This window comes from Hydra vulgaris, chromosome 03, assembly GCF_038396675.1.
Source record: "Hydra vulgaris chromosome 03, alternate assembly HydraT2T_AEP".
Lineage (NCBI taxonomy): Eukaryota > Metazoa > Cnidaria > Hydrozoa > Anthoathecata > Hydridae > Hydra > Hydra vulgaris.
In genome coordinates, this window is record NC_088922.1 from 42,209,852 (window position 1) to 42,265,256 (window position 55,405).

The following is a 55,405-nucleotide window of genomic DNA, read 5'->3' on the forward strand; positions in this document are numbered from 1 at the left end:
GAGCAATCACAGATCTAGAGGGTTAGACAGAACACAAACATACGTATAGAAAATCATGGTTGAATGAAAATTGCGCCAGAGGTTCAAATAAAATACAAACATGCAAATAGCAACTTACGGGTGAGTGAATACCGCCTCAGATATTCAGCCAGAACACAAACATGCATATATAATAAATTACGGGTGAGTTAACGCAGTAACTAAGACACACCCAACTATATAACAGAAAAAAATAAATACCACTATAGACATGATAGATATTAGGTAATACTGATGACAGAAAAAAATGACCTTTTAGGTGCCGTGTTTCCATTACGGACATTAGCCCATGGTACTGAGATAGCTTTCTCTACATTTTCTAACTGATAGACATTTAGTTTTTCGGTTACATTAAATTGCAGCTTATAATTTGTTTTAATGAATGACTGGTAGGTTTGCTTGTCAAATACCTTTTCTAAAGTCAAGCATCCTTCGCGTCCGCAAGCTCGGGTTAGCTAAATTGTGATATATAGGAATAGAAAAAACCAAGCGTACTGAATCCGCTGACTTAAATAGGAATAAGCGCGGCTAGTGTACAAACATTGACTGAGGAAGCATGTAGTCTTGCAAATAATAGGGTAATTTTTCATGTTTATGGACCTAAAGAATAGCGTCTTAATATTAATTAGATATAATGATATAATAACATTGATATATATTACAATTATGAAATATATATCATTGGTTTAATAAGAAAGTCTGCCAAATATAAAACTATATACATTCATTTTCCTAAGAAAAAGTTTACAGTTATGGAAAAATGAGTTTTAAAAAAAGTATATATTTATTACATTTTAAAATTTTTAATTATTAAAAATTTTCCATTGATGACCAAAAACGATTTGTTTGTTAGTGGTGAAAAGTATATCGTCTACGTCTTAAATTAATAAATTTAGGAAGCTGTTTTGACAGTAAAACTTTAGTTCCTTAATTTAATTTAACTCATGAATGTTTTAATAGGATTTACTTTTATCTGCAATTTTATTTACGGGTGTTAAAAAGAAAGTATAAGTTTAAAAAAAATATTTTTATACCGAAGTATTCTTTTCGCCGAAAAAATTTATTTCCAAGAATTATTTTTTTCGTGGAACTTCAATCGTATTTGCTGAAACAGCAAAAAATTGTTTACGCGACGATTACCATTTTAGACGAAGTGACAAAGTAAAATAAGATTGATAATATAATATTAAAAATAAGACGAAGTGACGAAGTAAAAAAAAGCTTCTTTAAACTATTGTAAGAGCTTGTTTGGTGTTTAATTATTTAAAAATCAGTTTGATTTTTTATATTTTCTATTATTCAGTAAGTAATTTTTTAAAATTTAAATTCAAGTTTGGATACATTGGATACAAATTCAAGTTTGGATACATTGGATACAAATCAGTTAATCGCTTTATTGTATTTGAAATCTTACACAAGATCATGCATGATCATATGTAAGATAACCAGAGTCTCTGGTCATCTTATATAAGATCTTACATATGATTTATGTCTTACATATGATCTTACATAGGATTTATTATCTTACATATGATCTTACATATGATCTTACATATGATTTATTATCTTACATATGATCTTACATATGATTTATGACCAGAGTCTCTGGTCATCTTACATAAATCATGCGCCAAAAATTTAAAGAAATTTGTAACAGTATTTTCTTGATTTAACTTTGTTTAAGAAAAAAAAAAAAAAAAAAACTTTATGCATAATTTTTATATATTGTGGTTATAAAAAATGTTGCTATACCCTTGTATACAGAGTATGTATTCATATAGTAAAGGCTTTAAATTTACTGTTTGTGGTAAAAAACGGTAAATTTATTTAAATTCATAAATAAACGGTATATCTCTGTCTTTAAAGTAAAAAAACCAAGTACACTTTAAGTAAAAACCACTAATTTTATTCAAGGAAACTGTTTAAAATTTTATTGTTTTTGAAAAACTACCAAACCTTCAAGCAGTATATTGGTACAATGTTGCTGTCCACATAATTGGCATAAGAGCAATGGAAAAATTAGATATAGTTATCATAAACAAAAATTTAAAACTGGCAATAAAGTTTGGTGCCATATTAAGTGGAAGTCATTTGTAACCAAAGACGTTTTGCAACAAATTGTAGAAGTGGATAGGATTCCGCTTCATATGAAACATATCAGATCTTGATATGAAACTCAGCAGTTATGTCTTTTTCCTGATGTGGAAATAGATGTGGGCAACAATGGTGAAAAGATCGTGAAAAACAGTGAAATCAAAGTAAATATGTTTTCAAGTCAAGCAAAGTGCACATTTAGGCCAAGAATTGTTTTTAAGAAACAGACATTCCCTTGAAATGAAGTGATTGATAGTGATGCATGCCTAAAATGTATATTGATTACTATTTGTATGACCCTTAACGGTCAAGGAGGAGTGTGATTATATTATGTAAAATGCTAGAATATTCTTTGATGCCATGTGGTTTGTAATTTAAATGATTTTTTAATTGATAATTATTGTAAATATTTTTGTTCAGTTTGAATATATATTATATATATATATATATATATATATATATATATATATATATATATATATATATATATATATATATATATATATATATATATATATATATATATATATATATATATATATATATATATATGTATATATATATATATATATATATATATATATATATATATATATATATATATATATATATATTAGTAGAAAATCACTTAACTAAATTTTTTTTCATTTGACACTGTGTTTCATCAACAAAGATTCATCAGAAAAAAGGATTTCTGATGAATCTTTGTTGATGAAACACAGTGTCAAATGGAAAAAAAATTTAGTTAAGTGATTTTCTACTAATATATAATTGCTCTGTTCTTTTAAGAACATTGAGCACTCTATTGTGTAGAATACTTTTTAAAGTTTTTAAATATATATATATATATATATATATATATATAAATATATATATATATATATATATATATATATATATATATATATATATATATATATATATATATATATATATATATATATATATATATATATATATATATATATATATATATATATATATATAATATATATTCAGAACAGAGCAATAATAATTTAGTAAAAACGCTTATCTAATTTTTAGTTGTCTTTAATAGCAATGTCTAATCTCTTTCCTAAACTTTCCTTTTTTTCCAAAGCTTTTATTATCTTTTAAAGTATCACCGCATACCCATTTAATCATCATCTTTTCTGTTCATTTCAAAAGCTGAATATCATAAACCTTCATTGTCCATGTTTCACTGCCATACATCATAACACTCTGGGCATATGTGCAGTAGAACTTTCCTATAATTATTAATGAAGTACCTCTTGCTGTTAAAAGTGGAGAACTTTTGGAACTTGGCCCAAGCAGGCCTAACTTTTACCCTAGATGTTTCTTCTACTCCACCAGCTGATCCTATTGTACCTCCAAGATAAAAAAACTTACTAATAAACTCTATATTTTTTCCACTTCTTATTTCAATCTTTTATTTCACTTCTTCTCTATACTCACCAAAAGTACGTTTTCCTACAATCTTTTGAAAACATCTCTTCAAACATCTTTACAAACAATAGAGTTAGCCCCAACTCCAAGATGGCCACTTCCCAGTACTTTATGCTTGCTTATTCTTGACTTTACAGTGCATAACTTATGTTTTATTCATGTTTATCTTAAACCCTTTTGCTTTAAATCCATCTTTCCAAGTCTCAAACCTTAATACCAATTCCTCTTCTGTTTCAGTAAGGTCTGAGTAATTGCTTTTGCTAACTACTTGCTTCTCAAGCTCTTTACTTAATTTAAAAATGTAAAATGGGCTGATCATGTTATGTAATTTTTTAAACAGTTTTTGATAATATTTGCGTTACATTTTGTAAATTAAATTTATTAGATAAACAGAAAGCCACTTAGGGTCTTCATTTAGGACCTTCAGACTCTTAGGCTTAGGGCCTTAGACGCTAATGGCCTCTACTTGTCATGATTCACAATTGATTGCATAAATAGCATAGCTAAATGTAACTAATAATGTTATATATCCAATTAAAAACATGAATATGTAATTTAATACAAAACAGCTGTACGGTTAATAAAATTTTATCAAGATAACAAGTAAGCCAACTCATTTTTAATTTGATATTTCATCCAAATCCATATAAAAACTATTTGATTTACATATTAACTTGGTAAATAGTTTTTTATTCACCCCAGAGCTTTGTATTTTTTTTGTAAATTGCTTTATTAATAAATGTTTACTGTCTAAAGAGTGTAGTTTTGTTGTCAAAGGTTAGGAGAATTTCCTCTTAAATTTGCCCATTTTTCTTTTATGTTTCCCAAAAAGATTACAGTTTTTTTTACAGATTATAGTACACACGTATATGTGCATTATAAATAGATTGAAATTTTTTTTTTAATTTAATGATTTATAGTATCAAAAGTTTTAGGTAAATCTATGAAGATGCATAGAGCAGAGTTGTTAGTCCTTAGCCTTAGTCTTGGCTTTGCATTAAGGCTAAAAATAATGGCCTTGGTTGTGTTCTTGAAGCTGTTGACCTTGGCTTTGAACATTTTGGCCTTGGCCTTAAACATTTCGGCCTCGTCCTTCTATCTTTTCTTAATAATTTCAAAACTTTCTTTCGTGTTTGCATTTTAAAAATTGTATTATAGTTGATTTTGTTTACAAGAGTTATTTTTGTTTGCTTGAAAGCTTTAGAATTTAATTTTGTGTTTTAAGTCACGGTTTAAATTGACTAGTTATTTAACTATTTTTGAATAGTTATTTGAGTCGCAGGGTAAAGCATAAGTGGCAGTAACATTTGTCTGACGGGATAAACCAGTTATTAGTGCTGATCCTCATCGAAACGCCAGTAATAATAGACGCGACTCTGAGGAGATGTTTATTACTTAATCACTACACAAATTATGTTTACACATTAGCATTAATATTTTTTTTTCCATTCTAAATGGAAAATTGGCCAGCACCAATCAATCACATGGTAGGTTAAAAGGTATTAATACATCCATATATTAGGCTAAATGATTTGTTTGAACGATTTTTATTAGTTAAAATATTTCAAGAATTTATTTATTTATACAGTTTTTATTCAACTTATCTAAATCTATTTAAAAAAGTTGTTATTACTGCATTTTTAATAGAGTTTTTTTTTTTATAATTTTATTTTTAAAATTCAACTTTGAACCAATAAACAATATTGCTTACATAATTAAACTATACAATTTAATTATGCTTCTTTGATAGTTTGGTCACTTAAATATCAAAAATTTGCTCATTTTGACATCTGCTAAAAATTGTGTTACACCTCAGATTTAAAAGCTCTTTACTAAAAAAAACAGCTTTTTTTCAAATTAAAAATAAAAATCATGATTTACAAACAAAATAGTTTTGACAAACTATCTTAAACAAACAAATCACTAGAATTTAATCAAAAATAGTTTTCGCTAAAAAAAACACAATGAAACAATATTCAAAAACTAGAAATATATATTTGACAAGCATTTCAGTTCCTGTCAAGCATATCTTTTGTCATAGTGAAATTACACCTTCATAGAGCTTGTACGTCTGATTCATTGCTTGAAACTTTGATGTTTTTTAATTGTAACGAAGACTTATAGCCTGTATAGTGATAGTTAATGATTTTGACATATTTAATGCTAACAACTAATAACAACTATTTTTAATTAAAAGATGTAAATATTAGTTGTTAGTATTAAGCACAAAAATACATAAAAATAAAGAATTAAAAATTTTATTTTTTAATTTTTATGTACTTTTGTTTTGGCTTTCATATTATCTCTAAATTTTTTTACTGGCTTTATTGAATTCTGCGCATAACCTTGGTTTCACAACATGTGGTTTTATTTTCAAAGCTTTTGCTACATGCAGTTTTGTTAACAATTTGGTGTAATGTATATTTTTTGTTAACAATAAAAAATATGCATTACACCAAGAATACAGGAGCGCATAGTGTTATTATTTTGTTAAAAGAACATAACAAACATACATAACAAACATACATAACATAAAAAATACATAACAAACAATCAAAATTAAAACAAGCTTTCCAATAGAGATTTTGCCAGTTATCTAATTTCACTAGTTATTGCTTTATGAGCAAAGTCAAATGTAAACTGTTTCAAATGTAAACAAAACCAAATGTTTTAACAACCAGTTTGTATTGGAGAGAAATCAAATTATTATAGAATCAAAACTCTTTGAGAGAAAGTGGAAAGTGTTGCATAATAAGAACTAAAGCAAAAGAAAAAAAAAACTTACATTAAAGTTAAATAAACTAATGGACCACATGTTCACTTATAATACTTTTATCTAAGAATCATCTGTCTGGATGCTCTTTCCCAAAACATTAAAAATAAAGCACAGATAAATTGTACCGTATTTTTACTAAAAGAACTCCAACAATGGATCTCAGATGGTTAAACTGTCATAGAAATAAGACCAGTAAAAATTCTTACATGCAGATGCGACATGCTGACTAGATGCATTTAAATTAAACATCAAAAAATAAGGTAAATTTTATTTTAAAATAATCTGGAGAATCTTTAATAGTATTAATAATAAGGGCAAATCTTTAATTCTACCTCTCTTGTATGGTTCAGACTTTTCACCTCACCTAAAGATAAAGTTGAATTGCTTGCTAAAAACTTTTCATCAATAAAGGTGGCTTTGTTTGCTGATGATACTACCATTTAATCTTGTCGTGATAAAAGCCAACACTCTCTGATTGCTTGGAGAGGGCATTTGAGCTTAAAAAGGATCTCACTTTTGCTACAGCATGAGCTCACAGTGGCTGGTGAACTTCAATACAGATAAAACTCAATTTTTTTCAGCCAATTGTTATTGCAATAATTTAGATCTTCCTATATTTATGAATGGTGATGCACTCAATGAGTCATCCACTCTTTATCTTCTTGGATTAACTCTTACTTCCAATCTTTCTTGGAAACCATATATCAAATCCATTGCAAAATTAGCATCCACTAAGGTTGCATCTCTTTATTAAGCTCGACACTTTTACTCTGGATTCTATTCTCTATCTCTATAAATCTCAAATCTGGCCTTGTATGGAATACTGTTGCCATATCTGGAGCGGATCTTCTAATGATGCTCTTTCTCTTTTAGACTAGGTGCATAAACGCATTGTAAAAAATGAAAGGTTGGCATACAGCGCTAAAATAACTTTTTAGTACCCTTTTTGACTTTTTTTTTCTTAACACTGAAAAAGTTGTGGAAAAAGTAACAAAGTAGACAAAAAAAGTTGTTTCTCTATTTCTATGGTCTTCTTTATTACAAAATCTACTTTAATTAAGTTATAAATATGCTAATATGTTATATTATTTTAGATATCAAACTTAGTGAAGAATCTAAAGTAAGGTAAATTAGCACTCCCCTATTAATATACCTTTCTTTCAAGTTGCAGGAGGACGAGTGAGAAAAATAAAATAAATGCAGTATTAGACTTTTATTAAATTATTAACAAACTATTGTTTTAAAACACTATGAGTTGCGTTTCATGTTAAATCTGTTTTTTTTTGCCGTATGCTTACTTCTTTTGTTCGGTAACATGGTTAAGCAAGAAAAAATCTCTTTTTCTCTTTGGTTGATTTTCTTCAGTTCTTTAACTAGTTTAATGACCCTCTGATGTGTCATTGAACATATAAAAAGGTTTAATGTTAATTTCAAACTCGAGATAAAAATCATTAAACCTTCAGCACTGTGAAGGGATCTTAAGCCACTGCAGCTCACTCTTTCCATGTCTAATCTTATCAAAGATGTGTCAAAATTGCTCAGTTAATAGAGCACATGTGATGATAACTAAATGGAGGCTGATCTTGTGCAAAATCTTTAGAGTAAAGAATCTTTTTATTGACCATAGTTCAAGTAGACATAATATTGGTTTTGTGGGAAGTGTACTGTACAATCCTTTGGAAATATCTTATCTGCTTGGATAATGTTCATCTGCTAAGCATCACAACTAAGGCCGAATCAAAATTATGCTTGTCAAATAATTTTATTGGTGAAGTAGCTCCACAAAGATTTATATCCATGAGCCCCTTCATCTGCCACACCATTTTTATGTCCTACACAATATTTAAACAAAATTAGATTAATTCATTAATCAAACAATTAGCTAATTATTTTTAATCTGTTTTCTTATTTATTATTATTATTTTTTTTAACTTGATGCAGAGCAGCAGTTTCACATACTGCTCTAAGAAATCACTGAGTTTAAAAGATCCCAACAAAAATAGCCATATCACGAATTTCTTTTATATTTTCGTCTGATAAGTTTGGAATGGTTTCCGACAGTAAATACATTTTAAGGTAATACAATGCTTTTGCCATAAATCTTACATGATGCAACGGACCTCTCTTTTTGAGTAGCTGCCATCAATGATAGTTCAGCTAACTCCTTCCTTGATTTACCATCCTAATGTTAAAAGATTTAATTTTACATATTTTCAAGCTAGTACAAACAATGCAGTTGTACTTAACCTTTTTGTAGACCCTATTATCTATTACATCTCTGTAGAAGTGTTTAGCCTTAAGATATTTTTTATTTATCCAAGTTCCTGTTTGAGTTTAAATCCTTGTTAATGGATCTTGTTAATGGAATTGATAGGTGTTTAAAGAGCTTATTGTTTGGACTAAATGGTTTACTACTTGGATAAATCTTGTTAAAGTGGGTAATATGTCTTTGCAAAACACGATGTCTACATTTTTTGTCCCTAAATTTTTTTTAATATTTGTCATTTTGAGCATAAATATAGAAAAAAAATTAAGTTCAATAATGTTTAAGTGTAATGCCCATGAGGTTGAAAATTGTCAAAAAAGGGTTTAAAAAATGTACTTTGGGGTTGTGTGCCACTCTTAAAGTATTTTAAATTAAAAAAAAAAACTTATATATAAAACAAGGGTCTGTGCACCTTATAAACTTCCACATATATATATATATATATATATATATATATATTTTTTTTTTTTATGTATAAAAATTATTTCTTTTACTATTTGTAACTAAAGATATATTTATTGATAAATTTTAAATTTCATACAATAATCTTTTAACATTCAAAAGTTATGACCATGTAAAATTTGTAACCCCCTCAAATTGAGGGTAATTTAAATTTTATATGGTCATAATTTTTGAATGCTGAGAGATTATACTATAAAATTTAAAATTTACCGATGAATTTAAACTTTAGTTAAGAATAGCAACTATTAAAATTATTCAATAGCAAGTCAGAATATTTGTCAGTAGATGTAGCAGCACGCTGTTGGGTGATTTAAATTTTATATGGTCATAATTTTTGAACGCTGAGAGATTATACAATGAAATTTAAAATTTATCGATGAATAAGTTAAAAATGAAAAATAACTTTAGTTGAGAATAGCAACAATTAAAATTATTCAATTAATGTATTTATTAATATAGTTATTTATTATTAGAATTATTATTTCAAAATATAAAAATTAAAGTAAAATTAGGGCAAACTGCACACCATACCATTCTGCACACTGATTGAAATTATTAAATAAGAACTAAATGAATACAGCTATAAAAAAAAAAACATAGATTCAAACACAGATCATCTTTTCGATTCAGTTATTTATCTATTGCTCCAAACAACACAGTGCTTTAACTGAAACTTATATTAAAATAATTTTGGCACTTTTTTGTTGAAAATTTCATTTCATTCTGATAGTATAACTTTTATTTAGGTAAAACAAAAAGTTGGAAAAAGAATTAAAAATCAAAAAAAATTAAAAATTCTCTCTTTTCTGATAAAATTGCACACTCGATTAATTAATCAGTTCAGTTTTATTTTAGTTCCTAATTAACATAAAGTTAATTCTGGTATAATTAAAATGAATTATTATGTTACTTATCAATACAATCATTACACTCTCATTAAAAATGAACTATTATGTTATTTCTCAATACAATCATCACTCACTCAAACTCAACTTAACTCACTGAATTCAAAGTGTCAAATAAAAAAATAAAAACGTACAAGGAAGATGATATACTAGCCATGTTAACTGATATGAATGAAAACTATACATCACTGAGAAAAGCTGCATTCAAACATAACATTTCAGTCTCAACACTCAAAGATTGCAAAAACAACAAAAACAAAGGTTTCCATGGCTCAGGTAGAACAATGGTACTCTCTAATGAAACAGAAAGAATGATGGTGCTTACGTTCCAATCAATTGGTGACTGGGGTTATAGTTTAACTCAAATTAAACTCCTACAATTTGTAACTGACTACCTTAAACACAAAGATCAATAGCACTTATTTAAAAATGGCAAGTCTGTCAATAATTGGTAAAACTTAGTAACAGAGCCACTTCTTGTACGCAGTAATTTTAGTAATTTTGATTGTGCAATTCAAGCAATATCAACAGATTGGTATAACTTCTGGGTTGCTTCTTGTACTCAAGAAATAATTGATAGTTATTTTGATTGAACAGTTCAAGCAATATCAACAGGTTGGCATAACTTCTTGGGATTTAGAGTTGTGATGAAACAGTTTTTGAGTGATCAAGGAAAAGCAACTGTAGTTTGTTGAAAGAAATGTATTGAAATTAACTGGCAACTATCAAAAAACTCATTTTACTGTGAAAAATTGCTGCAATACTGATGGGGATTTTGCACCATCATTTGTGATGTACAAAGCCAAAAGGTAATGTTGTCCTAACTGGGTGGTCCATTTGTTACCAAATATTCAAATTCTACTATATTCATGTTTTAGTTTTAGATGGGCATACAACTTATGTGACTTTGGAAGTGGTATTGGTGTGCAAAAAACAGAGTATGATCTTGATTTGTCTACCAGAGCATTTTTCAAATATTCTACAACCATTGGACAGAGGTATCTATTTACATGTCAAGCAAGTGTGCAAAGAAATTCTTACCAAGTATTACAAAGACACAAAATATTAGAACTTGGATAAAATTTTCCACCATTACTCAAACTGCTGTACAAGATTGGTAAATGTTTTACACACTTCCATGCAATTGCCAATTTTCAATACACTGGCTTATTTGCACTCAATAAAAACAACATAAATCGAAGGCGTTAGCAATTACACAAATGTTTAATCCACCATTATTATCTTCAACAACCATAACAGCACCTATACCATCTTTTTTACTCACAGCTTCATCATCTTTAACAGTCGCTGCAGACCTACTTCAACCACATAGCACTACCATCTTTATCAACTACACCAGCTTTGAGTTTTGATAGGTATCAAACATGTGTCTATTGTTGCAAAAACAGTATCAAGATGGAGTTGAAGTAATTTTTTCAAACCAGAAACCAATTGTTCGTTAAGAAATCAAAGCAGTGCAACATGCCAAAACTTTTCGGAAAGCGTATTGCCAAAGAAAATGAAATCGCATTTTCAAACAAAAAGATGAAGAAAAAGCTACAAAGGAGCTGTAAAATTGAGAATTATTGTGCAAAAAACATGTTTACCAAAGAAATTTGTAGTTGGTACTGAATTTTTTTGTTGTAAAAAATGTAAAAATCAAACTTAGTTTCTTAAATATAAGCTGTGTTAAAAAAATTAATTAAAAAAGAGTCGAAATTAAATAAAATTCAATGTCTTCTTAAATGTGTGGCTTCATTAGAATGTTGCCTAAAATTGCACAATTTTTTTGAAATTTAATATTTTTGATATTTTGATTTTTTTATATATATATTTATATGCTTTTATATAGTTTTTTATTAACTGTCTAGTGAAAAACGAAAAAAAAATTAGGAATTTAAAAAATTAAAACATTTTTAACTTTTTTTGATTAGTGTACGATTTTTTCCCAATTTTACTCTACTTAAATTTACACATTTTCGGACAATAAAATATACAAATTGACTTAGTTTGTACATTTTATTGACTTAAAAATTCAAAAAAACAACAACAACAGCAAAGTTTTTTTATTCTTATGATGATGTTGAGTTGTTAAATGATTCTGGAGGTTGACACCTTTATGGCATTTTTTGAGGCAGTGAAATTCGGTGTTTTTTACATATTGGTTTGGTATGAATGTTTGATGAAGTCAAACTTTAAATTTCGAACTTGCTGGTAGCATTTACTGGTTTTGAAAATGGTAGCATTTACTCTTTTGACTTATTGAAACTTCGCACAAATTTCTATAGCACTTTTTACTCAAGTCTTACAGCACTTTTTATTTACTTGATCATATGTATGATTTATTTGGTGCACATCATCAAGTTAAGGTTTACTTCATTTTAGCTTGCTTTGCTGGTTTTTTCTTTCATATGTTTTAGTTTTGATGAGACACTCCCCTTGAAAATTTGGCATGTCTACTTATTTTTTTGGATGCAAAACATTTGTTACAAAGCTTTTGTAAGCAATTTAGGCAATTGTAAATTAAAATTTTTTTTAATAGCTGGAGCTACAACAGAGGGTTGGCTGCAGACAAGTTAACTTTGGAGTAGACTTTGGTGGCGTTGCTTCACAACATACACTGATGCTAGATGTTGTTGTAGATTTAGAAGGCAGTGACTAATATAATGTAGTTGCTAGTGATGGTGTTGTGGTGGTTGTAGCTGCAAAGTTAGCTCAGGCTAAAATGATTGTGTTTCAAATATATTTGTGTTTTGCAAATGACTGATTAATTTTATTGACAAGCCAGAAACAAACCAGTATTTTGAAATCCAGTGGCTATTTGCATGCATGCAAAAACTTGCCATAACTGAAAAGTTTTGCTTGCAGTTGACTAATATATTCTTTTGGTAAATTGCTGAACTTCTGCATAAATATGGTGTAGTGGTAGAGCACTCTCTTCATAAGCAAGAAGTTCTGAGTTCAATTCCCACCAAGTCTCTGGTAATACTTGTTTCTCCGCAACTTACAAACTGGTTGTTGTTACAACTAGAGTTGTAACAGTAAGTAGCTCGACTATAGTGGCCCTCATGACCTTGGAGAGCTGATGAAAATGAAAAATAAAAAAACTCTTAAACAAACAAGTTTCACATATTAAAAAATGCATTAAAATATCTCTGTGACTTCCTAGCCTAAAGATATTTTATTTAAATCCCCAGGCAAACCAGCCACATAAACCACATTTGTACTTTACTATTGGATGTTGTCCAGAATCAATTCATGTGTTCCTACAAGTTGTAGGAGATTCTACTAACTCTATTGCAAGTTCAAGAGAAGATAGAGGTTTACTATGAAATTCAAAACAGTTATTTGCAGCAACACTTCTACCTATTGAAACCCCACAAGTTTTTCTAGGAGGCCATGGTAGTGGAAAAGATATATCAACACAAAAAGTTCTTTTTAAATTGGAATAAAAATAGAATCTTGTGGAAATGATTAAAATAATTTGTCTTAAAATGCAAGAAAAACAGAAAATTAAAAAAAGTATTTTTTAAAGATTTCCTGGTGTTTTAATGAAACAGCCAATCATACATGACAGTTTGAATGTTGGAAACCATGTTGCACTCATTATTTTTTTTCTAAAGTTTTTAAAATGAAAATGTGCTGCATCATTATTTAATTTTCATTTTTTTAAGTGGCAAAGCCCTGTTTTTGCATCGTTTTATTCAAAATCTGTCCGAGTCAACAGTTATGACTGACTAGGGAAAGAGAAAATCTCACACAGGCTAAAAAGGAAGTTGAGAAAAAAAGAAAGAAAAGTTTTTCTGTCACCCCTACTTTACTTGTGTTCATTCTATGTGAACTTAATTTCCATTCCACTTTTAGTCGCACAGCAAAGCTTGTTGATATCCTAACAACATCAAATTCATGCCTTGAAAATGATGTATCTATTTAGAATCTTCGTTTCTACATCTTTCTTTTTTTTATTTAGAAATAAGAAAAGGAAAGTAAACATTAAGCATCTGAAATTATTCTTCTCAAAAACGTAGAGGCAAAGTTTCCAAATGTTGATGTCATACTGCAAATATTTTTAATTACCACCATTACAAGTAGTTTAGGAGAGTTGTCATTCAACTCATTAAAATGTATCAATTTAATAGATAATTGATAAAATGTGACAAGTTATTTAAAAATTGATATAAAAATATTTACTGATGATTTTTTTTTTATCTTATCTTATGCATAATTTAATATCTTATATATTTTGGTTCTTCTTTGTTCTATATTTTTTAAATCTACATTTTTAATTTGTATTTTCTTAAATTATTATGTGAATATTATATTTTACTATTTATTTATCAGGATATGTTAGAATAACAGTTTGTTTTAAAACGTACAAGTCTAAAATGACCATGCACTGTTATGTTTGACTATTTTTAAGAATTTTTGTGCCTTTTACAATAAAAGTTACAATAAAAATCCATCAAAGAAAGTTAAGGTTGTTCAGGTGGTTAAGACATGGTTTAGAGATGGTTTCTCTAAATGGTTTCATTCAATCAGAAACACTATTGCCTATATTTGCCTGATCATAAAATATAACAGTAATACAATATTGTTGTTTTTTTTAGTTTTTATATAATCTTACATTAAATAATAAATAACAATAAATAAATTTATTGTCTTGCAAAAATAAATATTTATGACATCACGTAATTATATTTTTTTGTCTTAGAAAAAATGGAATGTCTAAACTGTTCTGAAACTTTGGTTGCTTCGAGTAGCTTATTTTTTTTTATAAAAGGAGATAAAGATGTACATTTGTCAATTAAACCTGAAATGTACCCATTGATCAAATTAGAAAAAAAGTTGTGTGAATTAAAAGATGACAAAAAAATTTGCATAAACTGCAACAATTGTAGCTTCAATGTTGGCTCTATACTTCCTTTTGGTCCTAATGGTACTAAATTTCCAGCATTTTCTTCTGATAAAGTCACACTTTGTAAGCTCAGATTAAAGAAGAAAGAAAAATGGTGGAATGCATATAAAAGGTTTGAGTTGCAAGTAGAACAACGAGACAGAAACAATTGGTTTGGAGAGCTTAAGAAAAATTTTTTGGAAGAAAACATCAATCACAAAGCAGTAACAAAGACAATATTTCCATCCATCGATAATTTGAGTTTGTTCGAATGGTATTCAGTATCTCTTAAAAGGAAACCTCGAAAATACCAGATACAAGCATTTGTGGAGGCCCTCCAAAGTAACTTAATTGTTGTACTTGAAACCGGTGGTGGAAAAACACTTATAGCTTCAATGTTAATAGGTCGCATGTGTGAAATAAATCCTCAAAAAATGGGTCTGATGATTGTTGATAGAATTCCGCTTGTTTTCCAGCATGCTGCCTCTATTTCAAGTGATACTAACCTAAAAGTAGTAAGTTTATGTGGTGAAAATAAGACCAAACATACTATCAAGCAAATAAATGATGGGTATTTTGATGTTTTAGTTATTACTGCTGGAGCATTTTATGAAATGGTTATGCAAAAATACATTAATGTAAACATGTTTTGTGTGGTAGTAATCGATGAGTGTCATCATGCAACTGGTGGTCATAAGTATTTGGATGTTATTCAATTTTTTACTTCTATGCCATTAGCAACTCAGCCTAGAATTTTAGGTCTAACCGCATCTCCAATTAATGCAAAAACTTTTACTCAAGGAATAGACCAGCTTCAAAAGTTTCTTTTAAATTTTCCATCCGCAAAAATATTTTTTCCTGACCAATCAAATTCTAAGCAAAATATTATACCACTGGAATTTGAATACTCAGAAAATCAGTTAAGGTTTTTAAGTCAGGTTGTTGAAATGTTTAATAAACATCTTAAGAATAACATATATTCTCCTTTGAAAATTTCAGGTATAGAATTAAAAAAAGATTTATTGAATTCTTACCAGATGATTGGAGACTTGCGTACATTAGAAGGTAATTATCAAGAACATTCTGGAGTTATCTCAGCTATAAAAGTTGCTTATATTTATATAGAATCATTAGAAATGTGTGCCATTATGGGAGTTCGTACTGCATATAATGTTATAAAAGATAATGTAAAAGAAATTTGTAAAGCATATGAAAATGTTAATGAAGATTCTGCTCGCCTAATAAAATTATCAACAATTTTAAGAGGTGTGGAGAAGACCTCAAAGGTACTTATTTTTGTTCACACTAAAAACGTTGCTAGAGCATTATACAAGTTTCTTTGTGACAATTTTGGTATGTATAATCCTAGAATGGTATTTGGTCATGGTGGATATGATGGTATGTTATGGGAAGGTGAACAAGAGCTTGCAATTAGGGATTTTGCAACAGGTGACTGTAACTTAATTGTGGCTACTTCCGTTTTAGAAGAAGGACTTGATGTTGCTGAATGTGATGTAGTTATTTCTTTTACTTCCATTAAAAGTCTTATTCAATTTATTCAAGTAAGAGGTCGAGCCAGAAAACATGGAAGTAAATTTTATTCATTTCAAACTATGCATGAAAGTAAAATAACTTCTAAAATTAGAAAGCAAGAAGAAATTTTAAAATATGTTCTTCGAACTTATTCTGATTCACATTGTCTTTTTTCCAATTTATCTAAGGAAATTATTAAAAAAATACATAATCAGTTCATCAATAATTCTTCTAATACAAAAGTTAATTTTGATAATAAAGACCAAGGGAGTTTCTCATTCTTGATCTATGTGGAAACAAAGAATATTGATATTTCTACAATAAAAGAAAGGCTTTTTGAAGTACTTCAAGAATGCAATGAGTTTCAAGTCAAACAGCTAGAGATTATTAACACCACAGCAGAACTGAAATCATCCACTCATCGAGTGTTTACAAAAAGTTGTATAGTTTTTCTTGTTGGTGTGCATACAAAATCACATTCATCCACTTCTCTAGATGCTTACTTGCAATTTTGTAGAACATTTAACTTTAATATAAAAGTTGATGATATTTGTATATGCCCATCATGGACCCAGTTTAGTATTAAAACATGTAATAATGAAGTGTTAAATCTACAAGTTAAATCTACAAAACTTGGTATTGGATATTTTGTTGACAAAACATCATGTGTTGTAGTAAAAGAGACTCCTATAGAAAACTGTTTATTTTCTAAAAAAGAAATTTTGATAAGTTATTCAGAGTTTTTAGTTGATTTTGTTGTTAAAGTGCCATTGACATTTCTTGGAAATTTTGCTTTGATATCTATTGACAAGGATTACTTCTCGTTAAACATGGTGTTATTGCATGCACCTTACATTTGCAAAATAAAAAATAATGCGTATGTAAGATCATTGAAATCAAATTTATCAGAAATATTTTCAAAATACTCATTACTTCAAATAACCTTTCCAATTAATAAAATTCAGGATGTTCAACAAGTACTATTTTCACCTATATTGTTTCCCATTCCACATTTCTATGTTAAACTAAATTGTGTTCAGACTGAAAATTATTGTAACCAAGATTTATGCAAGCAGCTATCAGAGTCTATAGAATGGTACCTAGGTTGCATAAAAGACTCAAGAATGCTTTGTTTACCAACTGAGCCACTTAATGATATAAAAAATCATGTGGACAATCAAATAAGTTCAGAACTTCAAAGAAGCGAAGTTCTTGAGTTATGTGAAGCAGCATTAAAAGCGGTATTCAGTCGTTTAAATAAGTACTCTTACTTTGATCATTTTTTTACAATTTATGAAAACGAGTTTAATCATATGTTAAAAATTCCTATTTCAAAAAGAGATATTCTTCATGACGTAGTTCCTTCGAATTGTGTAATGATCAAACGTGTTGTTGCAACACCTACTCGAATTGTGATGTTGCCTCCAGTTCCAGTTGCATCAAACCGAATGATACGTTTACTTAGTTATTACAATATTCTAATAGTTTCTTTTAGAGACGAAGATATGTCAAAACTCCATGACTCTGATACTCATGATTACATTTCTTTTCTTATGAAAGATGGGATTATGGTGAGTAAGTCTAGATATTATTTTTTTGCTACTTCAGCAAGTCAACTCAGAGATCATAAAACCTATTTTATTGAAGTGCCTTCTAATAATGAAGTCAAAAATCTGAGAAGTAAAATTGTTCCATCACCTGAAGAATTTAAAAATGTTGCAAAGTATATGTCTCGCCTTGGTCTTTATGCTACAGCTGATATGAAAACTCGTTTTAGGATAAGTACTAATATGTACTCCTGGACAGATGACCTAAAAGCAAAGAATGGTGAACTAACCACTGATGGATGTGGTAAAATCTCTTTGACAATGTGTGCTCACATTGCAAATATTCTTAAAATTGATAAACCTTCAGCACTACAAATTAGATTTTCTGGTATAAAAGGAATACTGGTGTGCACAAATGATGATGATCCAGATTTAAAAAATAAACCATTTGCTTTCCGCCCATCTATGAAAAAGTTTGAAAATAATGACATGACATTTTGCATTACTTCTTATTCAAAATATAATTCTTTGAGTTTAAATAGAGAAGTTATCAATCTTTTAAATGCTGTTGATTCTAATTTGTTTTCTAAAGTTTTAATTAAAATTCAGCAAAATGAATTACAAAAGATGGTTGATATTTTCAATAATGAAAGGTTTGCTAGAAATTCTCTGTATGAATTTTTTTCAAAAGAAAAAATAGATAATTTATCTATAGTTAACATTCACCACGAAAGGTTTTGGTTTTCTATTCTTCAAGGAATTTATCGTCTTAAAGTGTCTGATTTAGTGAAAAGATCAAGTATACCTGTTGAAAAAGGGTGTTTGCTAGTTGGAGTGGCTGATCCAATTGGCATTTTGGAAGAAGGAGAAATATTTTTACAAATAGAGTATGACAGCAAGAAAGAAATTATAACAGGTGATGCATTAGTATACAGAAATCCCTGTTTACATCCAGGTGACCAGAGAGTTGTATGCTGCGTTGATAAACCCTCTTTACGTTATCTAGTGAATGTTGTTGTATTCCCTGTAAAAAACTGTGAATGTTCTTTTGCTGCATCTTGCAGTGGTGGTGATCTTGATGGTGATCAATTTGCAATTATATGGGATACAAATCTTATTCCACCAAGGCATTTGATATACCCTCGTTTTGACTACTCACAACTAACTTTAGTTAATCCATTGATTAAAAATGTTGATGTTACAGATGAGAATGTTATTGTAGACTTTTTTATGAAATTTATGAAGAATGACAGTTTAGGCAGAATTGCTCATAAACATCTTGCACTTTGTGATTTTATTGAAAATGGAGCTCGTAATCCATTAGCTGTTGAATTAGCTAAATCTCAAGCTGCAGCTGTTGACTATCCTAAAACTGGAATACTTCCAAAAGTTCCTGAAGAGGCACTCAAGCTTTTAAAGCAGCATACTTCGACTGATGGTTATCCAGATTTTATGGGGAAAAAAATCTCTTACCCCTCGAAAAAAATATTGGGTTTTCTTTATCGTGAATGTAAATCTATTGGTTTTAATTTTGATTTGGTAAGTAAAGAAAATATAGAAAATGTGTTTGGATTTCGACTGTATGTAGCAGGTTATCAAGAATATATGAAAGATGCTTTAGAAGTTTATGCTTGTTACGTTCATAATATTAAAATGATCATGTCACGGTTTGAATTGAAAGCCGAAGCTGATGTGGTTTTAGGTTGTGCAACATATAGTTGGAGTATTCATCTTAATGCTGATAGAGGAAAAGCTGCAAAGTCTATTGCTGAATGCTACCAAGCATTGGTAAAAAAATTTCGTGAAATTTTCTTTAGTGATATTAATGATTTTGCTTCTAAAATTAAAAAAGCTTGTGCATGGTACAACTTGGTTAATGATAAAACTATAAAAATTATTGGCCATAATAAAAAATATTTAAGTTTTCCTTGGGTTATAAGTGATGTGCTATGTGAAGTATTCCAAAGGAAACACAATCAAAGACCAAGTAATTTTTATCTCGACATTGGATTATCTGCTCTCAATTATTTTAGCAAGAGTTCATCATTATTACTAAAGATCATCGCAGATAAAACAAAAGTTTTGAATACAATTGGTTATGGAATTCAAAGGTATGGTTTTAAAAAAATGTTTATATATTTAAAGCTTGGATGTGAAGTTTTTTTGGTTAAACAGGTTGATTTACACATTTTTCTTTTAATTTTGAGATATGATTTTTTTGTTGATAACAAGTAAATAAATAAACGGAGGGGAGGGGGAGGATCTTAATACGCTTGGCGTGGGTGAAAAATTTTTATGAAAATTAATAAACATCCCCATATGTGTATAAAACACATGATAATAAAATATTACCAAAATTACTATTGCAGAATTACAGACTACACTGTCAATTTGAAATACAGATTTCAGGACTTCATAAGTACAATCATAATGCTTTCTATATTTCTATTTTGAAATATGTTTTTTACAGACCAGATTGTCAATTTGAATTTTACAGACTAGACTGTCAATTAGACTTCATAAGTACAATCTTAATGCTTTCTATATTTTGAAAGATGTTTGTCTAAATTACTTTCCTAGCCCCTCAGGGAAATTGTTATAAAGAAGACTATTTTTTAGTTCAATCAATCTTTTAGTTCACCAATCTATAGTTTCAAAACTAAGGAGATTTCTCCAACTATAATCTACTCTTCTTACAATTATTAGTGTGCCTCAACAATTATCTTCAACATTATTCAACATTCTTAAATATTCTTAAATATTCTTCTAATAACAATTGATATTTTTATGACAAAAAAATTTTCTTTATAAAGTTTTACCTGATGGCAGTTTTAATCTTTACATTAAAAATATTGGCCTAACATAGCAAGTATAAGTTGTATGAATTGCAATTAAAAATTAAAAGTAAAAATTTTAAAAATAACCAAAAAAAAAGATAAACTATTTGCAAGAAAAAGAAAAATTTCTTTGAGAGAAAGACAAGAAGTGTTTTCAATTTTTTATACTCACAGAAACTTTTCTAAAAATTTAAATTATAGTGAAGTGAAAATAAGTTCTCAAGTTGATTTATTGTTAGCATATTGCTATTACTACTTGAGGATCAAATCCTGAAACGTGTTGTTCCTGTTAGCTTCTTTAAAAACAAAAAAGTTTAACATCGCAAAGTTGAATAAATCAATACTGTATAAAAATATTGTAGCATAATAACGGTGGTTACTTGATGAATCTTGTTTGGAAAATTATTGTAAAACTTTGCATTCAAATGACAAACTAAATATATTTTTTAGTGCAATTTATGTATTTATTTTATTATAATAAGTACCATACTCTGCTTTTTTGCCTCCTCTGCCTTAGTGTTCTTGCTACAATTGTACCTCTTTTGAGGAAAAAAAAAATAAAAATGTTTTAAATAGGTAAAGCAAAGTTAAGACCCAAAGTAAGATAAACTGAGGTAACAGCTGTAAAAGTAATATACAATCCGAGATTTTGGCTTTAGAATTGGGGGTCGGTGGTTTAAAGTCACCTTAAGCCATGTATGCATCATTGGTAAGGAAGGAGGTGCAAACTTCTTAGTTAGATGCTTTTCTGCAGTACTCTGATAAAGCTGTTAAAATTCTTTGATCATCTTAATAACTAATTAAAAAAATTTACATAAAAAATATGCAAGAAAAAGAAAAGATACCTGAGTTTGTTGCGATGAAGAATATATAATGACCAGAAGGACTCTGGCCCTTTTTTAACATTAACGAAACTTCTATAACATACTTAGCTCATCGTAATCAGGGTGATACAGAAGACCAGAGCTTCTACAGGACTTAAACTACTAATGAGAAATAAATTCATATCTTATGATTTTCTAGAAGAGACAATGGTTGTGTCTAAAGACAAATAAGCCAAATGAAGGAAGCCAATTCCAAAGAACTGATATTCGAGGAAAAAACTAGACGAGTAAGAGTTTTTGGAGCACTTAGGAACAGTCACAGGAAAAGGATGAGACTTAATTAAATGGCGAGTAACACAAGAATGAATTTTAGCAGATGCCACAAGAGACACTAGCTCTTTAGAGCATTACCGATCATAGTATTTGTAGAAAAGAGAAAGAGAAGCAATATTACAACGATGTGATAATGGTTGCAGGTTGGCTGCAAGAGCAGGTCCAACTATGTTTACAATGTGTTTTTGCACCTTCTCTAAAAAAGAATGGGCATCATAAGAAGATTTACCCCAGGTATAGCAACAGTATTCCATAAAAGGCCGGATTTGAGATTTATAGAGATAGAGAATAGAATCCAGAGTAAAAATTGTCAAGCTCGATAAAGAGATGCAGCCATAACTGATGCTAATTTTGCAATGGATTTGATATATGGTTTCTAAGAGAGATTGAGAGTAAGAGTTAATCCTAGGAGATGAAGGGTAGATGACTCATTGAGTATGTTACCATTCATAAATATAGGAAGATCTAAATTATTGCGATAACAATTGGCTGAAAAAAAATTGAGTTTTACCTGATTTAAAGTTCACCAGCCACTGTGAGCCTCATGCTGTAGCAGAATTGAGATCCTATTCAAGCTCAAATACCCCCTCCAAGCAATCAGAGAGAGTTGGCTTCTTATCATGGTAAGAATAAATGGTAGTATCATCAGCAAACAATGCCACCTTAGATGTGAGAATATCTGGAAGATCGTTAATGTAAATTAAAAAGAGTATAGGGCCAAGGATGAGGAACCCTGAAGTTACAGAAAATGAAGAAGAGTGCTGTCCATTGAGGGCAACTTTTATACTACGATTGGAAAGGAATAATTCAATGATCTTAAAGATGTTTGCAGATACACTATAACAAGAAAGTTTATGGAGAAGACCAGTATGCCAGTTTATGGAGAAGACCAGTAATTTTTGAAATTCCAGAATTTTCTAAAAATAGGGATAACAGATGGCGCTTTCCAGCAGGCTGGGAAACAAGGCTCTGATAAGTACTTGTTAAATAGTTTTGAAAGTATAGATGACAGCTCCGGAGAACACATCTGCAAGACTATAATAGGTATGTTGTACAGGACCACAAGCTGTATAAGAGTCTAAAAAGGAAATCACTTCAGGTACAGAAGCTGGAGTGATATGAATGACAAGCAATGGATCAACCTATTTTTTGACTATATCAGGTAGAATGCAACTAGTGAAATCAAGAGACGATATTGATGAAAAGTTCTTAGCAAACAATTCAGCTTTATCTTTAGGTGAGGTGACAAAGTCTGAACCAAACAAGAGAGGTGGAATAACAGATTTTCCCTTATTATTGATACTATTAAAGATTCCCTAGAAGTCACAAAAGCCTAGTTTTTGTGATGAAATACGAGATTTCCTGACCTGAGAATAGCGGGCTTTGGCGTAAGACAAAACCTTTTTACAATGGTGCCTAGCAGTAATAAACAGTCGTCTATTTTCTGGAGAAGTGTTTTGCTGATAGATATGCATGTAAGGGTTTCGATTGGAAATTGCAGCAGTACAATGTGAGGAAAACCATGGAGAAGAGTGAGGCTTGACCTAGAATTGTTAAGAGGGAATAAAAGATTCTATGCCAGCCTGAATCCATGAAGTTATGTAAGAGGCACATTTGTCAGCAGGAAGACGAAATATTTCTACCCAAGGGCTGTCACAAAGAAAATCACGAAAAGAGTCCCAATCAGCTTTAAGATATTTGTAAGAAGTACGATGATAAGGAGATTCAGATGACAAAGAAGAATGAGATATTAGTTTTAGAGAGATCAAACCGTGATCAGAAGCACCTAAAGGTGAATTAGGAGAAACTGAGCTCTGACTAGGATCAGAAACAAGACATAAGATGAGTAGAGAAGGTAAATGATTCGGGTTGTCTTGAAAGCGAGTTGGAAAGTTGACTATTTGAGCTAAGGATTGAGAAAGGCAAAAGTTGTGGGCCTTAAAGCTTGCAGAATCACTGATACCAGAATCAAGTCATTCAGTGTGAGGAGCATTAAAGTCACCAACAACCACAATTCTGGCTAATCTATAAAGAGAGAGTGCTTGGTCAATTTGATCAGAAATAACTCCTAAAAGAGTGCAGTCTTGAGATAAAGGAGAGCAATTAGGACAAAGAGAAAGGTAATCAAGTGAAGTGGGGCTAAACGAAAGCACATAAAAGAATAGTCTGTGGATTCAAACCTAGTTTCCCGACAAATGGATGAATTCTAATGAATGTAAATGCCCAGGCCAAGCAAATATATGTATATACATTTATATAAATATATATATATATATATTTATATATATATATATATATATATATATATACATATATATATATATATATATATATATATATATATATATATATATATATATATATATATATATATATATATATATATATATATATATATATATATATATATATATATATATATATATATATATATATATATATATATATATATATATATATTTGAGTACTCCAGTAGTTGTTGGTAAGAAATAAAGTTTGTAAAAAACTTGGTCATAGCCCTTTTTCCTAATTATTTTATTGTTTTATGTTTTATAAATGAAATGGGTAAATTTTTGTTTGAGTTTAAATACTGTAAGCCTTGCCACCAGCATGCCAAAATGTTATAATGTACGTTTAACATGCAATTAACGTAATATTGAAAAAGTTTCATGTGCTATGGTAATTATAAGTGACAAGTGGCAAAATAGCTGACTTTCTATTGGCGTTTATGCAATTGAATATATTATAAAGTTAAATTTAATAGTTAGTATTGTGTATTTAATTGCTAAATAATTAATAAAAGAAATAAATTAGTTTGCCAACTGTACAATGACTCTGAGAAAGGATGATATATGGCTGATTGGAAAACCCATATTGGAATTACCAGCTTGCAGAGTTCCCACAAAAGGATATATTATTTGCTTGTTCTTTTATTTGAAAGATGGACTAATGAAGCACGAGAAGCAGTTGTAATGGTGCTGTGGCAGACAAAGTTGTTATTGAAGTTCAGCAGCAATGGGCTAAAATCAGCATTAAAATACAAAATAAAGTCAAGGTAAAAGCAAAAGTTCTTGATTTATATAATAACTATAGGGCAATGCAGAAGAAAGGGTGTAAATCAAACAAAGAAAAAGAAAAGGTTTTTAGTTAGGGGTTAAAACAGTGCTTTTTTATAGTACACTTAGAAGCCCAGGCAAAATAGAAACCGATGACTTCATACCAAAAAAATTAAGGACAAAGATCTTGAATTCCTGAGTGCTCTTGAAGCTCAAAAAAGTGGAAACTGGCTAACCAGATTTTTGTTTAGATTTCTTGAAACTGAAAACTGTTTTTTTTTTTTCTAAAGAAACCGGTCCTTAATTTTACATTAACAAATAAGTAAATAGTTTGAAGGTTTCTTGCTAAGGAGTAACATAAATAGCACAAACATAATAATTTTTAAAATCGCTTGGATATTGCAATTTTTTGATATACAAGTACTTAACTTGAAGTATTTTGTCAAATTTTTATTTTTTTTGTTATTTAATTTTTTGGTATTGTTTTAATTGGAGATTGTTAAATAACAATTTCAATTAAAATAGTTAAAGAACAAAAACAAATTTTTTGTCAACAAATTTACTTTTGTAACTTTGACTTTTGTATTTAAATATTATAAATCATAATATATTTTTGAATTATACTTTCATAAACAGTTATATGCATTATTTTCATTTAAGAATAGTGTATTCAGTTATGAATAGTATAAATATAAAAAAAGGTTATTGAGCTGCCACAAAAAAAAGAAGGATTAGAAAGAAAAAAGAGGCTTAAAAGAAAAGATGATACAAGTTCATTAGATTCATTTATTCGTTTTATTCATTATAAATTAAGTTCATAAGAACTAAATTTATAATAAATAAAAAAAGATGTTATTGTTACTGTACATTGATAAAAATTAATGCTTAATAATGATGAAATTTTTTTTTTATGGTATGGTATTAAATTTAGACATATACTTGTATCAACACAAGATAGAGCTAGCATTATGAAAAAACTTGCAAAATTAAATGAAATTGAAAGCTAGTTTTGCATTAATTGTCTTATTCATTCATTCCATCATTCGGCTGTAATAGAAACTTTTTACAAATAAGTGTCTGTAGTTGATGCAAAAAAAAAGGATTATAATTTTTTTGAGAAAAGAGACAAATAGTTGGAAACTTTGAAGCGATATCTCAAAATTATCTAAAGTCCAAATTAGCTAATTTTTTTGGAACCATTATTATATATATGTATCACGTAAATCTCAAAGTGAGCAAATGTGTTCAGAAAAAAAAAGTATGTTTAGACAGTTATCTGTAGTTGATATGCCAGTAAATAAAGTATCAGATTCTGATACTTTATTTACTGTATTTATTTAAGTTTATAATGTATCAGATTCTGATACTTTATAAACAAAAAGTTTGCATAAAAAATGCTCTGTACGAATTAGGGTGTGAAGATTTATACAATGATTCAAATATCAACCCCAGCAGAATTTTCAGTAAAAGAACTGAGTAAAACCATATCAACTTTACTCACTGCTGAAGGAGTACTGACATTTTTATTTACTCAAACGCAACAAAACTATACAAATTTGGGAAATAAATTTTATAACTCTTTAGAAACAAGAATTTCAGAACGGCGAAACAAAGAATTAGTTACAATGTATAAATTCTTTCAAAGTGGAATTTTTCCAAAAACAGAGTTAGCAGAACTTTCATGCTCGTCTAAGGCTGCTAGATTGTCCTTGGCAAAGATGTTAGCTGAAAGACTATTTTGTGAACCAGATTCACAACCAACTATAAATGAGGTTTCTAACAGAAATCAAGTCGAGTTGATTGCAGCAGCATCATAAACACCTTTTTAGCGCAGCAAATGCAGTAATCAATATCTGAAGTTTTGCAGGTTGCAGAAGTATGTGAAAAAGCAAACAAACACAGTTTTGTATCACCCTTTCAAAACAAATTAAAAATGTTAAGTGTAACTAAAACAAAATTGACAACTGTTCAAAACTCATTAAATGCTCTGGCATCAATCCAACCTACATTAACAGTTTTTTTAATTGCCAGTAATTTCTTTAAAAAATTATGTTCTTCTACAAAAATTGATCTGTCAGATACTAAAGTTGTCATATTTAGAAAGACTAATGTCTTTCTTAAATATTATTTTATTAAAAAACATGATTTTTAATGCTAAAAAACTGCATATTTATTGTTGAAAAAAAAGATGATTTTGCTAAATTTTGTATTCATAGACATTTTATGTGTTTTCTTTTGTTTACAGATCTAATATTAGTATATAAATTCTGTAGACTACAGTGAATTTATACAGAAATCATAAAAGATCCTTTTTATAATAAAAAACTGGTGTAAACCGGTTGCCCGGTAAATATGATAACCGGTTACCCGGTTTACATGTTTACCAGTTACCCGGTTTTACAATTTAAAAAAACCAAAAAAATAAATATAAATATCATTATTTTCAGTCTTCAGAATATATTTTTTTTTAAAAACTAAATCAGTATTTATTAAAACTTTTGTGTGAAAAAACTAAATAGTTATTTAATAGAAATATAGCGTTAACATCTAGACTTATTTGTCAGTGTAGCTTCACTATAAAAAATCTGTATATTATTATACAAGGGCTATATTGTATCAGTGTTTTATTTATCTATTGTTGTGAGAGAGTTTCAAATAGAAAAATAAACAAAAAACAACTCTGTTTGTATTCTGCAAATATATGTGGAAATTTTCAACAGTAAAATGAAAGTTTCTCTTAATCTTAACCGCATTGCTTCCCCAACTGACACCTTAAGTAGCATCACTTCTTCAAATGTTCTCCCTAAATCAATCAATATATGTACTGAAACCCTTTTTACTTAATAAACGTACTGCTCTTTGCCTCGATGTATCTACCTCAATGTATGTACTGCCATTTGCTTTGATATATGTACTTCGATGTCCTTGACCCTATTTCTGCACTTTATTCTTACACTTTACTTAATGAAACTTTTCGTGTTTTTGGTATTTTGCCAATAATTTTAATTAAAATAATATATGAATAGGAGATGCAATTATTAATCACAACAACAATTTTGTTATTATTGTTATTAAAATTTTTTAAATGTCAAATCAAGTGACCTGTTACTTTAATATTAAACAGATTTTTTTGGATCGGTTGTTTTCATGTTTGACTAGGTTTTTTTTATTACCAATAGTAATAAGCTCACAAGATAACTATTTAACCATACTGAATTTTGTTTAGGTTTGTAAAAAAGGAGTTTGAAGTTGACAGGGCATTTAGAGTATCTACATATGGCTCAACATCAATTTATGTGTGTGAACCTGAATCAGATGTCGATATATGTATATTTGCTGAGCAGTGTGTTTTTTCAAGTAACATATTCCCTATACAAATGAGACTACACATGAATGACTTTTCTAATGATGAAAAAGAAAAACATATTTTACAGTTTGTGATTTCGCGAGCATTAGATTCAGTGGTATCTTCCAAAAGAGAAGTTTTAGATGCTAAAATTCCAATTATTAAATGTGTGATAGGTGACGAAGACAGTGCAGTCAGTTGTGACATTTCGATGAACTTGATTGGTAAACTTAAAACACAGTATATTCATTTTCTTTATCAAAGTAATTGTTTGTATTTACCTTTATTTTGGATATTAGTGAGCTGGGCAAGGGTTGTTGGTTTAGTAAAAAGTGCTATAAATTCTACTGGAGTCATGGATACAGCTGAATTTTACTCCCTTATTATTGGTTTAATGAATACAGATAAATACGAAAACTTGTTTGTTGAAAATAATCGGTATAGTTCAATTTCATATCTTTATAGCTGCTTAGACAAACTTAAAAAAAGAGATAAACATAAACTAGGATTTATGTTGCACACTTTCTTTCGAAAAGCTGCAAATTTGAGAGGTAATATGGTATTTTATTGGCCAGCACCTAATATTCCAGAAGTTACAATTGATTCCAAAGTAACTGAAAAAATATCAATTTTTGCACAGAGTGCATTTCACTCAGTATCAGCAACAAAAAATATTAATGAGTTGTTCTTACATGCTTTGAAATCAAAAATGAATTTAATAGAGTATTCAATTAAATTGCCACTTTCTGTGTCCTATGCAATGACACAGGCTTGCTCCTTTCATTCAAGTCGGCTTTCAAAACTAACTGGTGCAGTTGTTTCTATAACTCCAAAAGAAGGGACAAAAAATCTTTTGGTTACTGCTGTGGGTTCCAGTTTATCTATCAATCTTCTTCGTTCAGAAATACGTGATCTTATTCATACAAACAAAGCTTTAGTTTTAGGCGTGTTACTTAAAAAAAAGTCAAAATATTTTATGGAGGGTTCATCATTATTAATTGTTGAAGGAAAAACACTGACCTATAATCCAATTTTAAAATTTGAAGCAAGTTTAGGTGCATTTGAACTATTACATACATCCAATAGAAAAGATTCTTTGTATGTAGAAACAGACTTGGATCCATTACCTTCGTGGTTGGATGAAGAGTTTACAAGATTCCAAACTTGTATTATTGTGCAGATGTCAAAGTTTCCACATACAAAAAGTATTCCTATTGATGCAACTGTACGATATGGTTGTTTTTATTTAATTGATCTCTGTAAACAATTGCCTGACTCTACAACTTGTTTAAAAATGAGTGAAATCAATCGATCTATTGAAAGAGGTTGCATTAATCGTAAAAAATGGAACAGGGTAGATTACAATTCATCAAGCAGCAATAAAAGGTATAAGTTTTATATGTTTAATACATTTCAACTTATATTGTATATGTATAAATATTCAACTCATTGAGATTGATGAGGCTGATGTTTCAACCCTATGATATCAAAACATGAATCTTGACAAACATAAAAACTTTGAAATTTTTTTGTACAATAAAATTCTTCACCAGTTTTATATTTTTTTTGGTTCTTTTTTTCAGCTTGTACTTTTACATGTAAATCATTTACAATTTTCATTTTCTTTATTTTCATTCAACAATTTTCGGCATTTTTTGCATTTTTTTTTTGCTGTCCCGAAGTGTTTGTTTTTTACTTCTTTGAGGGTTGTAACTCAACTTTATCATCAACATTAAAGTCAAGTTTGACTTTAATTTTTTTTTTTAATTCTTCAGCTTTTTGTAGTCTTTCTAGAATTTCGGCTTCATTTACGCATTCACATTTCACTTTTTTTATATCAATATTTTGGTTTTTTTGGATTGATGTTTTGGATTTAAAAATGTTCTTTTAAAGATATTTAAGTCCAATAACTTCTTAATTGAATGCATGTATTGCTGGTGTCACTGGAAAAATTGGTGTTTCAATAAGTTGAAAATGGTGCTGTGTTGATTGACAGGGTGTGCTAACTCTACGGCAAATTTCACATACCTAGAACTCGTAGTTTTTGAGTTGCAGTAGTTTTAGTGTTAAGATTTTTATTAGATTGAGTTTGTATAAGTTGAGCTTGTGTAGGTTGAGTTTGTGGTAGTTCAAATATTTTAACAATTTGTAATTTTGTTTATATCAATTGGAAATAAACCAGTATTTTGAAATTCTCCAATTAATTGTAATTGTGTAAATACTTCACCATTTTTAAAAAGTTTGACTTGAAGCTGAACAAAACTTTTATTTTATAAATTCCGGCATAATGAGCTTTCATGATGCTGCTTGAATAGTTTTTGCCAAACCTTTCTGACATGATAATATACTCTTACATCTATTGGTTGGAGTATCTGGGAGGAGTGAGCTGGTAAACAACAGCTGGTAACTTGATATTATTCTCAATGCACGTTGATGCAACTTGATGTAACATGTGTGTTATGACTATTCAATACAAACATGTGTGAATTTTTTAATTGTTGGTATAAATAATTTATTTAGCCATTGCATAAATTGTTTATTTTCTATTCATTTTGGCGGTGAAGTTATATATTTAGCGTTTGACGAGCCACCTAAACGCAACTGCTGTATAGACGCTGTTTCGACTTAAATATTATAAATGGTGGAATTGTGGTCCCAGCTGCATTGATGCGATTACCAACTGTATAATTTATTTTTTTATTATTATTATTGCAAATTATTGATTGCCTGTCTTGGTCACCAGAAAACCCAACTTTGTTGAAATTTTATAAATCGCACAAACTATTTTCATTATAATTTGCTTCAAGAAATTGCTGTTTAGAAATATTTTGCTACGATTTTTTTAGTGCAAGATGCTGCTCTCAGTGCTGGTATTTTGCTTGCAGCTCTAATGCTTAATTTGTGTCTCCATCTGTTAATAAAATGATAATGCCAGTCTTTTCCATGTTGGTCATTTTTAAATAAACTGGATTGATTTGTAGCTTTTAAAAAACCGGTAACAATATCTATGGCTTGGCTTTACGTTCTACTAAATTCCCAATTTGATAATTTTGCCACTAATTCGACCAATATTAATTCAACCGCACTACTTAGAGTTGTTGCTGTACCAGACCTGCCGCCAGTACAGCAGGTCTGCTACCAGTACCAGACCTGCTGTACTGACAGGGTACTTTTTGGAATATTTTATATTTAAGATGCCTTGCTTAAACTTATTTCGCAACTATTTGTTTTTCCAACCGCCATACGTATTTGCTCTGTAGAGTGTTTTTTTTTTTTTTTTTTCGATGTTTTGGCGTTTTGAATTGATTTTGATTTTGTTAATTGATTTAAATTAACTTAGATTTGCACAGGAAGATGTTATAAGTAAATTATAGTAAAGAATAAGAAATAGTAATAATAGAAAAAGATATTAATAGAGTTATTAATAGAGTTAAAATATTAATTAATTATTTAGATGCAAATAATAGCTAAGTGTCAAAATAATTAGTGTTCAGTTTTACCCGAAAATATTTTAACTGAAGAAAAACTTTTTTTAGGAAATAACTAATTCATTTCAGAAAAAGGATTCTTAATCAGCGTAACTTTGACTACAAATATATCTTATTACTTTAATGTTATTTCATTTTATTTCCAAGATTTTTACGTCGGTATTAACATTTTTACGTCGGTATTATAATAAAATTAAAAAAAAATAATAAGCTCAAACTTTTGAGTTTGATACAAAAAGTATTAATTGAATTTTTTTTTACTTTTATGTCATTAGATAGAGCACAAAATTCTCCATAACATAGAACTAAAATAATTCTCCATAAGATAGTTAGACATAACATAGAACTAAAATAAATCTCCATAACATAGATAGACATAACATAGAACTAAAATAATTTTCACTTTTTTTTTCAGAAGTTGCTATTTTATTGTTTTTCTACATTTTTTATTTCTCCAAATTGTTTTTTGTTTTTCTCTGTTATTTCCTCCAAGTTGTTTGTATTTATATATATATGGTTAAGTTGTTGTTAGTTGAATTACCTACGTTAAATTTACAATTTAAAGTAGTAATATTTGCTATTCACTTGAGTTAAGAACTTTGGGGTTACTGATCAATAATTAATTTTTTATAAGATCTTGTGTAAATACAAACTAGTCGGCCTACCAACGTGGGAATTTTATTTAAATATCAATTTTGAACTTGGTTTTTATAATAAAATGTAACTCTTTATAAGCGCTAGGTGAAATCTTAGTTTGGAACTATCTTGACAAACCTTTGCAAAAAGTCTCTTAGGTTTAAAATGTTCTTTTATATTTTCATTAAGTTAATGGTTAATAATTAATATTCTTGATTTATTTAAAATATTTTGTAAACTACATGTATTTAGCATATATGTATGCATATTGTTTGGAAGTGCAATATTGAAATGCATGTCCAAACAGCATTTAATAAGAGAATAATTCTTTGTACCCACTCGGTGGAAATTTTCTAGCAACTAGCTAGCGACAACTCGTAATGATAAAGACAGCGATCTGGCAACGAGGATCACTAACAAGAAAACTTAGCGATAAGCTAGCAAAATGTTCGCATTACGTGTTTATATTACTTATATTACTTATTCATATATACACCATATACTATAATATTAATAATTGTTATTATTACTATTATTACTACTATTATTTTTGTTATTGTTACTATTACTATTATTATTGTTATTATTATTACTATTATCATTATTATTATTACATAATATTAGCTTATTTACTTACTATAGTTGTAGATGTAGTTGTAAATTTTGAGTCTCTGTGATCAATAAATTCCGAGTCTCTACGACCAATAAATTCCGAGTATCTACCATCATAATTTTCAAGTCTCCATAACCATCAATTCTAAGTCTCTACGATCATAAATTATACGAATCAGTAAATTTATTACCTAAGAAAAGTTATAGTCGTAAATCACCTTAGTGCACGTCACCTGAGGGCACATCAACTTAATGGACATCACATTATAATTAAAAATGGGATAATAATTAAATTTTACAAATCACCAAAAGTAACAAAAATAAAAAACTTATTACAAAACCACAAACATTAAAAGTTAAAAATAGTGGAGAAGAAAAGCGGCAAAACTAATAACATTAACTCACAACATTTAAAATGCATTGTATTTAATTGACTCTTATATAATATGTAATGTAGCCTAAAACGCAATTTTGTTATGATTTAATCTCGTTTATTTTTTTGCTAGTTCATAAAATATATTTTGAATTGGATTTCTTTAAAGAATAATTCGCTCGTAATGGATTTTTCCTGATTTAACTGTCAACGCTCATTTACAGCTTCATTTCTACACTGAGTTAACAATTGTTAGTATGTTTGTTCAGCCAAATATTGTTAATAGGCTCGGCAAACACACTTTTAATGCGTTGACTGTCAGATCATTTATAGAATATAATAAAAACGTTGCTCGGTTTTATGCTTTACGAGTTGACTTTTCTTCAATATCAACATTCACATCATAAATAGTTCTTAAGTTCAACGTCAACATTCACATCGTGAATAGTTCTTAGGTTTAACGTCAACATTCACGTCATGAATAGTTCTTAAGTTTAATGTCAACATTCACATCACGATTAGTTCTTAAGTTCATTAGTTGCTCTAACTATATGTGTATTTTTTATCAGTGAGAACGTTTTACAGTTTAGTGTTGTTTTTTTTTACTATTGACTTGGCCATCCGAATTCATTTTCAAGAGATCGTCCGGAAACTTCATAATTTAAGTCTTGACAATTAACTTTTTGATATAATTTTGACATGCAATCTGTTATTTCGTATGATCTGTATTTTTTTCTATTAAACTTTTTACTGCATTACTACTTTAAGTCCTCTTATAAGCAATCCTTTAAAAAGAAAAAGTATTCAAAATGCTGTCAAAATACATATGGGAATTAAAAGATAAAAGTATTAATGATTTTATACTGAATTTGTCCATTCTAAAAACAGCACTTGCATATAACAATATTTCCAAAAAATGCATTCTATGCCTACAAGAAAAATTTGAAATAATTACATATGCAAACCAAGAATGTTTATTAAACAAAAAATCGGAATTGATTTCTAAATGCAGGCACGAAAATAAGTTTTTCCTAAAAAACTATAAAAATAAGTGAGCTAAAAAAATAATTACATTGAATCCCCCTTTTAAAAATTTTTTTTATAAAAAAACGGAAGTAATCAATCTTAAAGAATTCTTTTTATAATAGTATCAGGGCGGCCCCGAACGGAGTGTGTTGGGGTGTTTTTGTCGAATACATTTTTAAATTGTTTATAAAAACTCTGGTATAGAACCTTGCTATAAAATTCCCTTTTTAATTGTGGGTAAGGAGAGGAGTGCTCGTAAACCTTGGAGGTAATCTTCCTTTTGGTTATATCTCAATAAAGATACTCAGTCCTGATCCGCAAAAAAGGTTGATACATACATTCATCCATACATACATACATACATACATACATACATACATACATACATACATACATACATACATACATACGTACGTACATACATACATACATAAACGCGTTTTCAAATTAGCTTTCGAGCAATTCAAGATCATCCGATCTTTATTATTGATTCTTATTCAAAGTCATCTGATCTCCGTCATTGATTCGTATTTAAAATTATCCAAAATTCTTCTCCGCCTCTTCATGATTTTGTTTTTTAGTTTTTATTTTTACGTTTGTTGTTTTTTAGTTTGTATTTTTACTTTTGAAAATGTAGTTGTAAGTGAAATTATTATTAGGTACTAACAAAAATTGCAAAATAAAATTATTCAATTTAACAAAGGGAACGTAAAAAATTACAATTTAATCAACTATAATAATTTTTTTTCCTTTTTAAATAGAATTTTATTTTTGTGCTAGATCACTTAAAACTATGCTTTTGAAAGATTTAGTTTAAATTCGAAAAATTTATATCAAATTTTTAAGCTAACACTTTATACTTATTACTTTTAATAAATATCACCGTTCTCATCCTAAATTGGCGAAGTTCTTAGTATTTAGCTTTGCAGTTTACGTTTACGTAAATTAGCGTCTAAGTCTCCAGTCTTGCAAAACAGCTCGGTGTAATTATACAGATTCACGCTCTGATAAATTTCTGCAACAAGCTAGCACTTACGCAGATTTTTGTTCATGCAAGTTCGCATTTACGCAAGTAAAATACGAGTTAGCATAGGTACAAATATTTAACACTTAGGTCAGCCTGTGCTCGTGCAGATTTACCCAGGTAGAAACCTTAAAAGCATCCAATCAAAATCTCTACTACGAATAATGATTCAATTGAGGGATGGATGCAGCATTTTTTGATGTTTGTTTATATTATGTTATGACCTTATAAAATTTGTAACCCCTCAATTTTAAGGGGTTACAAATTTTATTAAATCATAATTTTTGAACGCTAAGAGATTATTGTATGAAATATAAAATTTACCGATTAATATAAATTTAGTTAAGAACAGTGAAAGGTATATTTGATCAAGCTGCTGCTCTCACGTTTGGGGCAGTTGTGGCCAAAATTTTAGGGTTTAGTGCAAAGCATCCTTATTTGATATAAGGATAAACTTATAAATGTTTTAAGTTTGATCCATGTCTGGAAGTTAGCGATCTCAAGCATCATAAAATACTGCATTGACCCTGCATTTAATTATTCCGATAGCATTTAATATTTATTTAATTACAATTATTAAATAGTACAGCGGACGGAATGGAACTAGTTGATAACAATAGTAGGGTTCATTGACATTTTAAAAATGTATTGTTATTAAAAAATTAAAGAAGGTGGGGGGAGCACCTTAACTAAGTTTACATAACTAATTTGCACTTATGCTAGTGTTTTTAAAGATTTTCTGCGCACGGTAGTTTGTGCTTGATGCAAGTTTTAGGACAGTTTCTGCTATTTGATGCAAGTTTTAGGACAAGTTCGCTCTTACGTTAAATTGCTTTTTTTGACTATGTAAAACTAGTTTGTACTGACGCAAGTTCGTAAGTAAATAACTAAATTTGCGGTTTGACATGACGCCCAAAATATTACACTTTTTGATAATAAACAATTTACACTATTTAATAATATAAAAATACTACTCAAACTATTAAACATACTATTACACAATAGTGTAGGTATCTTACTGTTCAACGGTGGAGGTATCTTACTGTTCAACGGTGGAGGTATCTTACTGTTCAACGGTGGAGGTAACCTAACTGTTCATCGGTAGAGATATCTTACTGTTTAACGGTGGAGATATCTTACTGTTCAACGGTTGAGGTACCTTACAGTTCAAATGTGGAGGTATCTTACTGTTTATACTTAGATTCTAATAATGACATTCTGTATAACAGCTTTTTCATTATGAAACAATATATATATATATTTTTAAAGATTTCAAATGATAAATTTAAAACCTGCAACCGGAACGACTACATTTTCTGAAATTGCAATGAGAGTAAAAAAAAAAAAAAAGCAAAGGTGTACTGGAATTCCATCAGCTTTTACCCCTAGTTTGCTCCAGTGCAATACCAGCGATGAAAGTGCGAAACGGAAACTTCTGACAGTTTACGAAAAAGTTCTTTTGGAATGTGGATATCAAAAGCAATCTTCGTCTTTGCGATTATTTTCTCCTTGGAAAGTTTCTTTAAATCCGAGTTCCAGTTATGAAGTAGTTATGAAACTAAGTGACAGACTTGAAGTATTGGAAATAGCAGAGCGGCCTTTACATTGGATTCATGCCACATTTATTTCATGCAAAAGACAAACATTTTTAGAGCAAATACAAACAAATCCAGATATCCGGTTTACAATTGTATCTCAAGATCCAATTAAAGCGGACTCTGAGCTTTATAATGCTGTGTACCCTACTATTAATGGGGTTCGTACACTTCCGATTAGCCTCAAAGATGGAAAACCTAGGTTAACTTTGTTTGGTGGAAAAACGTTTGTTAATGGCGTAAGACACGTTGAACTAAGTAAAGTAATGTCAAACGGATCAATTGACGCTTATATTTCATATGGACATTCTTTTTTTGGAAATGAATTGCAGTTATCAAGACCGTTTTGTGAATTGTCTTTACAATTCAATACTGAAAAATTAAAAAACTCTTTAGGAGAAATTATAAATGTTGATTTGTTAAACGAATTCACAAAAGATTTTTATTATAAATCTATCGAAGTAAGAAATATTCTGGAGAAGTTTTTATCTCAAAAATAGTTTCAAACAATGATCTAATAAATTAATTTTGAATACAATTTTTTTATTTAAGATATTATAAAATATTGTAACATATTGTAAATTATTATTTTATAAAATATTTTAATTCCAAGTTATAAAAATATTAAACCCATTCTTTAAATGATGGTTTTGTTGAAAAACCATCATGTGAAAAAGGTTATTTTACTAACTTAATATTCGGATGAATTTTTGGTATTCAAAGCCCAATAGTGCAGAAAAATTAGGAAATTGATAAATTTGATATAACTATAAATTTGATGTATCTATATAGCAGGAGTATTGCAAACTTCAATTGAAATATTTGTAACGGAAACTGAAGTAAAACGGGATACTTAAGGTGAAAGTCCTTCTAAAGTAACATAAATTTTCAAAATCAATACAAATTTACTTGAAAATAAAAGAGAACATCAACCACATTGAAACAAACCAAAAATATCATAGAATCTAAACTTTTTAAAAAGTACACAAATACCCATTTTGCCCCATGCTTGGGGGAAAATGGGGTATTTATATAATAATGAATAATGTAGACATAATATTATAGCAAGTTATAGCCACAGCCTAAAATCTATAACAATTTATAGGTTAAATATAATTTATAGCAAGTCTTAAGTCTAAAATAATATGCTAGTAGTAGTACTAGCTAGTAGGGTACTAGGTGTATATGCTATATGTGAAAGCTTCTATAATATTATAGGTCTATTTGCCCATTTAATTGAATAAAATTACAAATAAGCTAAAAGCATTATACGTGTATAATTACATTATTTAAAATAATTACAAAGTCTGATCGAAATTTGGAAGAACTCAATTCTTCCTCATTGAAACTACCTCATTTTAACCCATTGTAGTGCGGCACCTTAAAATGCATTATAATCAAAACTAGATTGATTTTATTGTTAAATTCAAGGCCCCATTTGTCGTCAATAAGATTTTATTCAGACGCAATAGAAGATGTAATTCTAAGCTTTTATTGTTAAGTACCAGTTTCTTAAGTTGTAAGTTAAAAATATTTAATGAAAATTTGTATTTGCCTTGTAACAATAACGCTGCATGAAGAGTGGATTATAGCTCAAGATGGCGTTGTCTTGTATCATGTTACTTCAAATCCAATCAATTGCAATAGTTTTTGAAGCTCTTTAAAGGGTGTATTTGCAAAAACCCATTTTACCCCAATACTCCATTTTACCGCAGCTTCTCCTAATATAAAATAATTTTGTAAAATAATTTGTTGCTAGTTAACCTAAACTTGTGACATTGTATTTTTTAGTTGGCACAGGATTGTATTTTACGTTGGCTCAATTTTGCATTTAATGTTTATTGGAATTAGATTTTGTTATTATTTTTTTAAATTTGACTCTATATTTTTTTTTTTTTTTTTTTTCTTTCTCTTAGAGCAGCCGTAGTGCAATGGTTAGCGCGCTTGCCTCAAAAGCTAGAGATCCGTGGTTTAACGCCACATCTTGGCAAGTTTTATAACACTGGTAAGGAAGGAGACGTGAACTTCCTTTCAAAAGCTCTTCCGCGGTGCTTTGTGATAAAATCGTAAGGACTTATGTTAAGTTGTATACATTATATCAACGTTGGTTTATATATATTGAATCAATGTTGGGTTATATACATTGGGTCAACCTTAATTCATATGCATTGATTCAACGTTGGGTTACTTACATTGGATCAACGTTGGGTTTAGATCGTAAAAACAAACAAGTTTTACGATGGTTTTACATACGTTGGCCCAAGGTGTTTCTGCAAGCTATTTTTAGTTGCGTCGGTATTAAGCCTTTTATATATTATTGTTAAAAATATGATATTAGATCAACGTTGGATTAGCATCGGAAAAAACAGCCGATATTCGCGATGGTTTTACATACGTTGGCACAATGTATGTGTGCAGGCTTGGCTATTACCCGTGGTGACAAAAGTTTAGCACAAAATAAACCAATTTGATAAAAAAATAATAGAAAAAAAAGTTTAACGATCAAAAAATTATAACAGAATAATAAGCAACATATTTATTTTTTTTTATTGTTGGGACTGAAATAATACTATGTTATCATTACAACCTATTGCAGTATGTTGTATAGTTAGCGCATGCTCAAACTATTTTTACTACTTTGTTACTGTTCGTGCGTATGCTGTACAAGTTTTTATTACTATTACTACTATTATTATTATTTTTACTACTAGTGTTACTGTTCGTACGTATGCTGTACAAGTTTTTATTAGCTTTTCTTATACAAAAATTGATTGTTGGTCTACATTTTTAGCTTTTAAATTGTTTTTATACATGTAGCTTTTAAGAATTGAGAGATAGAGATAATTTTGAGACAGAGGTTTTGTAATTCTGTTACTGTTCGGTAAATTCACAGGAACAATAAATGGTCGAGAGATTTAACTAGGGTATATGGTAATCCACATAATAATATTAATTTTGTGCTGCTTTTTTTTTGTGTGCATTTTTTAGTTCATTTGGGTAAAATCCTGCATTAGAACTTTGATTTTTATGTTTAAATGAATTTATGTTCAATCAAAGTTGATGGTTTTATTTGGCGAAACTTTTTTATTTATTATTCTAAATAAAGAAAACTTTCATTAAAAATTTAAACTTTATAAAAAAATAACAGAGAAAGTTAGGCTTGGTAATTACAAATTTAAGTGTTAAAATCTTTTCACAAGGAATTATTTATAAAAGATTTGGCCTTCAAACAAGTAAAAAGCAAACTTGAAATTTAAAAGTTAGCAGAATCAATAAATATAAAAAACAGTACTAAGGGATATAAGCAAGTTTTAAAGAACTTGCTTAGAAGTTTTTTTTGAATCAGTTTTTTCAACAATTGTACCTGAAATTGCAACTGTTGATAGGCCTATTTCTCTCTATGTTTAACTCTTTCTTACATGATCACTGCTTTGTTTAACACCTATTGAACCAAATAATTCTACTAAATCATGTGCTATTTCCCTTTCCAAATATCTTCATCTATTTTTTAAATATTTTCTTTATCTCTTGGTTTACAACTAGTGTTGTCTAAATTGAAATACGCTCAACTAAATGTTTCATTAGTCAAAATGAGCGTAGTTTTTATTTACAAATGAATTTAACAAAAAAAAATGTTGAAGCATTAGGAGGATTTTAAAACTTTGAGAGAAAATGTTAAACTAAGATCATATAGGTTTGAACACCTTATAAGATTATTACTCAGAAGGAAATAACAACTGTGGAGAAGTGAAGGAAATAATCAACTGTGAAAAAGTGTAAAAAAAATTTTTTACTAGAAGTTAAATGCAAATATTCAATTGAAAAAGCAATTAATATCAGCAGATATCCAGCTATCTTCTCAAACAGCAATTTTACAAAAGCAACTTACAAACGAAAATATAGTAATTCGAATCTTGCAAAATACGTTGATTCTACTGTGAATTTAGAATTGATAAATAAAATATTAGGAGGCTAATCTATGATATGCTTGTGTGTCATGTTCCTTTTCACAGTGTGCAAACACTTCATCATAAGATTGGAAAAACACAAGGTGTTTTTAATAACACCAACTCAGCAAAACTCCACACTGTACGACTTTGAAACAAAATGAAAAAAATTGCCCCTAAGCAAGGGGCAATTTGAGACTAAAAGACTGCTGAAATAGTTTTGTCAACAAAGAAATTTAACTATTTTCTGACCTAAAAAGTAATAAAGATATAGATATTGAAGAAGTTTTAGCTTATGCTGTCATTAAACAAAATATGTCAAACAATCAAGACACATGTGGTATGACTGCCACTAATAAACAGAAGTTATACAATGGCAGATTTCTTATGTTTAAATATTGATGAATATATAATTTCTTACTGGAAACCAAATAATTACGAAGACGTGGATACCGTTGATATAAGTAAAAGTCTACTGTATAAAGACATATCTAGTAATTAGACGTTAATCTAAATAAATTGTATTAGAGCTGTGATTTGTGTGAGTAATAAGTATATTATTGTTAATAATATCTATATTGTTTAAAGTTATTTTTCAAAACATTAAAAACAAAAATATTTTTAGTTAAATTTACATTTTTGTGTTACGCAACATAATTTTAATTTTTTCAAACTTTAAATTAAAAAAATAATTGCCTATTATCATGCATCAAAGCATTTCAGGTTCGATAGAATTAGAAGCTCTTTTGAGAAGAGTGGAAGGTGAACTACCAATCAACTCTCATCAAGGACAAAAAACTGCTTTAACCTCAAAATAATAATAAGAACGGTCAGAATGCCTTTTTTTAATAGCTGATTGGGGCTGGGGTTTTAACAGAAATAAGGTATAAGATCAATACAAACAATACTAAAATGCCTTTTAAAAATTGTTGATTAAGTAAGACTGGTTGCATGATTTTTAGCAGCAAAATCCAAAAATAACATCAAGAAAAACAGAAAAACTAGGAAATTTAAGAAGTAACGCTGAAAATCCAGAGACCATCAGAATCTGGTTTAATTTAAATGAGAAAACTTTAAAAGATGCAGGAGTGGTCAAGCTCCCCAAGTATTTAACTTTGATTAATCAAGGTTCATTACTGATCAAAAAGCACAAAATGTGTTAGGAAAAAGAGATGTTGCAAGAGTGTCGCAGAGCATTGGTGACTTATGGCACAAATCGCTCTAAGCTTTGCTTGCCCTGCTAGCTGGCAGGTATTTTCACCATATTTAATCTACAAAGGAAAAAAATTGTATATGGGTTGAATTAAAGGCCTTAATGGAGTTGTTTAAAGTACTTGTAGTAAGAGCTGAATGAAATGTCTTCAGTTTTTGGAATGGTTCCAAAATGTATTTCTAATTCAAACAAATCATATTGCAAATCTGAACATTTATTTTGTCAGCAAAATTTTGATTTAAAACTTTCAAAAAATATTTTTAAGTAGTAGTATATTGTTATTTAATAACGAACAACCATTAATAATTTACTATACACAATAGTTGTAGATTGTGAAGTTCAACAACTATTGTGTATTGTTTTACTTAAAACCTTGAGCAGTTGAGTATAGATGAGTAAAAGTGAGTTGTTATGAAAATTGCGACCTAGTCTCAACAGATATAGGTTTCCCCACTTTCTTTTTCAATAATACACTTTACCTTCACCAAAATGTTGCTAAAACTCGCGTACAGCAATTTTGAATAGCAAAACATTTTCCTAGAGTTACACCCTGTATCCGTATACACATGGCACCTTTACAAGAGTAAATCTAGCCCTGGTAGCGTAAGTGATTTTGAAATTTAAATGCAGACAAACTTTTCATCAAAAAAATTTTTTTGATGAAAAGTTTGTTTGACAATTTTTTTCTGATGGAAAGTTTTCATCAGGAAAAAATTGTCAAGACATGGCCAAGAACATGTGATTAACTTTTTCCCCGTGGCCGGGCATAATTTCACATTGACAGTCTCATCTTGTTGAAGAGTATAAACAAGCACAATCGTTTGCAGTTATGACAACCCAAATCATAATTGTTAAACATATCTTAATAGAAGGTGCATTGTATCAGAAATTGAAATATGGGTTTATTGGCCGGTGACCATTGACTTTGTGTGCTCCGAATTGCTTAACTTGAGCTTTGTTTGAGAACATTTTTAGAAAATCAAGAAAATTTTTAAATCGTAAACAATTTAGAAATTCGTAAACAAGGAATACCATATAATACATGTACACGATTTGAATCAATAAGTTGCGGTGTTCCGCAAGGATCAATACTTAGACCTTTGCTGTTTTTAATTTATATAAATGATTTTTATTTGTTCTCAAAAGTACTTAATTGTATTATTTTTGCTGATGACTTTAATGTTTTCTTTTCAGATTCAAATCTAAAAAATTTTTTTCATTATGCAAATACAGAACTGATATATCTTAATGAGTGATTTATAGCAAATAAACTTTCATTGAATACTAATAAAACTAAATATATTTTGTTTGCTAAACCAGGCGCGGATCCAGGAATTTGTAACTGTGTGGCCAAATCTGAGTTTGCGGACAGCGAAAAGAAATAATTTTTTTTTAAATGAGTGATGGGGGGAGGGGGGGTAAAGTGCCGCAAACGACAAAAAAAAAAGGTCCTCAATTCTTTACGTTTGCCGACTTTAAAATGTCAAAATTTGCCGACTATATTTAAAATTACCTAATACAATTCAATATTGGCTAGTGGAGGAAGAAGGGGTGGATAGTAGATTAAATATCCCCCTCTACCTATTTAAGATAACTTACTTAACTTTTGGTTTTATCTGTATATAAGGAATCAAAGACAGGTCTCAGGGATCATTCGTATTATATGCATTGACTTTCATATTTCAATCCTACCCAGTAGAAATAATTTTCTGTTTGGAAAAAAAAAACTTGATTGTGATATCTCTCGTTAGAAATAAACTCTCTAAACATATGAGTAGTTCAAAAACATATGCATTTTTAAAATCATTACAGGTAAAATATTAAAAAGCACTATAGGTAAAAAAATTTCATATATGAGGAGTCGACTTGTAAACAGATATTTCACTTTTTACCTGTAATTGAAATCTATTTACTACGTGTTTGTTTGACAATATTCTGCTAATGCGAAGCTATTCTAAACAATCGAGTCAATCTTGGCAAAGGTTATCTTTATTGAAACATTAGAAACGTTAGAGTGTTTTCATCACTGTTGTTGGCGTCTTTTGAGATAATTACTTCAGTTTTAACTGTTTTATTACAAGTACCAGACTTATCTATATCTGAAGTGTTTTTAGAAACAGTAGGAAAGAATAATTTAGACTGAATTGCTTTTTGTATTTTTTTATCTGTAGGCGGAAAACAAAGTTTAGAAACTTTTATTTTTTTGATACTAAGTAAACTTGTATCGCACATAACAACAGTTGGTCGTTTTTTGGGAAGATCTTTAACCAGTGTCACAAAATGACTCAGCTTAAAACATAAAACACTTTTGTTTTTTGTTTTATCTAAATTGCACCACAAAATATTTATTGGAAAATTTTATTTTTGGATACGAGGCTTTTATTAAAAAATACTTGATACTTTTAATACTAATGATACTTTTTAAAACCAATTTCCGGATAGATAGATATATTCAATAAGTTGCTTTATAACATTAGATAATGCTATTAGGCAAATGAAAGATGAAATTATTTTATCAAAGCAATTTAAATACGCTGCTTTTAAAAGAATTTCAGAAATCAAATTATCATTAACTGTTGAAAAACGGTCAGGGGCTGTATACTCATCTCTCCGTTAAGCTTAACGGAGCTTTTGTCTGAAATTTCATTACAATATTTCTAAGTAAAGAAATGACGAAAATTTATATAAATTCGTTAAAATAAAACTTATACCAAAATAAAATATTTATGTTTAAAAAATTATAATTTTAAATAAATTTTTTATTAATGTAATTTAAAAGAACTTTTTGACTAACGCTCCGTTAAGCTTAAGGGAGAGATGAGAATACGGCCCCTGAGCATTTAAACGAAATAGCAATAAAAACAAATTAGAGAGCTAAGAATATTCAGATCTATGTTGATTAAAATAACTCCAAAATTAATCATGCCTTATGAAAAATTTGTGTTTTCAAATAACTCAATTGACGTCAGTAATCTTAGAATTTTTGAAGTATGCATACTATCATTTAAAATCAAAGATACTGAGCTATAAAGACAAACTTCTATCTTTACTAGACCTGAGACAAACAGAAAAGTATATTGAAAATAATAAGTATAATATACTAAAATGTAAATATATTAATAACAAAAAAAAAAAAGAGTACAACTACAATAATTTTTTCATTATTATTATGATTACATTTTAGTATATATCATAGTTTCTTATTAAAAAACTAAATCACTTTTATAGGTTATTAGTATGTTGAATAAATAATTCAATTTCATACACATTATCAAGAATATAAATCTATTGTAAAATGTGTTAATAATTAGTTAAACAGCAATAAATAAAGTTAAAATCTAACATAGATCTAACATCTAGGTCCAATTTGTGATATTGTTTTAATTGAATAAAACTTTTATAAAGCTCAAAACAAACAAAAAATACCTTAATGCTGTATAACCAAGATTTCTTTTAGTTAATGGTACAAAATTCATCATATCTGTATTAAATTGGTAAGAATCCTGTATTCTTGGAAACATTAAATTTATCTACAAAAGCTCTTTAACCAGTCTAGTTTTGTAATTTAACGCATTAGGGCAATGCCTTGTTTCTATTGTTTCTATTCTTTAGTTAAATATGGATTCACATTTTATTATATTTAAAAAACCAAGTAACTAAAGTCACGTTATCTTAGTTTCTAAAGAAGTATGGAAAACAATGCTATTGATGATCTCACGGTAGTGAATAAAAAACCCTAATTTGTTAGCTTCTATTTAACAGAACATTTTCTTAAATAGGACACGTTAAAAGTTTTATTTTCACGGTTGAAAGATCTATATCTTATTATTTATTTGAGAGCATTGATAGAATAAAACGTCTGTAACGAGTAATAGGAACCGTTGTGGTCATGGGAGGTATCTCTATGGCCAAATTCCGTAAATTACGGCAGACACAATTAAATTTTGAGGGATATTCCTTTAGCAATAAAATCCAAAGCTGATTTGGCTGATGTTAAATTTTATCTCTATGGCCATAAGCCGATAAAGATCATCCATAAAGTACGTCACGTAGAGTTTATTGACACACAATGTTTATTGTTTATTCACACAAAGTATTACTGACTCTCTTTTGCAGAGATATTTGAAATAATATAGCGATATTTACCGCAAAGTTTTAAAATTTAAATTTAGCGTGACGTAGTTTATCAACAACCACTTAGACGAAAAATGACACGCAAGTCTTAAAATTGTTTATATTCGTTTTCAATAACATATATTCAAAAATATTTCCATAATTAATTCCAAAAGTTCTGAGAGATCTTTGATAAACATTAAATAAGTTTTCTAATAAATCAATCCAACTTTAAACTATGTGGCCATGGCCACAATGACCACCCCTTGGAGCCGCGCCTGTAAACCATCTAAATCTGAAAACCTTCCACTTAAACTTTCCACCAGACCTAACAATTAACAATACTAAAATAAAGAGTTTTCCAATGGCAAATACTTGGAATAATTTTTGATGAGCATTTAAATTGGAAAAGCCAAATAAAGTTAGTCAAGAATAAAATTTTAAATATTCTGCGGATAATGTACATGACAACAACGACGACAACAACAACAACAACAACAACAACAACAACAACAACAACAACAACAACAACAACAACTACAACAACAACAACAACAACAACAACAACAAGAGCAACAACAACAACAAGATATTTATTTTCCTTAAAATTTACAACCATGTAATTACAATAATATATTAATAATAATAATAATAATAATAATAATAATAATAATAATAATAATAATAACAACAACAATAATAATAATAATAATAATAATATATACATATCAAATATTAAATAAAATTAAGTAAATGTAGTTAAGTATAATAAATTTAGATAAGAAGTGTTTATTGTGTCAATAAAATCAATAAAGTCAATAAAAGTTAAATAGAGGAAGATAAAATTAACTAATAATTTTTTATACAGGACTGCTATAACCGTGTTAACCAAAACATTAACAATAAAACAATTACCTTTAAACATACCAAAAGAAAAATTTTTTTTGTCAAATTCAACCTTAGTTTTCCTATATAAATCTGAAATTAAAATTCTTACTTATGGATTTTAATATTTCCGATTTTGAATGAAAACTCAAATACAAAAAATAATTAATACAAAAATTATGTCACTGAGTGCATTAACAATTTTTTTTTATTCTATCATTACCTTAATTATGGATTTACCTCTACGGCGATTGCTACTTTATTTACGTTATTTCTAAGAAGTATACTAATTTATGTTATTTCTATGGTGTATATTACTTTATTTACTTTTTATTTTTAAATCTTAGTTTAAATTTTAAAGATTTAAGCAAATGATAATATCTTAATTATCTTTTCTTATTCGCTTGATCTCACTCTTTCCTTAAATTTTGATTCTTTAAATTTTTCTTTAAATGACAACGAATTGTTATTTTACTTTAGTATTTTTTTTTTTTTTTTTTTTTTTTATAAATAGTTTGTTAACTATAGATTTTAAATATTACGGTTTTTGTAAATACGTGAGAATGGTGGTCGGTGATAAGACTAAATAAGTCTTCTTCTTACCCCGCCAATATTTATTTTTATTTATATGCTTCGAAACTGTATATATTATTAAACGGCAAAAAAAAAAAAAAAGTTAAGTGTTTGTTCTTGTGATTTAAGGTGTTGATTATTAAAGTGTTCAAATTTTTGATTTTTAAACAACTTGCAGAATTCTTAGTTTATTCAGTTGATATGTGAGTCGGGTTACAAACTGTCGATCGAATATTGCATGAGCGTTTTATCGTTTTAGCAGTAAAAAGTCCAGCATATTACGGTATCGGGCTTGTGACTTTTATTTTATCAATACCAGTAAATCTTACTTTTTTTCAGACTTTTGAAAGTGTTTTGCACATCACTTATGTTCAAATTAAATTTTTCATAAATATAAGTTAAATCCTTAAAGGATTCAAATTTTGTGGTGTTTGTTGGAATTTTATCAGTCAACGTTGGTCAAATATCATGAAAAAAGTTGTTGAGCTTTATAACTAAAGCTTCTTTATTATTAATCATTTTCCCATCAGTTAAGAGTTTTTGTAGCAAACTATTGTTTGCACATTTATTTTTACCAATTGTTTGTTTTATCTCTTTTCAAACAATTTTTTTGTGTGTTTCCAACTGTTTGCGTTTTTTTCCAACTTCTTCTCATAATAAACCAAATTTCGTGTTTTTTTGTTTTTTCGAGTAATTTTTTCTAATTTTTTAATGTTTTAAATATTTTCATAAAGTTTTAGTTTCCTCCTTGATGATTTATGCAAACCTTTGGTCATTCTAGGGTTATTAAGTGAGTTAGAATTTATAATTACTTTTTTTAATAATATTTACTTTCTTTTTGTGGTTAACCTAAAGATAATAACTTTTTTTTTGTGGTTAAGCTTTTTAAACCGTCTTTCCATAAAAATGTTTAAAAATTTTTACAAAATGGATAATATAACCTAGAACAATAATTTGTGTTTTGTCGGTTAAAATTTCAATTTTTAAAATCTCTTTATTGGCATCAAAAATACTGAGGTCATGCCTGATAAAATATTGCAACTTATTTTAACATAAGAACGCATCCGTCACCTTTATTTATATAAGTTAAAACTTGTCAGTTAAATAATTGGTAAAAGTTTATAAAAATTGTATAACCAAAACTTGATGCATTTTAGATGTAAATTTATAATTTACATCCGAAATACAACAAGTGTTTCCTGGTCCGTTAAAAATAGCCAGGGTAATCAAGATCTACAAAAAAAGATACAAAGTTAAGATATATATAACTACCAACCTCTTACAAATCTCTATTTTATCAACATTTTCAATAATCTTAGAAAAATTACTTACAATAGAATATATATGGGAAGTAGAAGCATAACCACCCCCTTAACGTTTGGATTAATGTTATATGAAAATAAAAACAAAATCTGTTTATTTTTAACAGTTTATTTCAATAACCGCATGAATTAAGAAATATACAATTTATAATAATATGATAATATAATAATCACCAAATATATATAACAAAATATCGATTTATACTCTTAGCTTTATATTTTAACCAAAAATTCAATTACAAAAATTAAATATAAAAATACAAAGTCTAATTTCTAACTTTCCATTTAAAATGAGGCCAAATTGGCGAGCATATTGGCTCATAGCTTGATAAGCTAGAACCAATTTTATCAGCCCAGATTCATGTAGAAATGATGCAAAAGAATCAAAACGCATCTTTGCTTTGTCAGGTGGCCTTATGATAACCATTTGTGAAAAAGATGATTGATGCCTAGTAGTCTTGTGTTTAAGTGGAGAACGCTCTTTTAATTTAGTGACTACAGCAATTAAAAAGCCAATGCACTTCTCGAAGTTTAATTTTCTTTGATTACCAATAATCTTAGTAACAATAATACAACTCCAACACCGATTACCACGTCTCTCCAATTGCGTTTTCCATTATGCAGATCTATCTTCCACAACTTTTGTAATGTGTCTGCATTTGTGAAAACTTCTTGTTTAATAAATCTTTCCGTGAAGCATGAAATCAGATGAAATAACTCATCATAAAGGAAAGAAACTAAATGACTTGGAAATTGCCTAAGAAATTATTTTACTAAATTGGCAACAGATTTGAAAAAAACAACTGATTTTAGCTTTGATTAGAGGATCTGTTATAGTTTCAATAACATTCTGTGCAGTAATAGTCATCGGAAGTCTTGACCTTTCTAGATAAGTTTTCACATTATTTAAAATTTCAAGAGCTCTCTCTTCAACTGCGGTATTCTCTACCCACCGCATTACACAAAATTTTAAAGGAAATTTTACTTTACCACCATTTATTGATAAATATCTGTTCTGCGAGCAGGACTATTTTTAAAAGTCTATATAAAGAACTTAATGCTGAATTAACTTTCCAAACAGCTTCTTTGTGTCCCTTCTGAAATGCCTGATAAACTACATGGAGGCTATATGATCCAATACTTATTAACTGAATATCAAATTTAGCACAATTACTTTCTTCTAAAGCATCAAAATATTTCCGGCTCACACTGGGTCCATCCATAGAAACTTGAATTAATTTTGGTTATAACATGTCCCCAATCACTGCATTAAAGCTGTCTTTCAGTTTATTAGCAGTTGTATGTCACAAAAAAGCAGATGAAAAGCAACGAGTAATAGCTTTATGTTTCTCTTAATCCCAAAAGCACACACATATATCCATTTGGCTTTACTGTATTACTCCATTAAGTGTCTTGTCAAACATTATGCACAAAAAATTACATTAAAAATATTTTGCAGAAGAACATCATGGAAGTAGGTGACAATACCATGAGTTATGTTATAGACAATCTTTGTCTTTCCAAGCTTGTACTGCTTAGCTATTATTTCACTGTCAGGAAACATTTATTGAAATGTTTCTCCTATATTAGTACAGGACATAAAAGATTCATGGAGGGATATAATTCGTAAAACCCAGTTAATTTCTGCATTTGTGACTTCATCTTGTATAACATAGCTATCATCTGTTTTCTGAAAGCTTGCAAGACTTACATCACTTAATAAACACGAACTGTTTTGGAATAATACTGTTCTTAATTGATTTGTATCTTTTACAAGATTTTTTGAAGCTTATTCTTGGGTCGATGTTTACTAAATAAAGGATAGAATGGCAACTGATTCTTATACAAACTAACACTATCGGCATGCTTTTTATTACTTCTTTCATGACTTTTTTTTGTCTGAATGCCCATTAGGGTGGAGTGATTTTGGAATCAGAACTATAGTAACCCTGGAGTAAATAGATTATCAAAAAATAATAATAAAATGTATAACATGTTCTTGCTAATAATGCCTGGAAAATGGCTGGTTCACAAAAATGTACATTTATTTAGACTTAATCTATTTTCGAGGAAAACCGCCATTTTTTGATTTTTTTTTCAAAGTGGGCATGCGCATTGCGCATTGTTTTGTTGTTTTTAGATTTTTAAATTACAATTTATTAATAGCAAAACAATTTATAGAAAAAATGCCTAAGAGCAAATCCAGGAAAACTCGTTTGGAAAATAGTTTAAAATACGGAGGCCTCCCATCAGAAATACCTTCAGCTGATATTTGTTGTTTTAATCTGAAATTATTGTACTAAGAATTTTTTATTATACTTTGATTTCACTTCAATTAAACTGAAGTAGTTGATTATTTTAAAAAATTATATTTAAGGTCCCTTCTGAAGACAGGGCATATATTTGTGACCAGAGAAACAAGATTGGTCCAAAAGGTATTTATCAGCTAGGAAAGGCTAATTTAAAATCTGGTACATTTACTCCGGAAAGGTTAGGTCAAGTAGAGCTTATAGATCATGTTAAAATGCCTTATGCTCATAACTCATTGATTGATTCTGGTCACATATCTGAAGTTTCAGCATCTGATCCAGATGTTTTGGTAGCATATATATGTATATTTGTATATATATATATATATATATATATATATATATATATATATATATATATATATATATATATATATATATATATTTAAACAACTTTAAAAAGTATTCTACACAATAGAGTGTTCAATGTTCTTAAAAGAACAGAGCAATTATATTAGTAGTAGAAAATCACTTAACAAAAAAATATAAATATATATATATATATATATATATATATATATATATATATATATATATATATATATATATATATGTTATAATAACCTACAAATGAGTACTCAATGTTCTTAAAGAACAGAGCAATAGTAAATTAGTAACAACACTTATCTAATTTTTTTCTTAAATAAATTGTGTCACCATCTGTAAGTTTATCAGGAAGGTTCCTGACTATAATAATAGAATATAAGAAAAAAATTAAATGCGTTTTATCTAATTTATATATATATATATATATATATATATATATATATATATATATATATATATATATATATATATATATATATATATATATATATATATTGCAAACAGCACACTGGGGCAACGCTAAAACAGCTTTGTTTCAACGATTTCAACATTTTTTAAATGTTGGCCCTACAAAGTGTGCTGCTTGAGATATATGGTTTTTTTTATATTTTAAATACTAAATATTTTTACAGGTAAATGATTCTGAGGAAGAATATAATCCATTAAAAAGTTCTCAATATAATTTAATTAAACTTGATAGATTTGCAATGGAGGCTGTCGGGTATATAAAATTTTCATACATATTGAGTTTAGATGAGAATTTCTTAAACATACTATATTAAAAGTATGAAAAAAAAATCATAAGTTCATTGTTCATCCCCAGTAGGAGAGGAGAGGGTGAATATAGAATGTTAAGGGATCACATATAGATAATATACTTTGCTTTTTCAGTTTTGTTTATTTATTTCATAGTTTCTTATTTGTAATAATGATGTCTCATCTCGTGCTGCAGCTGCACTAGCGAATGCTCTACTTCTAGATTATGTAATCATTAAACATGGAGATTTGAATCAAGTTGTAGATCGAAGCAAAATTGAGAGGTAAAAACTATTTCATTATATAAGTTAGACAAATATAAATATATCTCTTTATTTATTAGTTTATATAAATGCTTATTTACAAACCATTTAATATGATATTTTGCTAAATATAATACTTTGAGTTGTTTTATAGAGAGAAGAAGAAAATAATGTCAAGATATGGTGATCAGCATGATAATAATTTAAGTAACTTGGTGTGTTTGGGTGTTGATGGTAAAGATGATAAAAATGTTCTTCAGTTTAAGGATGTCATTGAAAATGGAGAAACTTGCTTGTCGAGAGTTACTGAAAAAGAACATCATTTAACTTTTACTAATGAAAATAGTTTTAAAAATGGTTCATATCTCTCTCATAAAAATCTTCCATCAAATGGTGCAACTGGTTTACTTCAAAGTGAAGTTGTATATAATGTTCTGAAAGAGTATGATAGTTTAAATTCAGTACAAGCTCTTCTTCTTGATAATACAAATGTCAACACAGGTTTCAAAACTGGAGTTGTTGCATGTTTAGAAAAGAAATTAGAAAGAAAAATACACCTTATCGGATGTACTTTGCATCACAATGAACTTCCATTTCGAAAAGTATTCAAAATAGTTGATGGCAGTTCGAAGTGTCCAAATAAATTTTCAGGACCTATTGGAAAGCAAGTTTCTATAGATTTCCATCTTAACCCACAAGTGAAGTTTACCAAAATTGATACTCCAGTGGAGATACTAAATATTCCCATTGAAGTAATTAATGATTTAAGTTGTTAATCCCATATTTTTTAGAAGAAAAATTGGTCCACTAAACAACGCAAGATAGTTGACTTTAGCAATTCGAATCATGGCTTTGTATACTCGTACTGAAGCACCAAGTCTAGAGCATGTAAGGCTTGTGAATTTTATTGTACAAGTGTATGCATAAATTTGTTTTCTTATCAAAAGGTCTTCTAAATTTATAGATTCTCCGAGTATATTCTTTAAAATGACAGAACAGATAAGAAAGCAAGATGAGGAAATACAGAATATTTGTTTTAAAAATCTAAAAAAAAATTCATATTGTCTATTGCCTGAGAACTTTTTATATTGTATGCTTAGAGATGAAGATTCTAACATAAGGGAACAGGCGTTACTAGTCATTAAAAAACTCAGGACAAGTAAAGATAAAGAATGCCGTGTTACAAATATTGCTAATGTTGACATAAACTTTTAAGCAACTTCTTGGACAGAATTAATTGACTTTAAAAAAAGCAGTGAACCGGCATCAACAATATAGTTGAAGGATGACCAAATCGGTACACTAATTGCAACTAAAGAAGTTCCGAACTTACTTGAATTTCCTTCTCATGGACAGAGCAGAGAACGCGATGTCAAATTAGTTACAGAGGCTAGTCACCAAGTATATGGCAGAGAAGCTCGTCATAAATATATTTTGACCAAACTGAAATCCAGGGAAATTCGACCACATTTTGTAACTAAAAACGACTTTGTGGTTTTTTAATAAATAATTTTGTTATGCATTTGATGTTAATAAAACATCTTTATATGAATGTACTTGCTTTTACTTTTTTGATTGCGAGCAATATAAAAGTGTGTTTAGGATTTAGGACCAATGCAGTAGTAGGGTAGTGGTAAAGTGTTCGACTCACATTTGCAAGATATTTATTTTAGGAAATATTTCGCATATGCTCGTCCCTTTGGCAATTGAAATTTTATATTCATAAATTTAAGTGTTTATAATATATATAAAGTGTTTATAATGTAAAGAACAATTAAAAAAACAACTTAAAAACATTTTTGGATTTTGGTGATGGAATCCATGACTATTTTTATTACTACTAATTGTACTTTAAAAAACTAAAAATAACTTACATAAGTAAACTTTGTATATACAGTTAAGTAATTTTAAGTTTGCTGTTTAAAACTTGATTACATTTTATATTAATAGATATGCGTTAAAATGAGGTATAAAAACTTGCTAAAAATAAATTAAATGTTTTAATGAGTATATTGCTTATATACCATTATATTAAATAAAATTTTTATAATTTATTATTAATTTATTTAACCATTTCATTATGAATAAATTTATTTGAAAAAATAAACTTTTGAATGGTTTTGCTATTTTTATTAATTGATTTCATAAATTGAAGAAAAACGTGAAAATTAAGAAAAATTGCGTTTTTTCGCATTTTTTCAAAGTCGATTAAGCTTGCCATATTTTATTTTGGATAGCTGAAATTTTTCATGAGCTCATATTTTACCCCGTTGAACTTACTCCCGGGTTACTAAAGTTGAATTTCCAAAAAAGTATGAAAATCACTCCACCCTAATGCCCATCACGGTAGTTTAGAAGAGCCAGGTTATTGTACGCAAGCGCAGTAGATTTTTAAAAAGTTGGAATTTTAATAATGGCTACAGTTCGTAGATATGCTGGAATTTTTAGACTAGCAACTAATTATATGTATATTTTTCTGTATAAATCCAAATTAGTAACTTTTCTGTATAAATCCAAATTAGTTTTTTTTACTAAAATCATAAAAGATTACTTAGTTTCTCAGAAAAAATGATTTAAATCAATTA

At 28.6% G+C, this 55,405-nt stretch overlaps 2 protein-coding genes across 9 annotated transcripts; both read left to right on the forward strand.

Moving 5' to 3' along the window:
- Nucleotides 1-482: 482 nt before the first annotated feature.
- Nucleotides 483-39,962, forward strand: LOC105846402 (uncharacterized). Of its 8 annotated transcripts, none has more exons than XM_065793277.1 (5): nucleotides 1,147-1,275; nucleotides 14,330-14,568; nucleotides 14,700-20,073; nucleotides 28,239-29,744; nucleotides 39,029-39,693. In XM_065793277.1, exons 3-5 carry the CDS (start codon nucleotides 14,705-14,707, stop codon nucleotides 39,180-39,182), a joined length of 7,029 nt encoding a protein of 2,342 aa, XP_065649349.1. In that variant the 5' UTR covers nucleotides 1,147-1,275; nucleotides 14,330-14,568; nucleotides 14,700-14,704; the 3' UTR covers nucleotides 39,183-39,693. The 8 variants fall into 8 exon arrangements, with proteins under 8 accessions (XP_065649347.1, XP_065649352.1, XP_065649345.1 ...); XM_065793274.1 differs by lacking the exon at nucleotides 39,029-39,693 and adding an exon at nucleotides 36,787-37,680; XM_065793279.1 differs by lacking the exon at nucleotides 39,029-39,693 and adding an exon at nucleotides 33,125-33,558.
- A 12,359-nt stretch (nucleotides 39,963-52,321) lies between these two features.
- On the forward strand, nucleotides 52,322-54,376 carry LOC136078167 (uncharacterized). Its single transcript, XM_065793272.1, has 2 exons — nucleotides 52,322-52,841; nucleotides 52,975-54,376. Exon 2 carries the CDS (start codon nucleotides 52,991-52,993, stop codon nucleotides 53,594-53,596), a length of 606 nt encoding a protein of 201 aa, XP_065649344.1. The 5' UTR covers nucleotides 52,322-52,841; nucleotides 52,975-52,990; the 3' UTR covers nucleotides 53,597-54,376.
- Nucleotides 54,377-55,405: the final 1,029 nt, after the last annotated feature.

Bases quoted from the DNA above. Each gene is read 5' to 3' on its own strand.
- LOC105846402 (XM_065793275.1), top strand. From the start codon at position 14,705: ATGGAATGTCTAAACTGTTCTGAAACTTTGGTTGCTTCGAGTAGCTTA. The intron at 20,074-28,238 runs GTATGGTTTTAA...AATTTTGTTTAG, and splicing joins ATTGGTTATGGAATTCAAAG to GTTTGTAAAAAAGGAGTTTG. The intron at 29,745-36,786 runs GTATAAGTTTTA...ATATTTTTAAAG, and splicing joins TCATCAAGCAGCAATAAAAG to ATTTCAAATGATAAATTTAA.
- LOC136078167 (XM_065793272.1), top strand. From the start codon at position 52,991: ATGTCAAGATATGGTGATCAGCATGATAATAATTTAAGTAACTTGGTG.